The sequence below is a fragment of the Dama dama genome, chromosome 13, assembly GCF_033118175.1.
Source record: "Dama dama isolate Ldn47 chromosome 13, ASM3311817v1, whole genome shotgun sequence".
Lineage (NCBI taxonomy): Eukaryota > Metazoa > Chordata > Mammalia > Artiodactyla > Cervidae > Dama > Dama dama.
The window spans coordinates 73,228,830-73,300,918 of NC_083693.1; positions in this window are offsets into that span (position 1 = coordinate 73,228,830).

Genomic DNA, 72,089 nt, shown 5'->3' on the forward strand with positions numbered 1-72,089 from the left:
TAAAATGGTTGATTTTATGTTATGTGAACTGTATCTCGATTTTAAAAAATGGTGTGGAACTTCCCTGGTGGCCCAGGGGTTAAGAGTCCAGCTGACAATGCAGGGGACACGGATTGGGAAGAATTCCACATTTCACAGGGTGACTAAGCCCACGCACCACAAGTGCTGAGGCTGTGCGCCCCGGAGCCTGTCTCCGAAACAAGAGACGCCGGCGCGATGAGAAGCCCACGGGCTGCGACTAGAGAGTAGCCCCTGCTCGCCGTAACTAGAGCAAGCTGGCGTGGGGCCATGAAGACTCAACACAGCCCCCCTCCCCAAAAATGATGTGGACTGGAAAAAGCAAGTGGCGGAGGATATGTACAAAACCACACCGTGTATATGAAACGTGCACAAATGATCCAAGATAAACTTAGGGATACGCACACACAGACGCAGTGAGGTCACACACACACGTGCAGGAGAGACAGATGGACTTTAAAAGGGCATACTCTCCGGGGAAAGGTGGCAGATTGGGTTCTGAAGGAGGGCAAAGGGGATCTGGCTGTAATTAATGTTGATTTCGTGTTTAAAAATCAAAAACAAAGGTTGCTATGTGTTGAAACCGGCCATGGCCGTGGTTACTTTTTTCTCTGTATTTTTCATAATTTAACATGAAAAGCAGAGCACACGCCCCACCCGCCCCCCCACCACAGCATTTCACTTGTTAAAACAGGTGAAACGATAAATAAGTCCTCAGTGTCTACAGGGCCTGAGATGGGGTGACATTGATCTCTTGAGAGGCCTTCCCTGGGGACCCTCCTGATCCAGGGCCTGGCTGGAACAGGCGCACAAGAGCCGACATATAACGGCTGAGCACCTCTAGGTACCACTTCGCACAGACTCCCTAAAAGCATCTTAACAGTGATACTCTGAAGAAGACCTGACTATAATTCCCATTTTGCAGGTGGGAAGACTGAGGTTCCATTGCCCTACTAGCAAGAGGCAGAGTCTGGATCCCACCCCAGGCTGTCAGGCTCCCAGGGGTGGGCTTCCCTCATTTCCTACCCTGTCTAATGTACCTGAACGTCACCCCCATCACGTCCAAGTGACCATGGGCTGGGCTACTCTAGCCCCCGCCTCAGGGCTGGCACTTCCTGTCCAAAATACGGACCACACTCCCCAAGACTTCATTTCTACAAGCTTCCAGCACCCGCCCTTGGAGAAGTCAAAGGAAAAAGAAGGTAAATGCCCACAACCCCTGGGGGCCCCCAGATAGCGTGGCTCCACCACACCCTTGACACTGGTCCAGACCACTCTGCACCGTGACCCCCAGGCGCCCTGCACTAGGGTTATACCACATATAGCCGTGGGTAAGGGGGAGTTTCAATCCACCTCTCCAAACCTGGGGGGAGGGCCACTGAGCTGCGCTGTGAGCGTGCACTGCTTCCGCCTCTGCCACTGGCGAATGAAGTGGTGCCCGGATCTCCTCGGACGAAAGAAAGCCGCCCGGGGCTCAAGACTCCAGCGGGGTCCTGGGTGGGCCTCAGGGATAAGCCGGGTGTGGGGACAAGATGAAACAAGGGCCTCCGCTTTCGGAAGCCCCCAGCACATCCGCACAAGCTCAGGATGAAAATCTCGAGGCACGGGTAGTTATCATTTCCCCAGACCTCAGTTTTCCTCCTCTGTGAAATGGGGTGGTATGCCTGCCTCACTGCCTGGGTTTGGATAGAAGGTGCCTGTCAGAGGGCCAAGACTCAACGAATGGTGGTTGGTGGTGATAGCTTTAGATAAAAATATCTAGGTGATATTTCTAATCTAGAATAGGGACTTCTTTGGAGGTCCAGTGGTTAAAATTCCATGCTTCCTATGCAATGGGCATGGGTCCCATCCTGGGTCAGGGGACTAAGATCCCACATGCCAATAAATAAAGACATAAAATAAAATTATTTAAAATAAAGAAATATCTAGAATAGTAAACGAATAAATAGAATCCTGGGTAGGTCACGCAATCTTTTGCCATCAGTGTGACGAGCTCCTTCCTCCCCTAGACTGTGTTTCCATCTGTGCAAGGGGTGGGCACAAATCCTGAGCACTGACATCCCCTTCCCCTGCCCAGATCTGCTGCTCCAGGGGCCTCAGGGAGCCTCTCGGCTGGAAACACGTGCTCTTGGTTTCAAGCCTGTTGCGGGGGCACGTCTCCAAGGCAGCTCCTAGAGAGCTGGGTGTCCTGGTTTAGGAGACAGGGCAGCCCCAGGCGCTTGGGAGGAGGGCCACAGACCCGGGCCTGGGGTCTCAGCCCGCAGACAACCTTGCAGCTGCCCTCCATTAGCAAACAGCACAGAGCCCCGGGGAGCAGGCCTCCTGCAGCAGGGCTTCCAGCCGTGAAGTGTGGGGGTTCAGGCCACCCGGGAAGCAGCAGAGGCGGAACTGGGACCTCCCAGGGCCAGCCCTCTCGCCGTCAAGTCACTGCCGCCTGCAGGTTGCCCCTCCACTTACGAACAGTGTGACTAAAGAAGCGCTGTTTTCTCCCTGGGCCTCAGTTTCCTGATTTGTAAGAAGCATTCTTCTATTTGTAAAGACGACATCCCTTATAGATGGAATCTAAAAAGAAATGATATCAACGAACTTACTCACAAGACCAAAATGGACTCACAGACTTAGAAGACGAACTTCTGGTTGCCAAGGGGACGGATGGAGGAAGGGGATACTCAGGGAGTCTGGGATGGACATGTCCACACTGCTGTATCTAAGATGGATCACCAACAAGGACCGACAGCAAAGCACAGGGAACTCTGCTCGGTGTTATGTGGCAGCCTGGAGGGGAGGGAGTTTAGGGGACAGTCAGGTCAGTTCAGTTCAGTTGCTCAATCGTGCCTGACTCTCTGCACGCCAGGCTTCCCTGTCCATCACCAACTCCCGGAGCGTGCTCAGACTCATGTCCATCGAGTCAGTGATGCCATCCAGCCATCTCATCCTCTGTCACCCCCTTCTCCTAGGGGAGAATGGATACATGTACATGCGTGGCTGCGTCCCTTTGCTGCCCGACTGAAACTGTCACAACATTGTTAATTGGCTATAGACCAACACAAATAAAGTTTAAAATATACATATGTATATCTTATTTGTAAAAAATAATATTTTCTTGGTTAAAAAATAGTAAAAGTAGCACCTACATCAGAGGGTTCTGGTGCTGGAGTTTATGAAGCAAGACGGGTGTGACCGTGCCCGGACTCAGCGCCAGGAGCGGGTGTTGCTGTTTTGTGCCTTTGGGGTTACTGCTCACAGACAACCCCTCCCTCCACTCCGGAGAAGTCCCGTCTCTCCTCAGTGAGACCTGATCTGAACAATATGGCCCAGGTCTAAAAGCTTCCGGATTCCAGAAGTGTTTGCAATTGCCATGACACCTCTAGGAAATAAATCATTTACAGAAGGAGTCTTTCTCTATTTTTTTTTTTATCGCCTTTCATTTTTTAGATATTACACAGGCCACTTGAGAAAGAAAAGCAGCCGGCGGGTATCAGCAAATAATTCCTCGAGTTATAAATAGTCTAGATGCCTGAGCAGAAGGAGGCTCCAAGAGAAATGCATTCGAGCCCCTCATCCATGAGCCGAGGAGGGGGGTTGCCCACCTACCAGGAGGCGACCCCGGTTCCCAAACCCCCGCTCACGGCTCTGCGTGCCTGAAGCCCCTCATGGGCAGCAGCACTTGGGCTAAACCACCCACAGGTGGGATTTTCTAAAGCTGCAGGGCAGGAGGGAGGCAGAGAAGTCACCCAGGGGCTGCATCCGTCTGAAGGGCCAGCACGTAGCCAGCTTCATGGAAGTGGAGGTGACATTCCCGGAATTCGGGAAGGAGCCATCACGGCGGGGGGGCGGGGTTTCTCTCCCCTCACTGATGGAGTGTAAGGGGCCTTTTCTAAGGATTTGAAAAAGGACAGATACACGTGTAAGTATAATGTAAGCACTTTGTTGTACACCTGCAATTAACACAACATTCTTTATCAAGCATGCTCTGATATAAATTTTTTTTTTTTTTTCAAGACAGAGCTTTTCTTTCCACACCAGCTTTGTTCCCACGGCCACGACGTGCCGTCTTCATGGAGACCGGTGCTGCTGCGCTGCACTCGGCCACTCAGCCTTGTCCAACTCTCCGCGACCCCATGGACCGTAGCCCGCCAGGCTCCTCAGTCCATATGGACTTTCCAGGCAAGAATACTGGAGTGGGTTGCCATTTCCTCTTCCAGGGGATCTTCCCAACGCAGGAATGGAACCTGAGTCTCTTGCATCTCCTGCATTGGGAGGTGGGTTCTTTACCACTTGATTGTGAAGATAAGTACCTCCCATCAATACACAGATAAGCCTGGGAGTCTGGGGGGCTCCTAGACCCCATCTCATATAACCAGAAGGGGAGAGTCTAAGAAAAGAACTGGGGTGCACACCCTGAGGGCAGGAAGGTGGGCGCTCCCCGGGGACCAGTTCCTGGCTGCGGGACGTTTCTCTGTCCGTCCACACTCGCCTCCTTGGAGACTGCTCAGGGTCAGCCTGATCCCGCCTGGTTTTTTCTGGGCACCTGTGCCTGGCCCGGCGCTGGGTGTCAGCCTCTGGCGGAGTCAGTTTCCCTTAGATGGGGAGCAGGCTCCTCAGTCAGAGCAGTCTTCACCTGGAGCCCAGGAGGGACAGCGTCATAGGTGGCTTCACCCCATGGGATGGTCACGGGGTGCACCTCTTGGAGAGGTGGAAGGGAGAGGGAGGGCAAGAAATGGGGCTGCAGTTTGTGAGTCAGGACACATTCAGGGGGCAGGAGATGGGGGCATAGCTGGGTTGTTCAGATATAAATTCAAATCTGTGCTCCACCTGCAAATCGAAACTACAACTCACACCAGTCAGAAGGGCCATCATACAAAGTCTACAGATGACAAAGGCTGGAGCTGGTGTGGAGGAAAAGGAACCCTCCCACACTCTTGGTGGGAAGGTAAATTGGTGCAGCCACCGTGGAGAACATTTCGGAGGGTCCTTAAAAAAACTAAACATAGAATTAACATAGGATCCTGCAATCCCACTCCTGGGCGTATATCCAGAGAAAACTCTAATTCAAAAAGGTACATGCACCCCCGTCCCAGCCCCAAATGTACCCCATCCTGTCTCCCAAACTGTCCTCCTCTGTGGCCTGGGAGGGGTGGGAGCACTGACTGGGCCCTCCTGGCGGCGTCCAGCATGGCTTCTTGCTTCCACGAAGCTCAGAAACACTCCCGGCGCAGGGTGCAGAGGACTCTGGTTACTCAGACGTGGGTGGAGCTGAGATCTGCACCTTCAGAGCCTTGAAGAGAGTCTCTGTTGAGTGTGGAGCCGCCCTGCTGGAGTGGGCTGTGAGGGTGCCGTGTCCCAGGAGGATTTGGAGGCCTGGACCCCCTCAGGTGCATCTTCTCACTGCTGTGTACAGAGACACACGCACACACAAGCAAGCACGGATGGGAGATTCTACCCAGAGACCCACGCACACACACTTGCACACACACCCTCGTGCACACACAGGTACACGTCTACACACACAGTCCCAGGCTTCCACACTCAGTTCCCTCCGAGGATGACGGGGCCACCTCTGCAGGCTCAGCGATGCAGTGTGACCCCGGCGGGAGCCATTCCCACAGAACACAGGCCGCTCCCCGGGGCTGTAGGATGCTGAGACCCTGAGACCCTGGAGCCCCATTTCCTAATGTGACCACGAAATCTAATTTCTCACACAGACATCCTGCCTGGCATTTTCCCTGCCGTGTCGCTGAGCCTGCCTATGTTTCTCTATCCTGAACCTCATAAACGATTCCCTGATTCCTGCTCCTTGTCCTGGCATTTACTCCTGGAAGAAGTCTGCCCTGAATCAGGAGCTCAGGACTCAGTGGGCAGGGGGAATGTCTGCCCAGGCACCATATCCCTGCCCCTCACTCTCCCCTCCTCCCACTCCCTCCTCCCCAGCCTTCTAGAACAGGGCCTCGGGAGGATCTGGGTGAGGTTGTTGCGGCCTGAGCTGGCACGCAGAATCCTCACTGCCCCCTCTTTGAGAGTTGCTGGAGCCCAGGGTGTAGGGGACCACTGAACTACCTAGGAAACCCATGCCTTCCTTGACTACAGGCAAAAATGCTGGGCTTCCTTGGAAGAACGAGAGCCCAGCCTGAACACCTGCTTCCCCAAATCAGGAAATTCCACCATCCTGACTCTAACCATCCAAAATCCACCCGCTCATTTATCCATCCATCCACCCAGTCCAACAGTTCATGGTCTGTAGTGGGGAAGACCTGGAGAAGGCAATGGCACCCCACTCCAGTGCTCTTGCCTGGAAAATCCCATGGACGGAGGAGCCTGGTAGGCTGCAGTCCATGGGGTCGCTAACAGTCAGACACGACTGAGCAACTTCACTTTCACTTTTCACTTTCATGCATTGCAGAAGGAAATGGGAACCCACTCCAGTGTTCTTGCCTGGAAAATCCCAGGGACAGGGGAGCCTGGTAGGCTGCCGTCTATGGGGTCACAAGGAGTCGGACACGACTGAAGCGACTTAGCAGCAGCAGCAGCAGTGGGAAAGACCATCAATTCAACAGTTATTTCAGTGACCTCTCAGTGTGAGCTGAGCCCTGGGACGGAAATCATTAACAAGATCAAGCTTTCCATGTCACCCAGCCTCTCGGTCTCCCCTGAGCATAAATAATCCAGAACCCTGGAGAAGGGTGGGCTGCAGCTCTATTAGGTCTGTGGGTTTCAGCATCTGTGCAATTCTACGAGAGCTGGTAAGGAATGTTCCTTTTACACAACTCTAATGGGTAATTTGGGGACCCCATCTGTGCAGCAAAAACCCTCCACACACAGCCCCATTCCCAAAGGAGAAACAGTTTTACAACTTCCGGATATGCGATGGAGCTGTCAAAGGCTCATGAACTCAACTAGCAAATTGTGAAACATACATCTCAGTTCTGTTCGGTGCCATAGAAAACACAACAACTGATATCAATTAGAGCAGTTTCGGCCTCCAGTCACAGCTGTTGTTGTTGTTCAGTCGCTAATTCCTTCCGACTCTTTGCGACCCCATGGATAGCAGCACACCAGGATTCCCTGTCCCTCACTATCTCCCGGAGCTTGCTCAAACTCATGTCCATAGAGTTGGTGATGCCATCCAACCATCTCATCCTCTGTCACCCCCTTCTACTCCTGCCCTCAATCTTTCCCAGCATCAGGGCCTTTTCCAGTGAGTCAGCTCTTTGCATCAGGTGACCTCAAAGTATTGGAGCTTCAGCATCAGTCCTTCCAATGAATATTTAGGGTTCATTTCCTTTAGGATGGACTGGTTTGATCTCCTTGCAGTCCAAAGGACTCTCAAGAGCCTTCTCCAGGACCACAATTTGAAAGCATCGATTCTTTGGTGCTCAGTCTTCTTCATGGTCCAACTCTCACACCCGTACATGACTACTGGAAAAACCATAGCTTGACTATACAGACCTTTGTTGGCAAAATGATGTCTCAGCTTGATAATATGCCATCTAAGTCTCTCATAACTTTCCTTCCAAGGAGCAAGCGGCTTTTAATTTCATGGCTTCAGTCAGTGTCCACAGTGATTTTGGAGCCCAAGAAAATAAAATCTGTTACTCTTTCCACTTTTTCCCCACCTATTTGCCATGAAGTGATGGAACTGGATGCCACAATCTTAGTTTCTTCAATGTTGAGTTTTAAGATAGTTTTGTTTTTTTTTTTTAAATCACAGCTGACTCTTATTCAAATGGGTTTCCTGACCATCAGCCAGCAACACGGAGAGCTCCATGGCGAGATGCTGGCCCCTTGGGGGGAGGCCCCCAGGGGCCCAGGTCCGCCGCCTCCTGCTCTTACACCCTCAGAGCTGGGGGCCAGACGGCGGCAGCCCTTCTGGTGTCACACTCAGGCCTGACAAGGCCCAAGGAAGAAATAGGAGAGAGGAAGCATCTCTCCCCCAGCAACTCTGGGGGAGGAGGGAATTTCCCAGAGGCCCCCAGCAGAGCTGGTTAGCTGACTCCCCAGAACCAGTCAGCTGCAGGCGGGATCTGGGGACGGTGATGACTTACTTCATAGCGCTAGACTGGGTTTGGGGCTCGCCACTACAGACACCTCAGAGAAATCTACTGCTATCCCATCCCAACCATCTGTGCCCTAACAGAGCTGCAGGTAGTGGATGTGGTTTTCATTTTGTCCATCACTCCTACCCCTCCTTTCATAAGGAATCCCTCTTCCTATAGGGAAAACGTTTGGCTCTAGGAGGCTGAGCCCTGCCAGCCACAGAACAAGGTCCATGACCCAGGCCCAGCCTTCCATTTTTCCTGGAGATTTGCTGTATGGAAATCTACATACAGATTGTGAGAGGTCTCTCCTCTATAACAAAAATAGAGTTTTAGGGCTTTCTTGTCCCCGTCTGTTCAAAGAGCCAAGATAGAAGCAAGCATGGGGATGAAAAGAGACACTGAGTCCCATTGACATGGGTTGAACTCCTGGATCCAGCTATTCCTGAAGCCAGGCTGCACATGGACTTCCTCATTTGGAAAGTCATTTTTTGTTTAAGTCAATCTGAGTTCTGTTCCTGATGTTGGCAACAAAGAGTCTGTCTGATACATTGTGGCAATGGCTACTCTTAAAGAGATGTGAATACCAGACCATCTTACCTGCCTCCTGCGAAAACTATATGCAGGTCAAGAAGCAACAGTTAGAACCAGAAGTAGAACAATGGACTGGTCAAAATTGGGAAAGGAGTACGTCAAGGCTGTATATTGTCACCCTGCTTATTTAACCTATATGCAGAGTTCATCGTCTTGATGAAAGTGAAAGAGGAGAGTGAAAAAGTTGGCTTAAAGCTCAACACTCAGAAAACTAAGATCATGGCATCTGGTCCCATCACTTCATGGGAAAGAGATGGGGAAACAGTGACAGACTTTATTTTGGGGGGCTCCAAAATCACTGCAGATGGTGACTGCAGCCATGAAATTAAAAGACACTTACTCCTTGGAAGAAAAGTTATGACCAACCCAGACAGCATATTAAAAAGCAGAGACATTACTTTGCCAACAAAGGTCCGTCTAGTCAAGGCTATGGTTTTTCCAGTATGTGAGAGTTGGACTATAAAGAAAGCTGAGGGCTGAAGAATTGATGCTTTTGAACTGTGGTATTGGAGAAGACTCTTGAGAGTTCCTTGGACTGCAAGGAGATCCAACCAGTCCACCCTAAAGGAAATCGATCCTGAATATTCGTTGGAAGGACTGATGCTGAAGCTGAAACTCCAGTACTTTGGCCACCTGATGAGAAGAACTGACTCATTTGAAAAGACCCTGATGCTGGGAAAGATTGAGGGCAGGAGAAGAAGGAGATGACAGAGGATGAGGTGGTTGGATGGTATCACCAACTCGACGGACATGAGTTTGAGTAAACTCCAGGAGTTGGTGATGGACAGGGAGGCCTGGCATGCTGTAGTCCATGGGGGTTGCAAAGAGTCATACACGACTGAGCGACTGAACTTAACTGAGAGCATATCATACGAAATGCCAGTCTGTATGAAGCACAAGCTGGAGTCAAGATTGCCAGGAAAAATATCAATAACCTCAGATATGCAGATACCACCCTATGGCAGAAAACAAAGAGGAACTAAAAAGCCTCTTGATGAAGGTGAAAGAGTAGAGTGAAAAAGCTGGCTTAAAACTCAACATTCAAACAATGAAGATCATGGCATTCAGTCCCATCACGTCATGGCAAACAGATGGGAAAACAATGGAAAGAGTGACAGACTTTATTTTCTTGGGCTTCATAATCACTGCAGATGGTGACCACAGCCGTGAAATTAAAAGATGCTTGCTCCTTGGAAGAAAAGCTATGCCAAACCTAGACAGCATATTAAAAAGCAGAGACATTACTTTGCTGACAATGGTCCATCTAGTCAAAGCTCTGGTTTTTCCAGTAGTCAGGTATGGATGTGAGTTGGACCATAAGGAAAGCTGAGCACTGAAGAATTGATGCTTTTGAACTGTGGTGCTGGAGAAGACTCTTGAGAGTCCCTTGGACTGCGAGGAAATCAAACTAGTCAATCCTAAAGGAAATAAACCCAAAATATTCATTGGAAGGACTGATGGTGTAGCTGAAGCTCCAATAATTTGGCCACCTGATGAGAAAAGCTGACTCATTGGAAAAGACCCTGATGCTGGGTAAGATTGAAGACAAGGAGAAGAAGGGGATGGTTGGATGGCATCACCAACTCAATGGACATGAGTTTGAGCAAGCTCCGGGAGATGGTGAAGGACAGGGAAACCTGGTGTGCTGCAGTCCATGAGGTGGCAAAGAGTTGGACACAACTGAGCGACTGAACAACAAGTGCTTACTCTGACAATAGACATTTATTGAGTCCCTCTTGTACACCAAGGTTCACGCTGGACAGCAAGATGGGAGAATCAGTGAGACCCACTTCGCCATGTGGAAGCAGTTACACTCCTTTTACTCTCTCAAGGCCAGTGGGTGGGAGGAGCTAACATTCTGCCACCTGCTCTGTGCCATGAATTAATCTTGACACATGACGCCTTTTCTCTCTTATCTGCCATGGCACTCAGCCCTTGAGCTTGCCACCTGGTGAGGTGGCAGGTGGGGCGGGGGGACGCGTTAACCAGTGACAGCAAAGCCTCACTCACGGTGAGCCGGAATCACAGCGTCTCTGTAGGACTGGCCAGTGGGAAGGTCTCAGACAGCAGGCCAGTGCTGACGGCCGGCCAGGAGGCACCCAGAGCATCAAAGAGAAGGTGGAATCAGAAGTGGAAACTGTTAGTAAGGGAAAAATAAAGCTGCATAAAATCTATGATCAATATAGCAAAATCTGCATGGTCTCAGACATACACACATACCTATGTGTGAAGCACATGTACACAGACGAAAAAGGTTGAAAAGAAATAACAAGGAAGCATTAACAGGAAGAAATGAAGAGATTTTTAATATCCTTTTCTACACTCTTCATATTTTCCAAATTTTCTACAATAGAGGAGGTGGTTTTTTGGTTTGTTTGTTTTTTTTTTTTTTCAATAAAGCATGGGGCAGGATGGGACCTGTCCTGGGTGACTCAAGACCCGGGGGTCACAGCTGTGGTCACGAGTCCCACGCAGGCCTCAGCCTGCCTGCACTGGGGCCTCCTGAAGGCATCTCACCTTGGGAGACCCCGTGACCTCCTCCTGGCACCACTCCACTTGGCATGACACGTGTCAACCCAGAGTTGGGAAGGGTGAGCACCCTGGGGTCAACCTCGGGTCACCGCAGGTCAGAGCAGGGAACTGGCTCCCCTTACTTGGGGAGAGATGGTTGGATGGCATCACTGACTCAATGGACATGAGTTTGGGTCAACTACGGGAGTTGGTGATGGACAGGGAGGCCTGGCATGCTGCAGTCCATGGGGTCGCAGAATCAGACACGACTGAGTGAATGAACTGAACTGACTTGGGGGCCCTCGATCCTAAGACCTCACCGAAGCCCTGTGGGCCCGAGCAGCCGCCCCCGAGGTGGGGGCTTCCCCCCTCCCATTGTACCCCCAGCCCCACTCCCGCCCCTGGGCCCCTTCCCCAACAGAGTCTGGCACCCAAGCTCTGTCTCCGGCTCTGCCCTGGGGGCGCCTGCTCCAAGCACAATGCCCACCACCCCATCCTAGGCTGGGGGCCCCCGAAGCGTCCCTACCTGGCTGTGCCCAGGTTGTTCCCCCGCCCCTGGAGGACCCCTGCCCGTTTCCTCCTCTCCAGCTGCAGGCAGCCCTGGAACAAGTTCAAAAGCAGAAAGGGCCTCGCCGCACCCCTGGGAAGTCACCTTGTGCCCGCGAATGTTGGGAGAGACTGTGACGCACCGGCCTATTCCCGGCGTGGGGGGACAGGTGAACGAGGCCTGCAGGTGCATCGGGCTGTTTCGGCCTAGGAGAAGCATCTGGAAATACCCCAGGCAAAGGCCTGGGGGCGGAGGGGAGCCGGCGGGGGGCCTGCCCCCAGCCTCGCTGGCCCTGTGCTAGGAACCACTGGCCTGGGACCTGCGGGTGGGGAGGGCCTGGGGGAGATGAAGTGACATTCTGCAAACGCGGCCACTGCAGGGCCTTGCACAGCCTGGAGAAGACCTTGGACGTCTTCTGGCCAACTGCTGGAGCTCAAACACAGGCCTTGGAGGCGGGAGGCAGGGGTGTCGGGAGGCAGGGGCGTCGGGAGGCAGGGGCGTCGGGAGGCAGGGGTGTTGGGGGAGTTCAGTAGAATCCAGAAGGATTATCCAGATTGGGGAGCGGGCATGGGGTTCAGTCACGTGGCTGCTTTAGGTAACGGGGATTTGTCATCTTCCAAGAATGCTAATATGATAAACGCAATCGCTGCTAAAGGCCTTCTCCACACTGTCGAATCGTCCTCAGCAGTGACGCCAGAGGCCTGGGCGCCGGAGCAGCGTTTCCGGGCTGCTGTAAGTACCCGCTGTGCCCGTACACTGAGCCGCGGGGGAAAACATGCGTGTGTTGTCGGGCTTTGTTGGGTGTGCTGGTTGCCTAGAGTCAGATGAATGCTCGGCGGTCCCGAGGGGGCGCGGACAAGAGCTGGAGGCAGGGAGCTGGCTGGCCGGGGCTCGTCCAAGCCTGGCCAGCTCTGGGCCCTGGGCGAGCTCGGCGTTTCTGAGTCATCCACGGGCAAGAGCCCCTTCCCCGCCCGCCCTCGTGGATGGGGTGACCTCGGGTCACCCCATCCACCCCAGATTTCAGCTTCCTCTTCTGTAAAATGGGAGCCATTGTCTCAAGAAAAACCCCCACGCTTGGAGACAAGACACAGAGGGAAAGAGCTGTCACTATAAAAAGCGGGGTTCAGCGTGTCCTTCCCCGGTGGTGGGCAGTGTCTGCGGGCCACTCCTGGGCTCTCCGGGCACCTCAGTGACTGCCCCGCCTCAGACGTGGGCCAGGATCTCTTTCTGGCCTTCATGGAGCACATCAAACTGGGAACTTGTCTTTCCTTCTGTTTTTCTCTTTTTTCACTTTCCTTTTAATCTCAGCTGCAAGAGTCGGACACGACCGAAGTGACTTAGCACGCACGCAAAAGGTGGAGCTGCTGTCCAGTTGACGGCACCCGGTCCATCATGGATCCACACGCAGGTCCTTGGCTTGCTGCTCGGTCTCCAGGCCCTTTCCTCCCTTCCCCTTCCACCTCAGCAAAGGGCAGCCCTTCCAAGTGTTTCCCGGACACCGTCTGACGGCGTGTGCTCAGGCAGACTGGTCCTCTATGTTTTGTCTGCATGTCATTTCAATTAAGGTAAACAGCGCTGCGTAGTAGCTCATATGCTTTCTCTTACTTTTTCCATTCGGCTCAGGGTTTGGAAGACCCATCTGCACGGCTGTCTCCTTGGTTCGAACCGTGGCTGGGTTCCCACCCGGCGCATCTTACGCCCCCGCGCCAGCCCCCACCCCACCTCAGGCCGTGCCCCTTGCAGCAGGGGTGCGCAGCGCCCCGCTGGGCTGTTGCCGGCAGTGAGCACACACACGCAGGGTGAGCACCTGGGTCAGTCGGCCGACATCTCAGCAGCACGCTGCCACGGTCTGTGTGCCCACGCGGAGGCCAGGAGTGCGGTACACACGTCCCCACCAAGGCTGGCCTTCCTTTTGCACAAGTGACGCGTGCGATGACAAAAGTCATGCTTACACCAGCAGCTGACCCCCAGAGGGCCGGCTGTGCACCGGGCACGTGTGTCGTCTCCTTCAGCAGCCCTGGAAGGCAGGCCCTTCTGAATCCCCAGGTTACAGCTGAGGAAGGTAAGGCTTGTGCAGGGCTTCCCTGGACCCCTTCCCTTGTGCCTCAGCTGGTAAAGAATCCGCCTGCAACGTGGGAGACCTGGGTTCAATCCCTGAGTTGGGAAGATCCCCTGGAGACGGGAAAGGCTACCCACTCCAGTATGCTCGCCTGGAGAATCCCACGGACCAAATAGTCCATGGGGTTGCAAAGAGTTGGACACGCCTGAGCAACTTTCACTTCGCTTCACTTCCCTGCACCTCAGGTTCCCAAGCCAGAGAAAATGAGGGCCTGGGAAGAGAGCTGGCTTGCAAGGCCACTGGTGAGCCATACCCACAGGACAGCAGCCAGCGGCCACCTCACTGCCCTTCTGAGCACCTCCCCACCCCCGGTCCAGCGAGGGTGGAGGATGGGTTTTAAAGCCGAGAAAGGACAACACTTAACCCCAGGCTCTGGGGCACCACAGAGGGGCTTCAGCCTCCGTAGCAGCCTTCTGTCTGTCCACATCCACCACTTCCAAAGCACTGGCTCAGCACCCCACACCCCCTTCCCATTTCAGGGCAAAGCAGTACTTACACTCTTCCCAGGCAAACCTCTTTCCCTGCAAAGAATCGCACCTTCCCCTCTTACAGTACTGGCACCAGGGTCGGCTGGAACAGCCCTAGCCTGAGAATTTTTTCAGGGTTTTCTCAGTGGAACGGGCATTACTGGCCCCAGTTTACAGATGGAAGCTGCAGAGACTTGTTCAAGGTCGCACGGGGAGGGAGCCAAGAACCGTGGAGGGTCAGGGTGGGTCCATGGAGCCTCTGGAACCAAGTCAGCTAGCCTCTCTGCAGGACCAGACGGGGTGACAGGAGGCACGTGACCGGGAGGGGAAGCGCTTTGTGCCTGAGACCACCAGCTGTGGGGGCCAGGTCGGGGGCAGTGGCTGATCCAGGAGAGGAGGTCAGCCCGAAAGCCAGCTCCACCAGGGGGCTGCGTCAGGGGACACAGAGGTCAGATCCCCTACAGGCCACCAGGCCTCCTCCTCATCCTCCACCCCACAGAAAACCCAGTGCATCATCCCAAAGGTACCGATATTCCCGCATCCAGACCACGGTCCCCAGTGGGAGGACCAAACCCCTCCGTGGGTGGCTCCTCCTGCACTGGGACCGCAGGGATAAATCCAGTTTGGGCTCAGGGGTCTTTCAAAGATAGTCTGCGGCTGAGGTTTGCAGCATCTCCTGAAGACAGACAGCTGGGCCCAGGGATGAGTCAAGGGGCCATTTGCAAAGAGGGGAACCTGGGTGCCTGACCTGGCCTCTGTGACTGCTGTGGGTGGTGGCCTTGTGACAGGAAGGTCTGGGTCTCAGTTTTCCCATCTGTAATGTGAGGATTTTCTTGGGCTCCAAAATCACTGAGGATGGTGACTGCAGTCATGAAAGTAAAAGACACTTGCTCCTTGGAGAAAAGCTGTGACAAATCTAGATGGCGTATTAAAAAGCAGAGATGTCATTTTGCCAACAAAGGTCCGTATAGTCAAAGCTATGGTTTTTCCAGTATTCATGTATGGATGTGAGAGTTGGACTATAAAGAAGGCTAAGCGCCAAAGAATTGATGCCTTTGAACTGTGGTGTTGAAGACTCTTGAGGGTCCCTTGGACTGCAAGGAGATCAAACCAGCCAATCCTAAAGGAGATCAACCCCGAATATTCATTGGAAGGACTGACGCTGAAGCTGAAGCTCCAATACTTTGGCCACTGATGAGAAGAGCTGACTCACTGGAAAAGAACCTGATACTGGGAAAGATTGAGGGCAGGAGGAGAAGGGGACGACAGAGGGTGAGATGGTTGGATGGCATCACCGACTCATGCCAATGGGCATGAGTTTGAGCAAACAGCGGGATATGGTGAAGGACAGCGAAGCCTGGCGTGCTGCGGTCCACAAAGAGTCGGACATGCCTTAGCAACGGAACAACGACGACCACACAGGGCTACCTGTACCTGCTCTCGGTGAAAGGTGAATAAAATCATGCAGGCCACGCAGCCAGCCCAGAGAGGGTGCTCAGAGCCGCATTCAGCACTGTTCCCTGAGCGCCCCCTCCCATGCTCAGCTCTGGAGACACAGACAACAAGACCACCAGGATGCCTGTGCTCGGGGAGAGGATGGTCAAGGCCAACCCAGCACGTGTGGCTCAGCGTGGCAGGAGCCGCGACGGGGAAGGACCCGCTGCAGGGCGTCGGGAGAGCGCCCACCTGGGAGCTGACACCAGGTGGGTGAGTGGTGGCCAGCGGACTTGGTGGAAGGCGTGTGCAGAGAGAGCAGGGTGACAGGACCCCTCACTCTCCTTCCACGAAGGACCGCCCCCTCCTCCAGCCCCACCTCCAGGCAGCCCACATCCAGGGCCTGCCTCTTGCTCCAAACCCACCTCTTCCCCATCCCTTGCACAGGTGCTGACCCTGATAAGCATCTGGCACCCACACCCATCTCAGCATCGAACTCCAGAAGCCAACCCGAGCCAGTCGGCACCAGGCACAGCCCCAGAAGGCAAGAAAGAGGGTCCCTCCCCACGCCCCCCCACCGCCGCCCGGCACTGAGGCCCCCAGCGGGTGGCAGGCGCGCGGGGGAGCAGGTGCAAAGTCATGGGGAGAACGGGGTGGGGAAGCACTGAGGGTGTCAGTGTCAGGGTTCACACATTCGAGTCACGTTGGGGACAAAAGCTGCGCTGAATGATGGGCCACGGCAAGCCCGTGTGAACCCTGGGGGGCCTCTCTGAGGCTCTCCCCTCCCGGGAGAGCAGATCAGAGGGATGCTACAGACCAAGCCTGGAGCCCAGAAGTCTAAGTGGCTGAAGTTCAAGGAAGATGTAACCCGACCAACGTGGGGCTGTCATGTCAAAGCTGGGAAAACTGGGACTTCCCCGAGAGTCCATGGGTTAGGATTCCCATGCTTCCATTGCAGGGGGCACGGGTTCGAACCCTGGCCAGGGAACAAAGGTCCTGCCTGCTAGGACTCGGAGCCAGAAAAAAAAAAAAAAAGCAAGGACCCGGAGTTATGGGATAGAGACTGATGCCCTGCAGGTTCTCACTCCCAGGGACTCAGCCCTCAGGTCCTTGGACATGGCCCCAAGTAGCAGCTACCAGCAGACGGGGACAAGGCATAGGGCTGTCCCCCTCCAGGCAGCCCGCACCCCACCCTGCCCCCCGGGCCTCTGATGAGAGTCAGGGATACAGTGCGGATAAGGGAGGACTGTGCCCCGGGGGAACCGCAGTGGCAGGGCCCCAGGGCCCCGGGGGGCTCCTGGCTGATCACAGCGGGAACGCAGAGGTGCCTGGGGGAGGCCGGCTCCCTCGGAAGCCTGTCCCGAAAGGCAGGGTCAACTCCAACAGGGACCCCAGGACACGGCACAGACACCCAGGGGGACTCTTGGAGCCAGAACCGGTGACAGCCACTCTGGTCAAAGCCGACAAGGCGGGACGGCTACGGCGGGTGGTGGTGAAGGGACTCGAAGGCTCGAGAAACGGGCACCTGGAGTGGACACGCTGCCAGGCCAGAGAGGTCTGGGGAAAGGCCAGGAGGGCAGAGGGGGTGCGGGGACGGAGGGGCTTCTGCACGACCACAACATTCCGGGTGGTCGTTCTCCGTAAAGAAGCCAGGGCTGACGGCAGGCAGGACATGCTGTCACGAGCCCGGCCCGCAGATGGCCCTGGAGAAGTGGGACTCAAGCATGCAAGGCCAGGGGGTGGCCCTTTTCCCCCAGGGGCCTGGGCTCTGCAGTCATCGTGATGAGCAGCCAGGCTGGAGGCTGGCCACAGGGTGAGGCCTGCAGGGCATCCTGACCAAGAGTAAGGAGACGGGACAGACAAGGGCACTTCTTAGGTGGTGCCAACAGAAGAAATCAAGTACAGATGGACCGACGGCTGGGGGAGGACCCGGCAATGAAAAGTCATGATACCTTTGTAAGCAAATGCAGGGTCAGCCACTAGCCCCGCTCAACAGCCAATAAACCGAAGGGTGGGCTTCGGTGGAGAAGCGAGGACTTTATTCAGAAAAGCCGGCAATCTGGGGAAATGAGAGACTTGCATGCAGAGACCTCGCTGAAGATTCTGCTCAGCCGTGACGATTTCTATAGGGAAAGCGGGCTGCCGTCTCAGTTAATCATTAAGGCAGAAGGTCAGATTCTTCATTATTTTTCCACGGCGTGCAGGCCTGCTGACTTTCCCGATCTTCTCTAAACACTGTCTTGCCCGCGTGGTCGGCCTGCAAATTCACTAAGGGGGAGCTGGGGAAGAGAGTCAGTCCTTCTTTAACTAATTGATTTCTCAGCCCTATTCCTTCTAATCCAGGAAAGGAATCAACAGGTTAGGTAAGACCCCCTCTCCCAGCCTCTTAACAGCTCATCCAGCCATTGAATGGAAATGCCGTCAGGACCTGCCCCTGGGCCCCCAGGATGGGAGGAGGCAGGTTTAGACACTAAGTCATGTCCAACTGTTTTGCAACCCCATGGACTGTAGCCTGCCAGGCTCCTCTGTCCATGGGACTCTCCAGGCAAGAACACTGGAGTGGGTTGCCATTTCCCTTTCCAGGGGATCTTCCCAACCCAGGGATCGAACCTGAGTCTTTTATGTCTCCTGCATTAGCAGGTGGATTCTTTACCACTGAGCCACCAGGAAAGCCCATTCCATATGTTTAGAAAAGAAGAATGTGAAATGTGGCCTAGTGATCTCAACTTTATGATTAAGGTCTAAGGAAAACAGGGATAAGCAAACAGAAAAGGTGCCAAAGGAGCTGCCGACATGCTGCAGCCCAGCTCCCATTCCTGACTCAACCTTTAGACTCGGGACTCAATGACTGAAGAGTCGGCTGATCCCCAAGGAGGAAGGACTCCACAATATACCAGCAAGTACATGTGGCAGTATTTTCCCCGGTGCTCCTCCAAAAGGGACCTTGTCCATCTAATTGGCTAACAACCCAAGGGGGAATGCAGAACACCCAAACATTTGGAGGACTGTTGGACATTGGGCCTGAACTGGCTTGGACACCAGGAACGTGATGCCTCATGAAGGTGCCTGCTAGATGGCGACCTACAAACATCAGGTAATAAGGGCAGTCCCGTCCGAAGTCCACCTTACATGGAACCACAGGCTCTGCAGACCCATCAAGAAGTGAATTTTCTGACCCCCAAATGAACACCCAGGGTCAGCATACTTAGCAACTGGTGCCCTTTCCACATTGGTTCTGCTCTCTGGGGTGAGAGCAATGGGAGAGACTGGCTTTGAAACCGACCCCTCCTTAGCCAACATCGCAAATCAGAAACAGCATCACATCCCAGGAAAGGAGGCGATGGAGATCAGTACCACCTTCAAGGAGATAAAGGATGCGTGTTAGTCCCACCGTGCCTCAGGGCAATTCCTGAAGGTCCTGGAGGATGACGCAAACCCCCCATAGGCCCCATCAAGGCCAGCCTGGGTCACAGGGCTGTGCCGGGGCCGGGGGGTAGTCTCTGCCAGAGCAGATGAACACAGTCCCAGGGACCAGGTATGCAACCACCTGAGCAAATGCATCCTTTCCTAACCCAGGCGAAAAGAAGGATTAGCATAACGCACATCCAAGACTTCCCTGGAGGTCCAGTGGCTAAGACTCCACGCTCCCAACGCAGGGAGCCCGGGGTTCAATCCCTGGTCAGGGAAGTAGATCCCACATACCGCAACCAGGAGTTCACATGCTACAACTGAAGATTCTGCATGCCCTAACAAAGACTGAAGATCCGATGTGCTGCAACTAAGCCCTGGCACAGCCAAATACAAACATATTTTTTAAGAAAGAAAGAATGCGCATCCCCATGGGAAGAGCGACAATATACATCTACAGTCCCTGGGGCGGGCCAGCTCCCCTGGCCCCAGTCATCATACAGACCAGAGAGCCTGTGTCCCGGTCCACAGCAAACCACAGGGATCAGTTTATCAACCGCACTGAGTTGATCGGGCCAAATGAGCAAGGTGGAGCCAGACCACTAAAGGCCTTGGTGAGACACACATGCTCCGGGGCTGCCTCATCCTCCCCCCTTCTTAGAGGCAGCAGTCAGTGGCGCTCTGGACCACCCCTCCAAAGCACAGGACAAACTATTGCAGCGTGCGCTTCCCATGACGAAAAAGGAAGCACCACGCCTGGTGGTTTAGATTCTAGAAGCAGCAACCCCCGCTCCCACAGCCGCGACCCCACCCCCACCCCGGACACCGCTCCACCCACGTGCTGGGTCACGCAGATGCCGCCAGCTCTGGGTAGGGCTCCACCAGGAGCAGGCTCCACGGCGAACGTCCCAGCTACACCGTGGGCCCCGAAGGACTCCACTGACCAGAGGCACCCAGGGCAGGAAAAGATCTCCCTGGAGTTTGGGGAAACAACCCCCAGAGAACTATGTGGTCCTAATAAAGACAGGACGGGCTTCCCTGGTGGCTCAGCGGCAAAGAATCCGCCTGCCAGTGCAGGGGACCCAGGCTCGATCCCTGGTCCAGGAAGACCCCACGTGCCATAGAGCAACAAAGCCTGTGCCCCACAACCTACCCAGAGCCTGTGTCCTGCAGCAGGAGAAGCTGCTGCAGTGAGAAGCCCACACACCACAGCGGCAACAAGGAGGACCCAGCACGGCCACAAATAAATAAATAAATTTTTCTTTTTTAAAAAAGGAAAGGAATGATGGCCGCCTGGCCAGAGCAGAGGACAGAGAGCAGACGCATTGGAAGCAGCGAGAGCATGCGATCCGGGTCAAGATGCCGGGTCCGCTGCGGAAAGAGACGGGGCGGGCGATGTCAGGTTGGTACCTGGTGGAAGCGGCAGTGCCGCTGACTCAAGGGCACACACGGCGCGCGGGGCGGATAAACTCAGGTTCCTGGGTCACTCAGGCGAAGGCGTCCCCGGGCAGCTGCCCTGCAAGCCCAGAGCTCCACACTGGCGGGTCAGTGGGGTTCCGAGTGATGGGGTGAGGGATACGAGAGCCACGGGGTAGCCGGGGTCTCCTCCGAGGGACGTGTGTTGAGGGCAGGAGGGCAGGCATGAGACAGAGCTGGAGGCGCTGCAGTGTTTGCACCTGAGTCCGGGAAGAGCTCCTTTGTGACGCAGCCGACTTTCGGACCAGCTTAAGCCCACGGCGCCCACTGACTGTACGGTCACCGCGCGCCTGTGTGCCGCGCCCTTGGCGGGGAGCGGTCAAGCCAGAGCAGCGAGGTCCTGGACCAGAGACCTGACCCGGGACACGAAACAGGCGGAGGAGGCTGGGCATGGGGCGCCCCAGGGCCACCCCCTTTGAAGATCCGTACCGGCCAGGTCACGGCTCGCGGGCCCACGCTGGGGGGTCCTCCGTGGCCGATGAGAGCATGCGGCCAGTGTCCTATATCTGAGGGCACGCCTCACCGCTCTGCAGAGTTGGGACCCAAGATGAACAAAATACGGCAGCCAAGGGGGAAAGGACAGTGGGGCTCGGGTCTGTGACCGGCCCGCCCCCAGCCCGCCGGGCGCCCCTCCCCTACCCCAAGGTGTCTCCTGAACAAGGATGACCTCCACTCACATCTGCCCCCCCAGGTGTCTCCCCGGCCTTCCCCGTGGACCCAGCTCTTCCACAGCTTCCAGTGGCCCCACTTGGGAGAACTTGAAGTCAGAGGCCAAAGCTCATGTGCGGAGTCGCAGATTCCTGCTTCCTGCACACCCAGAGAGCAGCCCTCTTCTCCTCCATGAAGCCACAGCTTTGGGGTTGCCTGTGTTCACGGGCACCCCGAGATCTTCACAAAGCAGAGGAGGGAAGGTGCCCACCCAGCCCCATCTCCGTTAAATAAGACGTCTGTTATGGGAAAATTTACACATATCAGGACATCCTAGCCTTTCCATAAAGTCGGGCTGCCCTCATTTCCGGGTTTCCAGAGGCCCAGGGGGAGGGAGATCCTGCCCACTCGCTGGTGCCCAGTCAGATGGAGACGCCTGAGGGCATCCACGAGGAGGTGGGGGGCAAGGGGAAGAGGTTGTCTGGAGCCCCGGATCGGGGAGCCCCGCCATCAGCATTCTCGGTGAGAGGAGGGATCTGGGGTGAGGAGTAGGGAGAGGAGAAAGAAACAAGAGAGACACCGTGTCTCGGTCCCAAGCTGGACCTCACAGAGCTGACTCTCTCGGGGAAGCGGGGGTATCAGGACTCAGACCCCGGGGCCAGGAGCATTTCTGGGTCGCATCCCTGGCCCCATTCCTAAGAGCTGCAGGCGCTCACAATGGAGGCGGCTCCCTGGAATCCACAGCTGAGTGTGGCTTTACCAAGCCCCAACATCAGCAGAACAGCCCCCTCCAGCCTACTCAGCAGAGGACCCTCCTTTCCTGTGATCCTCAGAAGAACCCAAGCAGATGGGCTTTTCCCCATCTTGTAGATAAGCAAATGAAGCTTACCTTCTGTGTCCCCAAGCACCTATGAAGTCAGAAAACACAAAACAAAAAGAATAAAGATGTAGATGAAGAAAGGAGAGCAGAAAGTCAGTTAAGGGTACAATTCCTACAACTCCCATGTTGGCACGGAGCTTCCTAGCTGCCAAAGCAAAAAAGACATGCAGTGTGTTTTAAGATTTATATTGACCATGGTATGGAGCCCTGTCAGGGTCTCGTGGCTCCCAGGAGTGCAAGCTGTTGGCTGCAGACTAGGCATGTGCACACTTCCAGGTTGAGACAGAGAAACAGAAAGTTGTGCTGGGGATTCCATGCCGAGCAACGAAGACAGCCCTGTCTCCAGCAGACTGAGGGCTCCTCTGCTTTAAGCCCCTGGACCTGACAAGGCAAGCAGAGGATCTCAGGGTTCCCTGGCAGCCACACGACTCTGTGGGGCAGTCAGGGGCAATGAAGGGACTTAGCTCAAGTCTGTCATTGTCCGCCCTGCACTGGGGACTCTGCCCCAGGAAATGACCCCCTAAAATGAAATTAAAAAGTCACTAGAGTGGGCATAAGATAGGACCACAGAGTAAATAGGAGATAACCCAGCCCAGCCCCAGGGGCACCAAATAAGGGGTTCCCACCTGGAGAGTGGCTCTCCAACGTGACTCACATGTGTCATACGATACAAGAGGATGTGTGTGCAAGGCGGTCAAGAGGAAAGGACAACACGGGTGGAGGCACAATGGTGCAGCCACAGAGACCTCAGGAGTAAATTCTCTTCTCCTCAGACTGATCCAGCCCAAAAGGAACTATTTCCCACTGTCAGCGCCCCAATCCACCCCTCTCTTCACATGTCCTGTCTCTGGTAGAGTCATCCAGCTCTCTTTTTCCCTCCACCCTATAGAACCCCTGATTTTTGCCAGGCATACGCCCACCCAGAATAAAGACTACATTTCCCAGTGTTCCTTGTGGCCAAGCGTGGCTGTGTGATTAATTTCTAGCCAATGGGATGTGAGCAAAGTGAACTTTATGTTCCACTTCCAGGTCATGCTCTTAAAGAGACAGCACGGGTCTTCACCTTCCCTCTCCTCCTCCCCTCATCCCGGGGAATGCAGACCAGATGGGAGCCACCCTGGACCAGGCAGATGAGGGCAAGATGCCAGGGATGGCAGGGGCCATGACAGCTTCACGGAGCACAGCTGGCCCTACAACCCAGACGTCTATGGGAGAGAAATAAATGTCCACCCTGTGTGTGTGTTATATGTGCTCAGTCACTCATTGTGTCTGACTCTTGGCGACCCCACAGACTGTAGCCCGCTGGGGTCCTCTGTCCATGGAATTTTCCAGGCAAGAATACTGGAGTGGGTTGCCATTTCCTTCTCCAGGGGATCTTCCTGACCCAGGGATCAAACTTAAGTCTCTTGTGCCTCTTGCATTGGCAGGAGGATTCTTTACCACTATCGTCACCTGGGAAACCCCCCGTTTAGTCAGTTATTTTGAGTCTGTCCTATGCAGCCCACTCTGTGTCCCAACTAAAAAACCATCTCGACTGGTGGTCACTCTGACCCCTCACCTCCCAGGCCAGTACCTGTGAGTCTCAATAGTTAAGCCCCAACCATTAAAAATAACCACAGCTGCCAATTTCTTGGTGTTTCTCCTCACCCATATTTCTTCATGGACCACCCCTGCCCCGCAGAAAAACAACATCACAATTCCAGATTTACAACTGAAAAACAGTGAGACTCAAAGAAGTTAAGCAATTTGCCAAGATCAGACAGCTAGCAACCCAGAGTACCACTATTCAGAGACCAGCAGACTGGAAAATCCATCTTCCTAGTGTCTGCCCTTCTGTGCCTCTCTCAAAGCCACGCCCTCCTCTCCATCACCCTGGGCTTGGCTGCCAAGTCCATCCCCTCCCATCTCATGGTCTCCACTCTCCCCTCAGCAAGGCAATCTGAGGGCATCACCACCACCCCGATTAAGCTTGTGATGGCTCCCCATTGCCTCCAGGCAAAGGCAGCTGTCTCACCGTACAATGATGTTTAGGGGCCTTGGTACCCGGCCCCAGACCAACCCCTCCAGGCCACCCTGACCCTCACTGACTAGCTCCTTCCCACTCCTGACATTTCCTACTTATCACGCCAGACACCCAGAGCCCCTGCCATGGGGCTGGCACCATGCCAGGCCCTTGGCCCCACCAGGGCCCAGAGAGGGCAGGGCTGCATGCCCATTTTACAGGAGAGGAGACTGAGGCTCCAGCAGATGGATGACTCACCCAGGGACCCACAGTCAGGGGTCCCTGGAGTGGGGAATCAAACCCAGGTTGTCCATCTTGCATGTCTATTCACTTCCCAGGTCGTCTAATTCAGGAGCGAGTGAGGCCCCAGCTGACACCAGGCTGCAGCCACATTACGTGGTGGTCAGGAGAGGTGGGAATACTTTGGTCCCAGGACATGTGATAGAAGGCTCAGAGAGGTGAGGTGACTGTCAATCGTGCACAGCTGGGGAGCACCCCGGAGGACTGAAGCCAGGAGCCCAGACACCCCTGGATGAGCCCCCCTTGCACCCCAGGAATCGTAGGTCTGTACATGGAAAGTGCCAGGCTGCCCCTTCCTCTTGCACAAACTTGGTTGAGTCCCAGCCTCCTCCTGCACACAGGGGGCCCGGACAGGTACAGATGGAGGCCGGCAGCTCCGTGCACCCTCTGGACCTCCTGAGGGAGGTGGTGTCCCAGGCAGGGTGCTGTGTGCGCGCAGGGTGGTGGGCGGGGAGCACAGGCTGGCACCCTCCCCACTCAGCACTTAGCTCCCCTGTCGGACCCCCAACCCCTAAAGCGTCCCCACTTTCTGGGCTGAGGGGTCCTGCTCCAACTTGCAGTCAGCCGCATGTCACATGCAAGCAATGGATGCGTCCATCCTGGCCATGTGTCCAGGCACCCCCACCCCCATCCTGCATGAGAGCCTGGGAGCCAGGGGTGGACAGGGAGCCTGGGGTCAGGAGGATCTATGCTCAGGGCCTCTGCGAGCCAGTCCTGGGCAGACCTTTGACCCCCAGCCTCTGCGTGAGGAGGGGACTGTCGGGAGGCACAGACCCCACCACCTCCCAGCTCCTCCCACAGCTCAGGGTCCTGGGGGGTCCCTTGTCCCTCTGGGCAAAGAGTCATACATGACTGAGCAACTAACACACATACACACAAGTAGCTTCAGTCGTGTCCGACTCTTTGTGACCTCATGGACTGTAGCCTGCCAGGAGCCTCTGTCCATGGGATTTCCCAGGCAAGAATACTAGAGAGGATTGCCATTTCCTTCTCCAGGGGACCTTCCCGACCCAGGGATGGAACCTGGGTGTCTTATGTCTCCTGCATTGGCAGGCAGGTTCTTTATCACTAGGCCACCTCTCTGAACTTGGTCCATAGCAAACGCTTCTCAATCCTTCCTTCTCCGGAGGACAGGACTCAGCTGGGTGCTAAGCACCTTTTTTAAATCTTCTTTGGAAAGGCCCTGGAGTGTTTCCTTCTCCTCAGGGCTGTGCCCTATTAACCAGGGCAGGCAGATCTGGGGCCTGGCGAGGGCAGGGTGGGGCTGGAAGCTGCACCTATATGACCCTCACCTACTCAATGACTGCTCTGTCCACTGCCCCTGGGGAGCCAGGGACAGAAATCTGCTCCTGGAGCTCAGCATTCTAGGCCCACTGCCTGAGGTCAGCCAGGCCAGCCAGCCGGCCAGCCAGCCATGTATTGAATCAATAAATATTCTCTAAGCACCTGCTCTCCCCAGACCATTCCAGCCCCAGCAGCTTCAGGGCACCAGGGACACTCAGAGAAGTATTAACGTGGTCCTTTGCTGACAGCAGACACATGGGCACATCATGATGACACCAAGCAATGCCTGCTCTAGCAGAGCTGTAGATCTAGTGTAGGGGGATCTCACGGGAAAAATTAAAATTAACACATAGGAGCAGAGGCTTACCAGAGAGGGAGAAAGCAGGCTGGGATTTGAGGGATGTGTAGGAGTTCATCCAGTAGGCAGAACGGGACTGGATATTTGAAGCGGAAAAGCGTGAGGGATAATAAGAAAGGGGATGCTTGGTAAGGCTGGAAGGTAGGGTGGGCATGGGGGCACCAGGGGAAGGCAGGTCTTCAGCCAGATGGGGAAGGGCCTTTGTCCCAGGCTGGCCCTGAAGTACAAGTTTCCACCAAGGAGCCTTTCAGAGGAAGCGGCCTGTGGAAAAGGCAACGCAAGCAGCTCTTCTCCCTCCCAGCCCATCAGAAAGCTCACGTCTTACCTGCATTATGGGATTCTAGCTACTCAGTTTCTTCTGGGGAAAACAGGAAGAGGGGAGGGAATTGTGAAGAAGGAAGTTGGGGACTCTGGGTCAGGGGAGGGGCAGGATGCCGGTAGACTGGGGTAGTACTGTGGTCCTCCTAGGAGGACCCTGTCCTTCCAGTTCTGAGACCCAAGTCCCTGGGTCCAACCTAGAGAAGCGGCAAATCCACAGGTTCCAGATGTGGGGCCACCCCACCCCACCCCACCCAGAGGTGTAAGCCAGGCCTTCCCATCACCTGGACCCTTCCTCTGCAGACCCTGCTCCATTCACTCCTCCAGAGGCAAAGATCTCATCCCTCTGAGGGCCTGGAGGCACACAGCCTTCTGACACATTTTTCACGGATAGATAGTTTTTCCTTTGGCTGAGTTAGGTCCACTCTATAACTCTTCCATTCTCGCCCCAGTCCTGGCTCTGTCCACACGGGCCACAGAGAACAAGTCTGGTCAGTTTATCCCTGAAGGTTTCAACATTTCTGTCCCCAGTGGGAACAGCAGGGGTGATGGTCCAGAGTTGAGACAAGCTCAGCTATTTCAGCAAAGAGGCAAACGGAAGCAGGGCGGTGGGGGGAGGCGTTGAAGAGGCAGAAAAAGCAGGTCTCCTTGGAGGCCAAACAGGCAGACCTCAAGAGTGGGCCTTCTCATTCTTGGAGCAGAAAACATGGGCTGAGGGAGGTTCTGGGTGGTGGGCAGGGAGCGCTGAGGTTTGCAGAAGGGAACAGCAGGAGGGGAGGACAGAGACCAAGGCAGAAATCAAAACTTTCCTAGTGACAACTCTGGCTCAAGCGGACAGGCTCGGGAGACCGCCCCAGCCTCCACCAGGGAGGGCAGGGGGACCCAGGGGGCGCCTGGAGCCGAGCCCAGGCCCCCCTCTCAGCATGAAAGGGCGGACGGTAGTGGCGAAGACCCTAGGGTGGCCCCTGCTCTCCTGTCTCTCCAAGGAGGTGGGCCTGGGCCTGGTGGCCTCCCCCCAAATCTTCCGGCTGCTCAGAGCTCCAGGCCTCTGTTCCAGGCAGGACCTCACTGCTTGGGCTTGACCCACCCCACCCCACCGCAGGCCCAGGAAGTGGCGGACAGTGGTACCAGCCTCAGAGCCGGTCATCACAGAGAGCCCAAAGCCCAGGTCACAGAGCTGATGTGGCCACGGAGCCCAGGACGCGAAGCCCTATATCCCCAGCCACGCCTGCCCACTGCTGTCCACCTCCTCAGCCTCTAATCACCTACTAAGTCTAGGTGACCCTTACACAGTCCCCCGAAGACCTCCCTCCCATCCTCCGGTGCCCAGCTCATGGACAGCAGCCCACCCCCACCGGAGCCCCTGGCCACCCTGGCTCCTCAGACCCATCCCTGCCAGCTCTCCATGTCCCTCCACGCTCCTGACGAGCAGTTCCGTCTGCCCAGTACTCTGGGCCAGAGGCCTGAGAACAGCTCCCAGCTCCGCCCGCAGCCCTTGTGCCAAGTCACAGAGTCATGCTTGTTCTACCTGCTTGGTGACACCACCCCCCTCACTAGACCTGAAGACAACCTCTGCCGGGCCACTTCGCGGAGACCTTCTGCCCCTTGGCTGTCCCCCTTGTGCTCATAACTAACACTCACTCCACTGTGCACCTGCTCAAGAACCATCTGTGGCTCCCTACTGCCTGCAGGATCACACTGTCACTCCTCAGCCTGCCTTTCTGGCGATATCTCTTGCCACTGTCTCTCATGTATTTGTGAGAACTTTGATTTGCTCACCACTCTCTCCACACATTTGCTCAGGCTGTTCTCACAGCCCAGAATGCCTTCACCACACTCACTTCCCTAGCAAACTCCTATTCATTCTTCAAAACCCATCACCTCCAGAGAGCCCTTCTCAATACCCACCACCACCCATCCAAGACCTACTCCTCATGATTCTCACAGGTCATATACGTTCTGCTCTTACATTTGTGTAAGTGTCTTAGAACCCAGTGATCCCTATGCAAATGCTAGCTATTCTTGACCACCCAGCAGTACATGAACCAAGAAATTCCAAATGTTCAAGCTGAATTTAGAAAAGGCAGAGCAACCAGAGATCAAATTGCCAACATCTGCTGGATTATGGAAAAAGCAAGAGAATGCCAGAAAAACATCTACTTCATTGACTATGCCAAAGCCTTTTACTCTGTGGATCACAACAAACTGTGGAAAATTTTTAAGCAGACAGGAATACCAGACCACCTTACCTGCCTCCTGAGAAATCTGTATGCAGGTCAAGAAGCAAGTTAGAACTGGACATGGAACAATGGACTGGTTCCAAATTAGGAAAGGAGTACATTAAGGCTGCTTATTTAACTTATATGCAGAGTACATCATGTGAAATGCCAGGCTGGATGAAGCACAAGATGGAATCAAAACTGCCAGGAGAAAAGAATGCATTTGAATCAGTTCTGATGAGGTGGATGAAAGAAATAAAGTGAAAAGTGAAGTCGCTTAGTCGTGTCCAACTCTTTGCAACCCTGTGGACTGTAGCCTACCAGGCTCCTCCGCACCGTGGGATTCTCCAGGCAAGAATACTGGAGTGGGTTGCCGTTTCCTTCTCCAGGAGATCTTCCCAACCCAGGGATGGAACCCAGGGATCAAACCCGGACCTCCCGCATTGGAGGCAGACACTTTAACCTCTGAGCCACCAGGGAAGCCCTAATGAGGTGGATGGAACCGGAGCCTATTATACAGACTGAAGTAAGTCAGAAAGAAAAACACCAATACAGTATATTAACGCATATATATGGAATTTAGAAAGATGGTAATGATGAGCCTATATGTGAGACAGCAAGAGAGACACAGACATAAAGAACAGACTTTTGGGCTCTGTGGGAGAAGGTGAGGGTGGGATGATTTGAGAGAATAGCATTGAAAAATGTATATTATCATATGTAAAATAGATCGCCGGTCCAGGTTCGAGGCATGAGACAGGGTGCTTAGGGCTGGTGCTCTGGGACAACCCTGAGGGATGGGATGGGGAGGGAGGGGGAGGGGGGTTCAGGATGGGGACACATGTACACCCACGGCTGATTCATGTCAATGTGTGGCAAAAACCACCACAATACTGTAAAGTAATTAGCCTCCAATTAAAATTAATTAATCAAAAAAAAAAGATTGCCAGAAGAAATATCAATAACCTCGGATAAGCAGATGACACCACCCTTATGGCAGAAAGTGAAGAGGAACTAAAGAGCCTCTTGATGAAAGTGAAAGAGGAGAGTGAAATAACTGGCTTAAAACTCAACATCAGAAAACTAACATCATGACATCCGGTATAATCACTTCATAGCAAATAGATGGGGAAACAGTGGAAACAGTGTCTGAATTTATTTTGGGGGGCTCTAAAATCACTGCAGATGGTGATTGCAGCCATGAAATTAAAAGATGCTTACTGCTTGGAAGGAAAGTTATGACCAACTTAGACAGCATATTAAAAAGCAGAGACATTACTGACAAAAGTCCACATAGTCAAAGCTATGGTTTTTCCAGTAGTCATGAACAGATATGAGAGTTGGACCATAAAGAAAACTGAGCACCAAAGAATTGATGTTTTTGAACTGTGGTGTTGGAGAAGATTCTTGAGAGTCTCTTGGACTGCAAAGAGATCAAACCAGTCAATTCTAAAGGAAATCAGTTCTGAATATTCATTGGAAGGACTGATGCTGAAGCTGAAACTCTAATACTTTGGCCACCTGATGCAAAGAACCGACTCATTGGAAAAGACCTGATGCCAGGAAAGACTGAAGGCAAGAGGAGAAGCGGATGACAGAGGATGAGATGGTTGGATGGCATCACCGATGGGCGTGAGTTTGAGCAAGCTCCAGGAGTTGGTGATGGCCAGGGAAGCCTGGCATGCTGCAGTCCATGGGGTCACAAAGAGTCGGACATAACTGAGCTACTGAACTGAACCAAATTTTCCCAGCAGTTTCCCGGGTTTTTCTTATAGTCTCTGTATACTCTAGACATTAAGCCCTGGTCCAATTAGATGTTGAAAGTATACTCTTTTCATTTATCACTTGCCTGTTAAATTTGTCTGTGACGTAGATTTCAGAATTATCAGATAAAGCAATTAAAATAACTATGATTCAATACTCTTAAGATCGTTAGGGAAAAAAAAGTAGACAACATGCAATAATCAATAACTATTGTAAGCAGAAAGATGGAAACTCTTAAGAAAAAATCAAAAGGAAATGCTAGAAATCAGAAACACTATAAAAGAAATGAAGAATGCCCTTGACAGACTCATCAAGTGGACTGGCTGTGGCCAAGATAAGAATCAGTGAGCTTGGAAAACATGTCAAAAGAACTTCCCAAATTGAAATGCAAAAAGGAAAATGGAAAAAAGAGAACAGAACATCCAAGAACTGTGAAACGGTTTCAAAAGATGAAGCATGCCCATCACTGTGACACCACAAGAAGAATAGAGAATGGAGAAAAAGCATTTGAAGTAATAATGGCTGGGAACTTTCCAAAATGAATGACAGATAGCAAACCACAGATCTAAGAAGCTCAGAAAACACCAAGGAGGAAAAGTATTTCAAAAACTACACCTACACATTTCATATTCAAGCTAGAGAAAAAGAGGAAATTTTGGAAGAAGCAAGAGGTAAAAGACACCTTATCTAGAGAGGAAAAAGGATTAGAAGTACATCAGACTTCCCTTCAGAAAGCAAGCAAGAAGAGTGAAATGGAATATTTAAATGTTCAAAGAAAAAGCCCACCGACCTGTAACTCTATCTCCAGCAAAATTATCCTTCAAAAATGAAGGAGCGGGACTTCCTTGGTGCGCTGGTGGTTAAGACCCTGTGCTTCCACTGCAGGGGGTGCAGGTTCGATCCCTGGTTGGAGAACTAAGATCCCACAGGCAGCAGGATGTACCCCCTCCCAAAACGAAAGAGAAACAAAAACTTTCTCAGACAAATCAAAACGGAAGGAATTCATCCCCAGACCTGCCTTGCAAAAAAAAAAAATGTTTTAAAAAGTTCTTCAAAAAGAAGGAAAAAAATATATAGGTCAGAAACTTGAAATGGCATTCTCTTTAAAAAAGGAAAAGTATCAGAGGAGGATTTTTAAAAGGTAAAATAAAATATTTTATTTTTCTTATTCTTAGTTAAGCTGATGGATAAATGTTTATTTAAAGTAATGATCCTAATAACACATTTTGTGTTAATAGCTTATGAATAAGTGAAATTAATGCCAGATAATTTAAAAGCTATAGGAGGGAGAAATTGGGAATACTCCATTATAAGGTAATTTTACTACATGTGACAAAGTATGTTATTTGAACACGGACTTAAATTAGTTATAAATGGAAATTCCAAACTCTAGGGGAACCCCAAAAATGTTTTAAAAGCATAATTGACATGCTTAAGAAAGGAGAGAAAATGGAACAATTAAAAACGCTCAGTTAAGGGGCTTCCGTGGTAGCTCAGTGGTAAAGAATCCACCTGCCAATGCAGGATACACGGGTTCAATCCCCCATCTGGGGAGACGCCACACACCACCAAGCAACTAAGCCCAGAAACCACAACTACTAAAGCCCAGGTGTCCCAGAGCCTATGCTATCAAACAAGAGAAGCCACTGCAAAGAGAAGCCTGCACCCAGCATCTAGAGCGTAGCCCCTGCCTGCTGCAACTAGAGAAAAGCCCACGCAGCAACAAAGACCCAGCACAGTCAGAAATAAATATAAACAAATAAAAATGCTTTTTAAAAAGGCTCAGTTAAAACCAGAGAAGGCAGAAAAAGAGGGGAAGAAAAAGAAAGACCAAGTACAAAGAAGAAAAACACTTACAAATATGGTAGATATTAATCCAACTCTATCAATATTCACTTTAAATATGAATAATCTAAATATACCAATTAAAGAGTAGATTAAAGAAATAAGGCCCAACTGTTTGATATCAACAAGAAAAAACCCATTTTCAATATGATGACACATACAGACTAAAAGCAAAGGAACAGAGAAAGATATACTGGGCTAATACAAATTTTAAAAAAGCTAAATAGCTTTACTAATTTCAGACAAAGCAGACTTCAGAGCAAGGAAATTTATCAGTGATAAAAAGAGACATTACATAATAGTAAAGGGATCAACTCTTCAAAAAGATATAATAATCCTTATTGTGTATGCACCTACCAATAGGACATCAAAATGCATAAAGCAGAACTACACGGAGAAACACACAAGTCTGCTATTATAGTTGGAGCATTCAGCACCACTCTTCGAGTAATTGATAGATAAAGCAGACAGAAGATCAGTTAGGCATATAGTTGACATGAACAGCACTATCAGTCAACTTGATCTAATTGACATTTCTAGAATATGCCAACAATAGAATACACACATTGCAAGCTCACATGAAACACTCACCAAAACAGACCACATTCAGGACCATAAAACACACCTTAACACATTTTAAAGAATGGAAGTCATTTTGGTGGAAATAAAGAAATCTTACCACCAAAATGAAGGAATGCATTGAAGGCTGATAGTAGTAATTTTCAGATTTATAAAATGGCTGCCCAGTTCTGTTGGCAGGAGATATGCACTGAATACCCAGATTTTCTTCCTATTTGTTTTTCATGTACAAATGCCAACTAAAAGAGGGAAAGACAAGACAGAAACCATGACCTCTGCTCTGCCCTCTAGGACTGTAGCATCCTGAAGGATCCCCCAAATTAAAATCTAAGAATGATGATTTTATAGACATCCTAATATCCAAGGCATACAGGGAAACTACAACCTAATTAGGAACGGACTAAACAACTCTTGACCTTTCTGGAGGATGGCTAGGAAGAATAAAGTATCTAAAGTAAAAAACAATAAAAATGATATGATCATATGGTAAAAAAAAAAATAAAAAATAAAGAATGGAAGTCATAAATGTTTCATCTCATGCCACAGTGGCATTAAATAAGAAATCAACAATAGAAAGATACCTGGAAAGTCCAAAAATATTTGGAGATTAAACAACACAGGAGTCTAAATAACACAGGGGTCAAGGAAGATGTCTCAAGAGACACTTTTAAATACTTTTAACTAAATGAAAATAAAAACACAACTTCCAAATGTTGTGGGATGCAGTGAAAGTAATGCTTAGAGAGAAGTATACAGCATTAAATGCAAGCATTATAAAAGAAACATCTAACATGTACATGGATGGCCAAGGCCCTTTGCTGTCCACCTGAACCTATGACAACATTGTTAATCACCTATATCCCAACACAAAATAAAAAGGTTAAAACATGCATATAAATATTTAATTTTTTAAACATTTTTAAAAGAAACACCTAAAATCAGTAATTTGAGCACTCATCTTAGGAAGCTTTAGAAAGAAGAGCAATTTAAGCCTAAAACAAGCACAAGAAAAGAAATAACAAATTAGAGCAGAACTCAATGGAATCAAAAACAGGAAAATAGTAGAGACAATCAGCAACAAGAAAGCTGGTTCTTTAGAAAGATCAATAAAATTAATAAACCCTCTAGCAGAGCTAACCAAGAAAAGAAGACAGAAAACACAAACTACTAATATCAGAAATGAAAGAGAGTTAATCACAACTGGTTCATGGACATTAAAAGAATAAGGATAATACAGGAATACTAGAAGAACTCTGTATCCACAAATATGACAACTTAGATAAAATGGACCAATTTCTCGAAAGACACGTCTCCCAAAATTCACACAAGGAGAATGTTTTTTTGTTTTCGTCCAAGTCTTTGTGTCCAAGTCTTTGCGACCCCATGAACTGTAGCCCACCAGGCTCCTCTGTCCACCCTAAGGAGAACAAGATCACCTAAACCAGCCTATTCTTATTTGTCAGTTATATCGCAATCAAGTTGGAAAAATGAAATTAGTCTATTCTATAGACATGCCTATTGAAGAAATTGAATCAGTAATTAATGATCCTCCAAAGAAGAAAGCACCAGACCCAGAGGATTTCACTGATGAATTCTATCAAACATGTAAGGAAGGAATGATACCAATTCTGTATGGTCTCTTCCAGAAAACGGAAGCAGAGGGAATACGTCCTAATTCACCCATGAGGCCAGGATTATCCTAATTCTAAAATCAAATAAAAATATTATAAGAATGGAAAACAACAGAATGTGTCTCATGAAAGTAAAGTTAATTGTAAAAGATCATCAAATGAATCCAATAATACATAAAAGAATGAAATACTAAGGGTGTGAGTGCTCAATCGCTTCAGCCATGTCCAACTGTTTGAGACCCATAGACTGTAGCACGCCAGGTTCCTCTGTCCATGGGATTCTCCAGGCATGAATACTGGAGTGGTTTTCCATGTCCTCCTCCAGAGGATCTTCCTGACCCAGGGATCAAATCCACACCTCCTGTGTCTCCTGCACTGAGGAGGACTCTTTACCACTTGAGCCACCGGGGAAGCCCATATACCACGATCAAGTGGTATTTACTGTAGGTATGCAATACTGGTTCAGCTAATTGAAATCAACTGAAGTTGAAAATCAGTTAATGTAATCCATCACATCAACAGGGTAAAGAAGAAAAATTATATGACCACGTTAATTAATGCAGAAAAAGCATCTGAAAAAATCCAACACTCATGGTGATTTTTAAAAATTCTCAACAAACTAGGAATAGAGAGGAGCTTCAACTTGTTAATGTGCATTTACCGAAAACAAAAAAAGTTAGCATCATACTTAAGAGTGAGAAACTAATGCTTTCTCTCTAAGATTAAGAACTAGGCAAGAATTTCCCTCTCACTACACCTATTCAACATCATACTGGCAGTTTCAGCTATTGCTCTAAGAAAAGGAAAGTACAATGTATAGACTGTGAAGGAAGAAATAAAACTGTCTTTGTTCATAGTTGACATGACTATCTATAATATAAAGAAAACCCCAAAGAATTCAGACACGCACACACACACACACACACCTGGAACTATAAATAAGTATAGCAAGGTCAAAGGATACAATTTTAAAATACAAGTCATTTGCTTCCCTTAGGAAAGCATAAACAATTGAAATTTTTTTTTAATTTGGATGAGCATGTGTTAATTTTTAATATTCATTTTTATTTATTTGTGTGGGTGTGCATGTTCACTCAGTCCTGTCTGATTCTTAGACCCCATGGACGACAGCCCACAAGGCTCCCCTGTCCATGGAATTTTCCAGGCAAGAATACTGGAGCTGGTTGCCAACACCTTCTCCAGCGGGTCTTCTCGACCAAGGGATCAAATCCAAATCTCTTGTGTCCCCTGCATTGGCAGGCAGGTTCTTTACCAGCTGAGCCACCAGGAAGCCTAGGATTTATTTATCTATTTGGCCGCACTGTGTCTTAGTTGTGGCACACAGGACCTTCCATCTTCATGTGGCATGTGGGTTCTTTTAATTGTGGCATGTGGGATCTAGTTCCCTGAGCAGGGATCAAATCCAGGCCCGCTGCATTGGCAATGCAGAGTCTCAGCCACTGGACCATCAGGGAAGTTCCAGCGATTGGAACTTGAAATTAAAAACACAACATCATTTACAACGGCACCAAAAAATGAAACACCTAGGCATAAATCTAAAAAAACATATTCAGGATCTATATATGCAGAAAACTATAGAACTCTGATGAAGTGATCTAGGGATATCTAAATAAATGGTGGCTATTCTGTGTTAAACAATTACTTCTAACTACTCAGTATTTGGGGATGTTCAGTTCAGTTCAGTCGCTCAGTCATGTCCGACTCTTCACAACCCCATGGACCACAGCACACCAGGCCTCCCTGTCCATCACCAACACCCGGAGTTTACTCAAATTCATCCCCATTGAGTCAGTGATGCCATCCAACCATCTCATCCTCTATTGTCCCCTTCTCCTCCTGCCTTCAATCCTTCCCAGGATCAGGGTCTTTTCCAGTGAGTCAGTTCTTTGCATCAGGTGGCCAAAGTATTGGAGTTTCAGCTTCAGCATCAGTCCTTCCGATGAATATTCAGGACTGATTTCCTTTAGGATTGACTGCTTGTTAATTCTTCCCAACTTTATCTACTGAATCTGCACAATCCAAATCAAAATCCTAGCAAGCTACTATGTAGATACTGAAAAAAGGATTCTAAAGTGTATATGAAAACATACCACAATGGAAAAAAATGTGAAAAAGAACATGCATGTATATGCATAACTAAATCACTTTGCCATACACCAGAAACTAACATAACATTATAAATCAGCTATACTTCAATTACAAAATAAATAGAAAATTTGAATAAAGCTTACATGAAAACACAAGGCCCAGAATGGCCAAAGCATTGCTGAAGAAGAGCGAAGTTGGAGGACAGATACTACCCGACATCAAGACATGCTCTAAAGCTACATAATCAAGACAGCCTGGTATGGTCAAAGAACAAACACGTCAGTACAACAGAATAGAGAGAATGGAAACGGACTCACACAAATACAGTCAACTGACTTTTGACAGAGGAGCAAAGGCAATACAATGGAAAAAGTTTACTCTTTCATCAAATGATGCTAGAACAACTCAACAGTCACATACTTTCTAAAAAAGAAAGAAACTAGAAATAGACTTTACACCTTTCATGAAAATTAACTAAAAATGTACTCTTGATACGATGTGATGAGAATGGCAGTTCATCTCTAGTTTTCCTCCCCAAACTGGTAAATCCAGTATAATCTTCAGGAAGACATCAGAAAAATCTCATTCTACAAAATACCTAACCAGTTCTCCTCAAAAATAGGTAGGTAGGAAGTTAGACATGAGCAAGGAGGCAAGGCCTGGCTGAAAGGGATGCAAGCAGATCTCTAAACTCCATCCCAGACAGCAGAGTTCACAGATATGCTACAAATAGCCACAGAGGCGTTTCCACTCCTGAACATGCCCTAGGCACACAATGGATACAAAATGACCACAGGGGCTTCCCCAAGAAACCTTAGGCAGTTAGGCAGTTAGCAGTCTATTAAGGGCTCATAAATATTCTACATCTAATTATAACAGACGGAATTATGGGAAGACATAAACAACACAACGTGCTGTTATATAACATAGTTGTCAATCAGCCTTGAGCATATGCTCCTTTGCATTCCCTTTCATTGACTGGTGGTGGGTGCAAGCCCTCCTTTGCACTGACCATAACCAGTGAAAGAGACTGGATATATAAAAGGGGGAGGCCAAGAGCTGGCTATGAAGGATGAGCAAGATTCCATCAAGACTAATAAAAGATCTATTTGCTTGAGCTGAATGGAGCTATAACTCGTCTGTTGTCCTGCACATTTTGGTCCACTGTTCCAAGCTTTTGTTGCAACGAGATAAAAACCAAGGAAGAGAAATAAACTAACCTGCTAATAGCAAGATCATCAAAAATAAGGCAAGTCTGAGAAACTCTCACAACCAAGAAGATACTCAGGAGACATGAAAAATAGGTGGGACAAGATCCTGGAACAGAAAGAGACATTGGGTAAAAACTAATGATGTCTGAATGAACCATAGTCATTAGTTAATAATGATGTAAAAATATTGTCTCATTAATTAAAACAGAATAAAAGAGAAAACAGTGAGTAACCTCAAACTTACTTATTCTAGATTAATAGAAATTATCCACTCTGAAGAAGAGAAAGAAATAGGATTGAAAAGAAATGAGTTCTTCATGGGGTGATTATCAAAAGGCCAAATCTTAAGTGTAATTGAAGTCACAAAAAGAGAAGGTAAACAAAATGAGGAAGAAAAAATAAAAAACACTCAAGATTTTCCAAATGTAGTGAAAGGCAGAAATTTAACGATTCAAGAAGCTCAGCAGATCACAGGCAGGAGGAAAAAAAAAGGGGGGGCAGGGGCTCAAGCACATGATAGCAGAATTGCTGAAAACAAAAAACAGAGGAGAAAAATCATAAAAGACCAGAAGAAACCACCATTACATACAATAGAACAACAATTCAAATGATCACTGGTTTCGCATCAGAAAATATGGAGATGAGAAGACAGTAGAATAACACTTACAAAATGCTGAAAGAAGAAACTTCCAACTCAGAACTCAGATACAAATCCAAATAAAATATTCTTTTATATCATAGGTGAAATAAGAACATTTTCAGATCAAAGAAAACTAAGAGAATTCATACTTTACACACCTGTACTGCAAGAGATCCTAAAAGAAGTTCTTCAGGCTGAAGGGAAATGATACAAAATGGAAACTCAGATCTTCAGGAGGAAATAAAGAGCCTCAAGAAATTACACATTTGTTGTTGTTCAGTTGCTAAGTCATGTCCGACTCTTTGTGACCCCATGGGCTGTAGCACACCTGACTCCTCTGTCCTCCACTATTTCCCAGAGTTTGCTCAAATTCATGTTCACTGAGTTGGTGATGCCATCCAACCATCTCATCCTCTGTCATCCCCTTCACCTTTTGCCTTCAATCTTTCCCAGCAACAGGGTCTTTGCCAGTGAGCTCTTCACATCAGGTGGCCCAAGTACTGAACTTTCAGCTTCAGCATCAGTCCTTCCAATGAATATTCAGGGCTGATCTCCTTTAGGATGGACCGGTTGGATCTCCTTGCAGTCCAAGAGACTCTCAAGAGTCTTCTCCAACACCACAGTTCAAAAGCATCAATTCTTCAGCGCTCAGCCTTCTTTATGGTCCAACTCTCACATCCATACATGACTACTGGAAAAACCACAGCTTTGACTAGATGGACCTTTGTTAGCAAAGTGATGTCTCTGCTTTTCAATACCTGTCTACGTTGGTCATAGCTCTTCTTTCAAAGAGCAAGTGTCTTTTAATTTCATGGCTGCAGTCACCCTCTGCAGTGACTTAGAGCCCAAGAAAAGGAAACCTGTCACTGCTTCTACTTTTTCCCCTTCTATTTGCCATGAAGTGATAGGACCAGATGCCATGACCCTGGTTTTTTAATGCTGAGTTTTAAGTCAGCTTTTTCACTCTCCTCTTTCACACTCATCAAGAGATTCTTTAGTTCCTCTTCACTTCCTGCCATTAGAGAAATTTCACCAAAAGATGATATATATTTACCAGAAATGATACATGTCTAGTAAATGTTTTTTAAATCCTTTGACTATTTTAGAAGTAGTTGCGACGTTTGAAAGCAAATCCCACTTTCTTGTGGGGTTTACAACATTTGTTGACATATTACGTGCAACAACTATAACATAAAGGATAGGGTGGTGATGGTGGACATATATGGTTGCAAGATTTCTAGGTTTTAAATGATGTGATAAACTATTTATTCTAAGTAAACTGTGAAAAGTTAAGAATGTATATTTTACCACATAGAGCAACTATTAAATATTTTAAAATGTAAGAAGGCATAATTAAAAATGCCAATAGATAAAATAAATCTCCAAGACCAGGGGTTTTACTAGCAATAATTAGGACCAGTTCACAGAGATAAAAGGATTAATTCATTAGGAAGACATAACAAACATAACTGTGTATTCATATAATAATACAACTTCAAATATATAAATCAAAAGATGACAGAATTAAAATAAGTAGACAACTCTTTAATTTCATTAGATATTTTAAGTCCACTCTCTCAGTAACCGATAGAATAATGTTGTTGTTCAGTTGGTAAGTCATGTCCAACTCTTTGTGACCCCGTGGACTGCAGCATGCCTGGCTTAACTGTCCTTCACTATCTCCTAGAATTCACTCAACTCATGTCCAGTTCATACATAAATGACATAGATGATTTGAAAGGTACTATCAACCACCTTGACCTAACTGATATTTATGGATTACTACATCCAACCACTACAGAGTTTACATTCTTTTCAAGAGCATTCACCAAGGTAGACTATATCAGTTCAGTTCAGTTCAGTCACTCAGTCGTGTCCGACTCTTTGCAACCCCATGAACTGCAGCACACCAGGCCTCCCTGTCCATTACCAACTCCCAGAGTCCACCCAAACCCATGTCCATTGAGTCGGTGATGCCATACAACAGTCTTATCCTCTGACATCCCCTTCTCCTCCTGCCCTCAATCTTTCCCAGCATCAGGGTCTTTTCCAATGAGTCAGCTCTCCGCATCAGGTGGCCAAAGCATTGGAGTTTCAGCTTCAGCATCAGTCCTTCCAATGAACACCCAGGACTGATCTCCTTTAGGATGGACTGCTTGGATCTCCTTGTGGTCCAAGGGACTCTCAAGAGTCTTCTCCAACATCATAGTCCAAAAGCATCAATTCTTTGGCGCTCAGCTTTCTTCACAGTCCAACTCTCACATCCATACATGACCACTGGAAAAACCATAGCCTTGAATAGACAGACCTAACAAAGTAATGCCTCTGCTTTTTAATATGCTGTCTAGGTTGGTCATAACTTTCCTTCCAAGGAGTAAGCATTTTTTAATTTCATGGCTTCAATCACCATCTGCAGTGATTTTGAAGCCCAGAAAAATAAAGTCAGCGTTGCTTCCACTGTCTCCCCATCTATTTGCCATGAAGTGATGGGACCAGATGCCATGAACTTAGTTTTCTGAATACTGAGCTTTAAGCCAACTTTTTCACTCTCCTCTTTTACTTTCATCAAGAGTCTCTTTAGTTCTTCTTCACTTTCTGCCATAAGGGTGGTGTCATCTGCATATCTGAGGTTATTGATATTTCGCCCAGTAATCTTGATTCCAGCTTGTGCTTCTTCCAGCGCAGCATTTCTCATGATGTACTCTGCATATAAGTTAAATAAGCAGGGTGACAATATACAGCCTTGACACACTCCTTTTCCTATTTGGAACTAGTCTGTTGTTCCATGTCCAGTTCTAACTGTTGCTTCCTGACCTGCATACAGGTTTCTCAAGAGGCAGGTCAGGTGGTCTGGTATGCCCATCTCTTTCAGAATTTTCCACAGTTTGTTGGGATTCACACAGTCAAAGGTTTTGGCATAGTCAATAAAGCAGAAATAGATGTTTTTCTGGAACTCTCTTGCTTTTTTGATGATCCAGAGGATGTTGGCAATTTGATCTCTGGATCCTCTGCCTATTCTAAAACCAGCTTGAATATCTGGAAGTTCACGATTCATGTATTGCTGAAGCCTGGCTTGGAGAATTTTGAGCATTACTTTACTAGCGTGTGAGATGAGTACAATTGTGCGGTAGTTTGAGCATTCTTTGGCATTGACTTTCTCTGGGATTGGAATGAAAACTGACCTTTTCCAGTCCTGTGGTCACTGCTGAGTTTTCCAAATTTGCTGGCATATTGAGTGCAGCACTTTCACAGCATCATCTTTTAGGATTTGAAATAGCTCAACTGGAATTCCATCACCTCCTCTAGCTTTGTTCATAGTGATGCTTCCTAAGGCCCACTTGACTTCACAGGATGTCTGGCTTCCTAAGGCCCACTTGACTTCACAGGATGTCTGGCTCTAGGTGAGTGATCACACCATCGTGATAATCTGGGCCATGAAGATCTTTTTTGTATAGTTCTGTGTATTCTTGCCACCTCTTCTTAATATCTTCTGCTTCTGTTAGGTCTCTACCATTTCTGTCCTTTATTGAGCCCATCTTTGCATGAAATGTTCCCTTGGTATCTCTAATTTTCTTGAAGAGATCTCTAGTCTTTCCCATTCTAGTGTTTTCCTCTATTTCTTTGCATTGATCACTGAGGAAGGCTTTCTTGTCTCTCTTGCTATTCTTTAGAATTCTGCATTCAAATGGGAATATCTTTCCTTTTCTCCTTTGCTTTTCACTTCCCTTGTTTTCACAGCTATTTGTAAAGCCTCCTCAGACAAAAAAAGCCATTTTGCTTTTTTGTGTTTCTTTTTCTTGGGGATGGTCTTGATCACTGCCTCTTGTACAATGTCACGAACCTCTGTCCATAGTTCATCAGGCACTCTAACAGATCTAGTCCCTTAAATCTATTTTTCACTTTCACTGTATAGTCATAAGGGATTTGATTTATATCATACCCAAATGCTCTAGTGGTTTTCCTTACTTTCTTCAATTTAAGTCTGAATTTGGCAATAAGAAGTTCATGATCTGAGCCACAGTCAGCTCCCGGTCTTGTTTTTGCTAACTGTATAGAGCGTCTCCATCTTTGGCTACAATCTGATTTCAGAGTCAACCATCTGGTGATGTCCATGTGTAGAGTCTTCTCTTGTGTTGTTGGAAGAGGGTGTTTGCTATGACCAGTGCGTTCTCTTGGCAGAACTCTATTAGCCTTTGCCCTGCTTCATTCTGTACTCCAAGGCCAAATTTGGCTGTTACTCCAGGTGTTTCCTGACTTCCTACTTCTGCATTCCAGTCATGGTGGAGATATCTGACAGAATGTGATCCACTGGAGAAGGGAATGGCAAACCACTTTAGTATTCTTGCCTTGAGAACCCCATGGACAGTATGAAAAGGCAAAAAGATAGGACACTGAAAGATAAACTCCCCAGGTCGGTAGGTGCCCGATATTGGAGATCAGTGGAGAAATAACTCCAGATAGAACGAAGGGATGGAGCCAAAGAAAAACAACACCCAGTTGTGGATGGCACTGGTGATAGAAGCAAGATTCGATGCTGTAAAGAGCAATATTGCATAGGAACCTGGAATGTTAGGTCCATGAATCAAGGCAAATTGAAAGTGGTCAAACCGGAGATGACAAGAGTGAACATCGACATTCTAGGAATCAGAGAACTAAGATGGACTGGAATGGGTGAATTTAACTCAGATGACCATTATATCTACTACTGCAGGCAGGAATCCCTTAGAAGAAATGGAGTAACCATCATAGACAACAATAGAGTCTGAAATGCAGTACTTGGATGCAGTCTCAAAAACGACAGAATGATCTCTGTTCGTTTCCAAGGTAGACCATATGCTCAGCTATAAAATGAAGTTCAATAAATTTAAAAGGACCAAAATCAGAGAATATTTGACAACAATAGAATTAAACCCAATAAGAATACAATATCTAGGAAATCCCCAAATATTTTGGAATTAAATAACACATTTCTAAATAACCAACAGATCAAAGAGTCACAAGAACTGCATGATAATGAAAATACATAACGTCTACAAGATGCAACTAAAACAGTACCTAGAGGGAAAAGTATAGCTTTAAATGCTTAAAAAGAAAAGAAGACAAGAATATAATCAAGGACCTAATGTTACATGGTAAGAGGCTAAAAAAGAAGTGCAAAGTGAAGTGAAGTGGAAGGAAAGCAATCATAAAAGGGCAGAAATTAACAAAGTATAAAACAGTAGAGAAAATTAACAGGTCAAAAGTTGGTTTTTTGGAAAGATGAACAAAAGTGAGACTGACCACAGAAAAGAGAGAGGGTACAAATTACCAATACTAGAAATTCAAAAGAGGACTTCCCTTGTGGTCCAGAGGTTAAGAATCTGCCTCCCAATGCAAGGGATGCAGGTTCAGTCCCCAGTCAGGAAACTAACTCCCCACATGCCTCAGGCAACCAGGCCCACACACCGCAAGCGGAGAGTCTGAGCCACAGCTACGAGCCCACACACCACAATGAGAGGAAGAAGTCCACACACTGCAACAAGGATCTCGAGTGCCACAGCTAAGACCCAACCCAGCCAAATTAATTAATAATAAAAGAGATTATCACCAGACAACTTTATCACCAACAAGCTCAACAACTTAAATGAAATCGGCAAATTCCTTGAAAAATGAAACTTACCAAAATTAACACAGAATGAAATAGAAAATCTAAATACTCCACTCTACTCCAGGCCCAGATGTTTTCATTGGTGAATTATATTGATGGCAAGAGTAAACATCGACATTTTAGGAATCAATGAACTAAAATGGACCAGAATGGGTGAATTTAACTCAGATGACCATTATATCTACCACTGTGGGCAATAATCCCTTAGAAGAAATGGAGTAGCCCTCATAGTCAACAAAAGAGTCCGAAATGCAGTACTTGGGTGCAATCTCAAAAATAACAGAATGCTCTCTGTTCATTTCCAAGGCAAACCATTCAATATCACAGTAATCCAAGTCTATGCCTCAACCACTAGTGCCAAAGAAGCTGAAGTTGAATGGTTCTATGAGGACCAACGAGACCTTCTCGACCTAAGACCAAAAAAAAAAAAAAAAATGTCTTTTTCATCACAGATGACTGGAATGCAAAAGTAGGAAGTCAAGAAACACCTGGAGTAACAGGCAAATTTGGCCTTGGAGTACATAAGCAGGACAAAGGCTAACAGAGTTTTGCCAAGAGAATGCACTGGTCATAGCAAACACCCTCTTCCAACAACACAAGAGAAGACTCTACACATGGACATCACCAGACAGTCGATACTGAAATCAGATTGATTATATTCTTTGCAGCCAAAGATGAGAAGCTGTATACAGTCAGCAAAAACAAGACCGGGAGCTGACTGTGGCTCAGATTATGAACTCCATATTGCAAAATTCAGACTTAAATTGAAGAAAGTAAGGAAAACCACTAGACCATTCAGGTATGACCTAAATCAAATCCCTTACAATTATACAGTGAAAGTGAGAAATAGATTTAAGGGATTAGATCTGCTAGATAGTGCCTGAAGAACTATGGACAGAGGTTCTTGACATTGTACAAGAGGCAGTGATCAAGACCATCCCCAAGAAAAAGAAGCGCAAAAAGGCAAAATGGTTGTCTGAGGAGGTCATACAAATAGCTGAGAAAAGAAGAGAAGCTAAAGGCAAAGGAGAAAAGGAAAGATATACCCATCTGAATGCAGAGTTCCAAAGAATAGCAAGGAGAGATAAGAAAGCCTTCCTCAGTGATCAGAGCAAAGAAATAGAGGAAAACACTAGAATGGGAAAGACTAGAGATCTCTTCAATAAAATTGGAAATACCAAAGGAACATTTCATGCAAACATGAGCACAGTAAAGGACAGAAATGATATGGACCTAACAGAGGCAGAAGATATTAAGAAAAGGTGGCAAGAATACACAGAACTATACAAAAAAGATCTTCATGACCCAGATAACCATGGTGGCGTGATCATTCACCTAGAGCCAGACATCCTGGAGTGTGAAGTCAGGTGGGCCTTAGGAAGCATCACTACGAACAAAGTTAATGGAGGTGATGGAATTCCAGATAAGCTATTTCAAGTCCTAAAAGATGATGCTGTGAAAGTGCTGGACTCAATATGCCAGCAAATTTGGAAAACTCAGCAGTGGCCACGGGACTGGAAAAGGTCAGTTTTCATTCCAATCCCAAAGAAAGCCAATGCCAAAGAATGTTCAAACTACCACACAATTGGACTCATCTCACACTAGCAAAATAATGCTCAAAATTCTCCAAGCGAGGTTTCAACAATACGTGAACTTCCAGATGTTCAAGCGGGATTTAGAAAAGGCCACAGGAACCAGAGATCAAACTGCCAACATCTGCTGGATCATAGAAAAACCAAGAGAGTTCCAGAAAAACATCTACTTCTGCTTTATTGACTGCACCAAAGTCTTTGACTGTGTGGATCACAACAAACTGTGGAAAATACTTACAGAGATGGGAATACCAGACCATGTTACCTGCCTCCTGAGAAATCTGTATGCAGGTCAGGAAGCAACAGTTAGAACCAGACGTGCAACAACGGACTGGTTCCAAATTGGGAAAGGAGTACATCAAGGCTGTATATTGTAACCTTGCTTATTTAACCTATATGCAGAGTACATCATGCAAAATGCCAGGCTGGATGAAGCACAGGCTAGAATCAAGATTGCCGGGAGAAACATCAATAACTCCAGATATGCAAATGACACCACCCTTTTGCCAGAAAGCAAAGAACTAAAGAGCTCTGGATGAAAGAGGAGAGTGAAAAAGCTGGCTTGAAACTCAACACTCAAAAAACTAAGATTATGGCATCCTGTCCCATCACTTCATGGCAAATAGATGAGGAAACAATGGAAATTATAAGAGACTTTATTTTCTTGGGCTCCAGAATCACTGTAGATGGTAACTGCAGCCATGAAATTAAAAGACACTTGCTCCTTGGAAGAAAAGCTATGACAAACCAAGACAGCATACCAAAAAGCAGAGACATTACTTTGCTGACAAAGGTTCATCTAGTCAAAGCTGTGGTTTTTCCAGCAGTCATGTATGGATGTGAGAGTTAGACTATAAAGAAAGCTGAGTGCTGAAGAATTGATGCTTTTGAACTGTGATGTTGGAGAAGATTCTTGAGAGTCCCTTGGACTGCAACGAGATCCAACCAGTCCATCCTAAAGGAAATCAGTCCTGAATATTCATTGGAAGGACTGATGCTGAAGCTGAAGCTCTAATACTTTGGCCCCCTGATGTGAAGAACCAACTCACTGGAAAAGACTCTGATGTTGGGAAAGATTGAAGGCAAGAGGAGAAGGGGACGACAGAGGATGAGATGGTTTGGATGGCATCACCGACTTGATGGACATGAGTTTGAGCAAGCTCCGGGAGTTGGTGATGGAGAGAGAAGCCCAGCGTGCTGCATTCCATGGGGTCACAAAGAGTCAGACACGACCAAGCAGCTAAACTGAACTGATCAAACACTGGAAAGAGAAGTACCAAATTTATACAAACTCTTTCATAAAATAGAGGATAAAGGGAACACTTCTTTTTGCCAGGAGGCAGGGTGGCATAATCTTCATACGAAACCCTCATAAGGACATTGCAAAACAAGAGAGAAAATTACAAACCAGTGTCTCTCATGAAGGGCCTCCCAGGTAGCACCAGTGGTCAAGAAGCTGCTTCTCAATGCAGGAGATATAAGAGACGGGGGTTCAATCTCTGTGTTGGGAAGATCCCCTGGAGAAGGAAATGGCAACCCAACCCACTCCAGTATTCTTGCCTAAGAATCCCATGAACAGAGCAACCTGGTGGGCTCTAGTCCATGGGGTCGCAAAGAATTAGACACAACTGAAGCGACTTAGCATGCACGCACATGTCTCGTGAATACATAAACACAAAAACTCTTAATAGCAATTAGAATCCAATAATAATATAAAGTAGGCCTTGGAGGTTTATCCCAGGAGTATATGGCTATTTTAACCTTTGAAGTCATTGTAATTTACCTTATTAAAGGAAGAAAGGAGAGCCTTTAAAACATGATCAACCTACCACCCATACCTGTTGACTAGAGAATAAAGGGAATCTCCCTAGATCTGACCTAAGAAAAACATACACTAACATCAGACTTAATAATATTGACACAGATATTGACACTTCCCCCCACTAAGATTGGGAACAAAGCAGGGAGGTCCATTCTCCCCATTTTTATTCAACATTATCCTGAAGGTCCTGGCATTGTAATTAGGAAAAAAATAATGAAATGAAGTGATTGAGGAGAAAGAAGTGAAACCATCTATCTGGCAGATGTCATGTTTATTCACATCACAGGACGTTCTCTCTGGCCGACTTGAGCAACAGAGCCTGGAAGGCCGAGCTCCACGGCTGGGGCTTGCCAAGAGGCTGAAGCTTGGTCCAGGCAGGAAACTTCGGGGCAAAATAAAGTCAGGGCCAGGAAGGGAGCACCTTGACCACAGTGGGGAGGAGGGGGCCCCAGGCCCCTGTATCTTCTCCCAGGGGGAACAGATCAGGGGACACCTGGAGGGAAAAGGGCAGCGCCTTGCGGGGAGGAGCCGCACCTCTGCCCAGAGTCCTTCACACGGCAGCAGCGGGGACCACCCGCTCAGGAAGCCAAAGGCATCACATTTGCCAGCTAAGCTGAGAAGCCAGGATGCGGTGGGGGGGGAGTGGAGAAAGCACTTCCTGAGGCCCGACCAGGGGCTTGCCCAAGACACAGAGCAGGCTAGACAGTCAGCAGCTGGGGCTCCTGGGCCTACGGGTTAGGAGTTGGGGAGTGCAGGACAGACCCAGCCCAGAGAGCTGTGAGACTGAATCAAACGGCCCAGTGGTCCTACCTCCACCTCCGGACACACACACAACTGTTCCCGTGTGTGGTTCCCATCTTTGGACGCCCTGTTCCCCTGTAAGTGTCCTCTCAACTCGGGTGGTTGAAAAAACAGTGGCAGATGCTAAGGCTAATTTGGGGGCCAGGACATAACTTCAAGGAAGCTCTGGAAATGGGGATGGGCAAGGGTGGCAGGCTGAGGCTGGGACTTGGGGTGTCTGAGGAATATGGGCCACCCTCCCCAGGGGGTCAGAGGTGAAGATACAGCTCCCGGGGGAGGTGAGAGTCAGGGTCGGGTAAGCCCCATGGAGAGTGCAGGCCCCAGGGCACGCTCGTTGGCCTTGGGCTGCCCCCGTCTGGCCTTCCTCCCAGGGACCTTCCCCAGTCCCCTCCAGCCAGAGCACAAGGACATTGCCTGCAGGTTTCTCCACGGCTTGGACTCATCCCGCCCAGAATGGTTTGAGCCAGTGGGAGCCACGATTTGCACTGTGTGCATCCACAAGACCCTTCAGCTGAACGGACTTGTGGACATAGTGGCCGGGGGGAGAGGGTGGATTGACCTGACAGAGTAGCAGCGACATATACATACTGCCGTGTGCAAAGCAGATAGCTAGTGGGAAGCTGCTGGCTAGCACAGGAAGCCCAGCTCCGCGCTCTGTGATCGACCTTCATGTTGGTGTGCGGCAGAAACTAACACTACAGTGCATAGCGATTGGACCTAAACTAAAAAATAAACTAAAAAAAAAGACCTCTCAGCCAGGGCTCAAGATGGGGAGCTAGGGGTCAAGGGCCTTGGGTGAGCTGCCTTTGAGACAGCTTGTCTGCCCCAAAGGAGCAGGTCACTGTGATCCTGCTATTCTCATTTCTGTGCAGGTCCCAGAGGGGTGAAACACCTCAAAGGAAGGGGGGTGCAGGGACCCCCAGGCATGACATGGAGGAGAGACCTAGAAGTGAGGCTCCCAGGGCCAGGGACCCCAGACTGTAGGCTGGGGGGGGAGCTTTGCACAGGACTCTGGATGCTGCCATCTGACGAATGGTCAGGACCCTATCAATCCAGGAAACAGCCCAAATCAGGCTCAAAAGGCATGACACTGGGGTCCCGGGCAGCCCACTGCCGTCTAGAGGCCTCCAGGTTGCGGAATGGGGGGCAGGGAGTCACACATAGGTCTCGGGCCTCTCCACCCTGCCCACATTTCCTCAGGCAAAGGCTGAAAGGCCCCATCACCAAGCACATGGATGGCACATTCAGCTATTAACACTTTAGTCAGAATTAGCTTCTCAGACAAGCCAGTCCCCAGCTGGGCTCTGAAACAGCCCAAAAGAGAAGTCAGGACTGAGGTGGCTTGAGAAATGGTTTTAAATGTGCCAGGGGTTCTCTCATACCCCCTCCATAAATAACTGTCCCATCAGCACCTCTCTGGTGCTGAAATTTTTCACTGGGGCTAGGAACGCTCTCCAGCATCTTCTCCAGCAGCTCTGGACATAAGCACCAGCTCCACCACCTTCAGGCTGTGCAGCTCCAGCAAAGCACTTACCATCTCCGAGCCCTCTTAGACTCTAGCCAGCAGGGCCCCGGACCAGGCCTCAGGTCTCGGGGGGAGCCAAGCGTTACACAACTTCCCACAAAAACATCCAGGTGCCCCCTGTGATGTCTGGGACAAGCCAGAGCTGGCAGGGCCATCCAGGCCAGTGCCCCAAGCCCAGATTGAGACTTTCGGGAGCCCTTGTTCCCATTTGGAGCACTCTCCAACCCTCCACCCAACTGCCATGCCATGCAGGGGTAGACAAGATGCCCCAGTGGACCCTGGGTGTGTCATCTAAGAGGTATTCTAGGGCTATGGCCAGGCCCCTGTCTAGGAGGGACGCCTGACAAGTGGATCACTTCTAGCGGCAGCACACTCTTTCTTTCGTGAGCTCACCTGAAACTAGGCCATCAGAATGGCGTGGACACTCTCCTTTGGGATTATGCTCATTTACATCCAACACAAGGAAGAGTTCGAGGCCCAGCTTCCACGGCCGGAGCCCAGGTGTTGGTCCTTCCTCTCTGCTCCAGCCTCCGCGTGTGAGAAGGGTGGAAGGGTAGCAGGCATCTAAACTGGGCCACCTGTGCTGGCAACCGCTCTGTCCACAGGCCCCACACCACATGCCACCATCTGTGGTGGGTAGCCACACCACCTCCCCCCCCCACCCCCGCCAAGGACCTCAGAGACCAGTGCCCGCAAGACCACCAGGCCCCTCCCACCCGTGTCTACTCCCGCCCCAGTCCGAGTGGGGACATCATGAGACCAGTGCCCGCAAGACCACCGGCCCCCACCCACCCTGGGACGTGGGAGGGCGCAGAAAGAGGACACAATCCAGGACCGCGGCAGCCATGCACGCTTTGAGGCGGCGTTTACACTGCTTTGGCTGCAGAGTTCCCAGTGGTGAAATTAACGTGCCCAGAAGACAGGCTATTATTTCCCATTTTCCTGCCCTGTGTGGGCATGACTTGCCTTTGGGGTCACCATCAACCAAGAGCAGCAGCAACCTCTGGGAGAATGGGGAAGGCCCATCCTCACCGGGTCACGTGGGGGGTGGGGGGCGTGGAGGACCCAGCACCCCTGGGGTCACCGTCAGCAGTAAGCAGACAGCATCAGGGACCCGGAGGCGAGGTGGGCTGTCAGTTCCAAAGCAAGCAGGCTCCAGGGAGTCCTGGAATCCTTACCTGGCCCAGCACGGTTGGCGGTGAAGACACAGAGAGACAGGTGGTTCTTGGACCTAAGTGGGAAGACCTGGGACCTCCACCCCAAGAGGCGTGTTTTCCCAAAGTCCTGCTCACACTATCTACAGCCCTGCTTCCGTCATCCGTTAAGTGGGCGAGCAACACGCCCTTGTACTGTTGTGAGGTCTGAGAAAGTAGGAAGAACAGGATATTTGGTGGAAAAGGCACTCAACATGTCTGATGGATGCGGTTCCTCCAGCTTCCCTGCACCTGAGGCCCTGGGGGCAAGGGACAGCTTCACAGCCAATCAGAAAACCTCACACTTCCTCCAGCCAGTCAGGAGACCCTCACACTCCCTCCAGCGAATCAGGAGAATCTCACCCTCCCTTCAGCCAATCAGGAGAATCTCATGCTCCCTCTAGCCAATCAGGATAATCTCACTCTCCTTCCAGCCAATCAGGAGACCGTCACCCTCCCTCCAGTCAATCAAGTGACTGCCCCACCTGCTACCTCCACAACTTTGCACCTGCAGTTTTCTGTTCCTGGAACGCCCTTCCTCCTTCACTGCTTGGCCCATTCTGTTGCTTTCTCAAGGCCTGGCTCAGCCATGTCCTCCTCTGGGAAGCTCTGTGTCACCCCGGGCAGAAGGGAAGAGCACTGGCCGTCTTGGACTCCCAAAGCCCAGCCACACCCCATCCCTGCAGGCGGGCATCTGAGGCACTGTCTTAGCCCAACCTATGAGGCTGGACCTGGAGCCAGAGACCCTTGGCTGCAAGCTGGTGGGCCCATTCCCTACCCCTTCGGGACCCCAGCATCCTAATGGGCACAGAGGTGTAAGACCTCTGTCCCCATTCTTTGAGAGAATCATGGGAGTGGATGGACAGCCTGTCTACTTCTGAGGACAGGGCATTCGGCCATTTGTATTATTCTTTCTCTCACCCTGCTCTGTGCCAGCCCTGACCAGGCTTAAGAGAATCAGACACCACCCTGGGGTTGCTCCCGAAATGAAAATCAACCAGACATTGACATGAAGTGTGAAAAATGCTGGGGCCTCCGCAGAGGGCCTCAGTCAACCAGGGAGGGCTTCCAGGAAGAAGTGACACCTAAACTCTGTGTTCTTGTAAATTAATATTTATTTGGCACATGTGCCAGACACTGTACTACCCAAGCCAGGTGCATCACCTATTTGATGCCTCCCAGCACCTGTGAGGCAGGTACATTCATTTTACAGATGAGGGAGCTAAGGTTTGGGGAGGAGATGTCCCTTGCCCTGGCCACCCAGATGGTACACTCAGAGCCAGGTAGAAGGTGCGTGGGGAGGTATGGGGGGTGCAGTTCCTGGTGGAGGGGACAGAGGGGACAGCAGTGTTGGACTCAAGGAGAGCCTGGGTGTTGGTGGGGTGGGGGGGTGGGGGGGACTCTAGGAAGTTTGGCCAGAGCATAAATGGGCGGCCAAGAGTGGTGAGAGCAGCGATAGGAGAAGGGGCAGGGGCCTTGGGGGCCTGTCTGCTCACGGGCAGCAGAGAGTCATAGATGGTGCTAGGCAGGGAGGCATCTGGTCAAATGGGTGACTTAAAAAGACAGTTCTGGGGCGACAGGGCCATCACTCGGAAGAAGGAGTGAAGCGGACGTGAGAACAAGATACAGATAGCCCAGGGGTCACTCTTGGCTCTCAGAGTAAGACGGGGAGGAAGGAGTGACTGTCCCGAGCTCTGGGAAAAGCTTTTGTTTTCCACCTCCAGGATGGCACCCCCCCACCCAGCTCCAGATGTGAGTGGCCACCTGCCTGACGGACAGCTGGTGGAACAGCAAGTGGGCAGGTCCATCCTAACCCAGCATCACCAGCTCCTGTCCCTGCCCGACCTGCCCTCTCCATCTCAGCAAATGACATGATCTTCCTTCCAGGGCTCAGACCCAAACTTGGGAGTCGGTCGCCCTTGACTTTTTTTCACCCCAGCCTCCGACCCATCATGTAGTTCTGTTGTCTCCTCTGTGCCCAGGGTTTACCCACATCCTGCCAGTCCCCACCCCCACGACCAGCCCCCTGGTCTAAGCCATTGCTGCCTCTCACCTAGATTGCTGCAGTGCCTCTCACCTGCCCACTGCCTGTTCCTCGGGCATCCAGAAGCATTCTGAAATCCTGAGTTTAATTAGCATTAAACTGAATTAATCCTAATAAGGATTAAATCTGAACTAGGATTAAATTAGGATTAATTAAATTAAACTCACTGCTCTGTTCAAAGCCCACCAGGGACATCTCAGTCACTCCAGCTTACTCCACAGTCCTCCTCCCAGGGCCAAACCAGATCTAACCCCTAACCCCACCCTGACCTCATTTCCTGCTACTGTGTGTCCCTTCACCGGCCTCCTTGGTGTTCCTCAAACTCACTACATTAACACCTGCCTCAGGGCCTTTGCACTTGCTGTTCCTTGCCTGGGATGCTGTCTCTGGAGACAGTCATGTGACTTGCCCCCACTATTCAATGTTTAAACATCACCTCTTCAGCACCTTTGGGACCTCCCTTCCCATTATTCTCAGTCCCCCCTACCCTGATTTTCTTCATATTACTTAGTCTTCACATCATGTTAGGTAATGATTTGTCTATTTGTTCAATCACTGTTTGCCTCCCTCTCAAGACTGTCAGTGCCCTGAGGTCATGATCCTGACCTTCTTATTAAATACTCCTGGAACCCCAGTGCCTAGAAGGGGCCTGGCGCACAGTAGGGCATAGAATATATGTTCATAGAATATACGAACATAGAATATATGTTCATTGAATGAGTGAGTGAATGACAGTTTCAGTTGATGTTTCTGGTGCTTTCCCTCTCACCCCTTTCTTTCACATCCATGGTTTCCCTGGATCACCCTTAGGAATGGGAGGCTCAGAGAGGGTGAGACACTTGTGCAAAACCACACAGCTCAATCTCTGTCCCTGAGTCTATCTGCACTTCCCTTCCGTCTCTTGTGAGCTCAGGGTATGCTTGGCAGATCCCAGTGCCTGTGGAGTAAGGAGAAACATCATCTCACACCGAAAGTGGGGGAGGAGGCCCCACAGGTGCTATTTTAGTGACTCAGGGCAGGTAGGGCCTGAAAAGGGCCAACTGGGAGTCCCATAGGCCTGAATTATTCACTGGATCCCTGGGAACGTTAGGTTTCCTCATGTGTACAATGTATGTTCCTGCAATAAGAACAGGGAAGTGAGTATACATCTCTATAGCGTCAAAAGCATATGCTCTAGTGTCAGGCTGCCTAGTTCAAATTCCAGATCGCCCACCTCCTGGGTACATGACCCTGGGTAAGTTACCTCACCACTCTGTGCCTTAGTGGTCTTATCTTTAAAGTGGGTATGGCGATTTCTACCTATTCGACTGGGCTGGTGGTGGGTTTAATGGATTAATACATGACAGCATAATGCCTGGCCCATGATAAAAATTCACAAAGTGCCAAGTCAGAGACAGTGTCTTAAATCATGTCTTTTTCTAGTCCTGATTGCAGGTCATGAGGCATCTGATTTTTGTCCAAAGATAGATTACTGAGATAAGCTTCAGTAACAAAGTTGGACTGCCCTTTAATAGTTCAATTAAATTTTACATTGACATGCTAGCAAGATTATGCTCAAAATCCTTCACACTAGATTTCAGGAGTATGTGAACCAGAGATTTAGAAAAGGCAGAGGAACCAGAGATCAAATTGCCAACACCCCCTAGATCATAGAAAAAGCAAGGGAATTGCAAAAATAAAATCTATTTCTGCTATACTAACTATGTTAAAGCCTTTGGCAGTGTGGATCACAACAAACTGTGGAAAATTCTTTAAGGGATGGAAATACTAGACCACCTTACCTCCCTCCTGAGAAATCTGTATGCAGGATAAGAAGCCAACAGTTAGAAGTGGACATGGAGCAAAGGACTGGTTCAAAATTAGGGAAGGGGTATGTCAAGGCTGTATACTGTCACCCTGCTTATTTAACTTATCTGCAGAGTACATCATGTAAAATGCCAGGCTGGATGAAGCACAAGCTGGAATCAAAATTGCCAAGAGAAATATCAACTACCTCAGATATGCAAATGACACCACTTTAATGGCAAAAAGTGAAGAGGAACTACAAAGCCTCTTGGTGAAAGTGAAAGAGGAGAGTGAAAAAGCTGGCTTAAAACTCAGCATTCACAAAATGAAGATCACAGCATCTGGTCCCATCACTTCACGGCAAATAGACGGGGAAAATGTGGAAACAGTGACAGATTTCATTTTCTTGGGCTCCAAAATCACTGTGAATGGTGACTGCAGCGACAAAATTAAAAGACTCTTGCTCTTTGGAAGAAAAGGTATGACAAACCAAGACAGCATTTTAAAAAGCAGAGACATTACTTTGCCAACAAAGTCCATATAGTCAAAGCTATGGTTTTTCCAGTGATCATGTACAGATGTGACAGCTGGACTGTAAAGAAGGCTGAGCACCAAAGAACTGATGCTCTTGAACTGTGGTGTTGGAGAAGACTCTTGAGAGTCCCCTGGACTGCAAGGAGATCAAACCAGTCCATCCTAAAGGAGATCAGTCCTGACTCTTCATTGGAAGGACTGATGCTGAAGCTGAAGTTCCAAAACTTTGGCCACCTGATGCGAAGAACTGACTCATTGGCAAAGACCTTGATGCTGGGAAAGATTGAGGGCAGGAGGAGAAGGGGACGACAGAGGATGAGATGGTTGGATGGCATCTCCGACTCCATGGATGTGAGTTTGAACAAACTCTGGAAGATACTGAAGGACAGGGAAGCCTGATGTGCTGCAGTCCATGGAGTCCCAAAGAGTCAGACAGGACTTAGGGACTGAACAACAGCCATAACAGCAGAGAACTATCCAGAAAATGACTCTTAGTAGATGCAGACCTCCATTAACAAATTGGAATTTAACATTCACTGAAACATCTTTTCCTTCCTAGATTACCCTTGTTTTTTACCAAATATAACCAAATTAAGACTAGTTTGTTTGTGAAATAGTTCTGGTCTCAATAAACATTGCCTGATGATTTATATAATCATAATTGATCATAGACTTTTTGCTTTGCTGAAAAACAAATTCAGAAGGTAGTAGTACAACTAATAACAATAATACTCTGTGTGGATTGAGCAAGATGGTACTTGGCATTGACCCCTAGTTAGTTCTAACTCTTCAAGAATAACCAGCACCCAAATGTACCTCCCATTCACCCCCTGACCTGCCCCTTCACCCTCATTGTCCTAACCAATCGGCCTCCCAGCCCACAGCAAAGCCAAGGCTTGGCTCCTCCCTGACACAGAGGAGGAAGCAGGCTGGGAGACGCCGGGACTCACCCAAGGTCACAAACAGCGTGCCAGTGGGGGACCAGGTTTCATCCTTCTCAGGAAGGGCCCCTTGACCCCTGCCCAGCTCGCTCTGGCTTCCCTGTCGTGTGCTTCTGTAACAACCTAACCCACGCCTTGCAGATAACTCATCACAGCTGTGGGCATTTCATTCTGGTCTGCCTTCTCTGCCAGAGCCTGAGCTGTTCATGTAAAGTTCCCTGTACCTGGGCCTAAATCAAAGCTGGTTTTCAGTAAATATTTATTGAATAGATGAGTGTACGGTGGATGGGTAAATAGATGGGTAGATAGGTGGGTAAGTGGATAGATGGGTAGATGGATAGGTGGCTGAGTGGGTTAGTGGATGAATGGGTGGATGGATGAGTGGATGGGTAGGTAAGTGGATGGATGGGTGGATGGCTAGATAAGTAGATGAGTGGATGGGTAGGTAAGCGGATGGATGGATAAGTAGATGGGTGGGTGGTGGGTAAGTGGATAGATGGGTGGATGGATGGATGGATGGATGGATGAGTGGTTGGGTAGGTGGAGAGACAGACTCCAGAGACAGTGCTCTCCCTGTCACAGCTCACTGAGTCTTTCTCCATCATCTGAAACATAAGGAGGCCTTAATGACCTCTGAGATCTAAAAGAGACTCTAAAGTCTTACGAGCCAAATGCACTTGACCTCAGTCGCCTCAGTCGCTCCATCTATGAAGTAGTGAGAACAAGACCAGCCTGCCTAGATTCCAGGCTTCCCAGGATAAGCCGGTGAAAGGACAAGTAGAACAGCACCTTGAAAATGGTTTGTGTTGCAAAGAGCTCATCAGGTGATAACTCAGTCAGCTTTGGTGAGGGCGCCAAGGGTGGAGCTATGACATGGGCCCTGGGAGTGTGCATGGGTGTGCCCCGCTGGCAGGCACGCTGGCGGAGGGGGCCAGCAGCCTTCAAGGCACTGGTGCCTCTGACCCAGTAATGCCACTTCTAGGAATGGACCCTAAGGAGGTAATCAAGGATTCCCACAGAGGAATCCTTACGCACAAGGACAGCTGCTCTAGTGTTGCTGTGAAAGGGGAAAGGTCCAGAAGACAGCAGGGCCCGGCGGAGCCCAGCACGCCGGTGGAATACTACACAGCTGAGCAAACGCTGGTGTTTCAAGACTGACTCTCTGACATAGGGAAATGCCTGTGATAAAACATAAGTGAAAAAAGAATCAAGATAGGAGACTGCATGTGGAGTACGATCTCCTGCCTATTGGGGGAAGAGAGTCTATTATTGAGCATTTGCACAGAAAAAGTCCCAGGTGGATACAAACCCAAATGCCTGGTGATCTCGAGGTGGGGGAATTTCCTGGTAGTTTTCCATATTATGAAAAACCCATATTATGGGATGCAGACCAGGGGATGGGCCTCCATTTCTGACCTCCTTTTCCTGAGCCCCAAGCAGGGATGACCTTGCCCTCCCAAAAGGGGATGAGGGTCTAAGGTCAGGGGAGTGGGGGACAGCTGTACCCCCTTTCCTGGCAGTTTCCCTGGGAGCCTCGCCCTTTCAAATACCAGGACATAGCAACCTCTGGGCCCTCCCGCTGCCCCTGGTGATGGACTATGGAGACTTGCTTGCTGGCTTACTTTGCTATCTGGTTTTCCTTTATCTCAAACTTTTATATTTTCCAAAATGAGCAAGAATAGCTTTCTGACAAGGGAAGAAGGGAAGCTACAATGAACCAGCCAGGGGCGTAGGCTCGGTGTGGACTTGCCCAGACCCCCAATGGAGGAGATGCAAGAGACCACAGATTCCACTCTTGGGTGGAATAAATCCCCTGGAGAAGGAAATGACAACCCACTCCAGTATTCTTGCCTGGGAAATCCAATGGACAGAGGAGCCTGGCGGGCTACAGTTCATGGGGTCCCAAAGAGTTGGACAGTATAGAGTGCGTGCACACTCACACACACACACACACACAGATACACATACACACATAGACACACACACAGGTCGCAGAGTCAGACAGTACTGAGTACATGCGCGCACACACACACACACAGACACACGCATAGGTCGCAGAGTCAGTACTAAGCAAGCTCGTGTGCACACACACACACACACACACACACAAACACACAGACACACACACCCCCGCGGCCCTCAGGGCCTGCGCAGGGCCTGCTCTGGCCTGCAGGGGCCAAGAGACCACGTGGAGCTCCAGCTCTGCCCCGCACCTACCGCGGGTCCCCGAGCTCCTCCCCCGAGACTCAGGGTCCCCACAACCCCAACCCTCAGTGGGCAGTTGCGGAAGGAAGGAATGAACCAGGCACAGGGGCACGAACTGGGGAGAGCAGGTCCTTCCTGACTCTCTCAGGCCTTCGGTTTCCAACCCCCTCGGGCTAGCGTCGGGGAGGGGGCCGCGGAAGGATGGGGCAGGGGGGACAGTGGCCTGGCACCTGCGGGGGTCCAGGGGTCTGAGGCTTGGGGGCCTGGGGAAACTAGAGCAGGGTCGGGGGACCCACCCCCTCTCCCCTGAACTCCCGGCGCTTTAGAAGCTGGGGGGAGGTGTGTGTGGGAGGGGGGAGCTGGTTCAGACCGAGACAAAGACGGGATCAGGACCCCGGATCAGAACATGGTCGGCGCGTGAATCTCCGTAATTAACGCTCTGCTGTCTCAACTCCTGAGAAAATACATAAGACATGTAATTGCCTTTGTATGTCGGACACTCATTAGGAGAATAATAAATGTTATTATTTATTAATATGGTAATGAATCATTCGGTTTTTTAAAAATTAAACCTTAAACCGCTCACAAATTAAATGTAAATTATGGGGCCCGGCGTTGATGGAGAGGGCTCCCCGGGGAAGGGCCGCCCGGTGCTCCGTCCGCAGAAATGAGCCGCTGGGCCCTTTAATGAGGCGCGGGGGGGGGGGGCTGGAGGCGGCGGGGTGACGCGAGGACACGGCCGGCTCGCGGGGACATCCTGCCCCCTGCCGGCCGCGCGAGGCTCCCGCCGCTCTTTCCAGAAGCCGCTCATCCCGCTAGGGGTGCGGGTCGCCCCCCTACTCCGCGCCTGGCAGACGGCCCCCCCGCGACACGCATGCATTCCGCGGCCCAAGTCTGTTAGGAGTGGGGTGCCTGACCCTGGAAGAGCCCGTTCCCCACTAAAGGAAAAATGCAGCTCCTGCTGGCGTCAGGCTGGCCAGGGCTCCCTGCTGAGCTATGAGCACCAATCCCCCCACGCCGCGCTCAGCGCCCCCCCCCCCCCCCCGAGATAAGAAATCCCCGCTTGACACGGGAGCCAAGTGAAGCTCAGAGACGTTAGGTGACTGGCTGAGGTCACACAGCTGAGTCCAGCCCACCAGCTGTACTGGGCGCCAAAGGCTGTTCTCTTCCTCTGCTGGTGGCCTGGGTAACAGCTAGGTTTCCAAATTGCCCCCCCCCAACCCCCCCAGAGCCTGTTCCAGGCACACACAGTATGAACAGGTAAGGTTATCATTTCCTGAGGCTGACTCCCTGACAGGCACCCTGCTATAGGCACAGTTCCCTCCACCCATCCTACAGTTGAGAACACTGAGGCACTTGCCCAGCTCAACAATAAGGAAGGGAGGGTAGGGGTTGGAACCAAGGCTTGCCAAGTCCAGGGTCTGAGCCCTTGCCCACTGGACAGCCAGCCCAGGTTCTTCTGGTTCCCACAAGGGGTAGGGGGAATGCCACCCCCGCCCCCATCCATGCCCAGAACACGAGGCATGGAGTCAGGGGCCGCACCTTTGGTGGACACCTGAGTTAAAGCCAGGAAGTGAATCGTTGCTGACTTAAGCCCTGCGTGATGTGGGCAGACAGGGTGCTTCCAGGTCCTGTCACGAATAATGCCGCAGCAGGCATCTTGGGGTTTAGGGCTGTTCCCCTAGGAAGGATTCCCGGAATCAGACTCTTGAACCAGAAACCAGGACAGTTTCAGGTTTGGGATGCATGTTGCTCAACTGCCTTCTGATGAATGGGTCCTAATTAACACCCATTTGGGGAGGGCCTCCACCTACCACCCCCCCAACCACGCTGGGCAGCCTCTGAGAGACAGCCCCTACCCCCACCTGCTTCCTCTTCTCCCAGCCTGGTGACCTTGGGAAACGCAGCTGGTCTGAGTCAACTTCTCCACAGGTCATCTCAGAACTTTCAGGATGTGCACTGCCCCCTGAACCAGTGCTACCCGCCTCCCCACTTCCTCAGGGTCAGAGGTGGACAGGCGCAGCAACGGCTGGTCCCTCATCCCCTCACTTTGTCCTGGTCTTGCTCCCCAAGGAACCCCAGCCAAATACCATGCCATTCTTTGGTCCTTAAACACAGCCCCCCTCCCCGCATTGATCCTGTGTCCACCCTCAGGATATGGTTCTTGGTGAGTACCCTCCCTCACTCCCATCAGACTCTGCCTCTCATTCAGATGATTGTCATAGCAACGGCCACTGAGCGCCCCTTATTCCCCGGGTCCTGGTCTAAGGCTACATTCCTGTCATTTTCCTAACTTGTTACAGGTGAGGAGCCTGCCAAGTGGCCGAGCTGTGATCCGACCCTGGAGTCACGCCCCAGCCACTTGGGTCTCCGCTGTCTGCCCAGGCTGAAGCACAGATCCCCAGATGTGCCCGGGCTGGGAGGTCCCAAAGCACACGCGAGGGTGGGTCTGCTGCTGGATTCCCATCACCCTGCAGAGAGATGGGGCCGGGACTGGCCCTGCAGCGTGCCTGTGGGAGTCACGGGTCCTCTCTGGACAGGTGGTACCCAGACCCTGGGGTCTACCCCAGCTGCTTCCCGAATAACCTTCTGTCCTCCTGCCCCTGGGAGCCCAGCTCCCCAGTCTCGTCTTGGGGCCCCCTCTTGCCCCAGCATCTGATTTGGGGAACAGTTTTCCTCAGCCTGCTATGACTCTATTCTCTGCCCTGCATCCCAGCCCTGCCTCGTGTTCCCGGACCCCTGTCTCAGGAGGGGGCAGACAGAACATTCTGTATTATCGCTGTTATCTCTCCGCTGGCTGACACACCAGCTAATTTGTTTCAATCTCCCCCTCCCTTACTGATCAGTGCTCTAACCAGAGCGTTGTGTTACATGACTTGTTCCCATGGCAACCATCAGATAAATGCACGCATCTGATGTGTCTGTTTCCTGAGCCAGATCTCCCCCTAAGAGCTCGCAGGGAACAAATCTCCTTTCATATCCGCCACTGTTTTCTGAAAGCTCGGGATATTGTTCAGAACAAGTCATTTTTTAAAAATATTAAAAAAAAAAAAAGAACTTAACCAGGTTTCCCAACAGATATAAAGTTGTTTCATAAGATGCATCATACTTAAGAAATATGAAATCAGATTTAAAAAAAAAAAAACCCTTTGACCAAGTTCATCTTTCTTCTGAGACTTTCTCCTTAGGAAACAAGCTGAAATCTGCAAACAGCCCTCTGCATAATGATATCAGCCCCATCATTTATCAAGAGAAAAACTGGAAACAGCCTGAAAGTTCAACAACAGAAGATTCAAATAAACTGTGGTTCACACACTTACCAAGATATTACTGAGATATTTAAAATGTTACCTGAAAGAGGGAAGCCTGTGTCAAATGATGGGAAGTGAAAGAAACAGGATAAAAACAGTGTCTTCCCCAGGAGACCATAATGAACATAAACAAATCTCAACCCTGGGGCGGGGGTGGGGACGCTCAGAGAAAAACACACACCTAAACGTTCACAGAACTGTTTCTATTAGTAGACCGTGCTATTTTTTTCTCCTTATTCACCTATTCAACAGATGTTTGTGGACCACCTGTTCCAGGCATTGGGAGCAGAACAGTTTGTGACTATAGTTTCCTAAGTGTGTTTAATGAGTATGTGTTACTTTTAAACGGAAAAGATAGTGGTTTGTTTTTTGTTTTTTGTTTCCAAAAGCCAGGATGTATTTTTCATCCATTAGGTTGGTATCAAAATAAAGATATTTCACGCCAGAGGAGAGCTTGTGGGGACACAAACCCCCTGCTGGCAGAAGTAGGAATTACAGCTACTTTATCTGGAGCGTGATAACCCTCCCCGACTAAGCACAGCTAAGTTGACATTTACTTCCCTCTAGGGAAGCCTGAGCCCCCAAGAGCCCTCTCTGCAGAGGAGGAGAAGAAAGCTGCTAGAAAGCAGGCACCGCCCAGAGCGGATCCTGCATGTTTAATCTCACGGTGGGGTTGGCAGCTTCTCCGTGCTCCAGGGCACGTCCCTCTGTCTCCCGGGCCTCAGTTTCCTCCACTGCACAATGACGACGATGACTCGGCCCTGGGCGGCTTCCTGTGAGGATTACGGGAGGTATGATGGGGAGCAGCCTGTCACACAGGCACCCAAACCTACCCACCCCCCCGCCCCATCACCACCGCTTTTTTTTTTTTTTACAGCCAACAAGCATGCCAGCCTGGCATTTTCTAGTTTTGATATCTCAGGGAAAAGTGTCAGACTCAATCGTGTCTGACTCTTTGCGACCCCGTGGACTCTAGCCCAGCAGGTTTCTCTGTCCATGGGATTTCCCAGGCAAAATACTGGAGTGGGCTGCATTTCCTCCTCCAGGGGATCGTCTGGACTCAGGGATCGAACCCGCATCTCCTGCATTGGCAGGCGGATCCTTTACCACTGAGCCATCTGGGAAGCTCACTCCGGAGAGGAGTTCCTTTTTATTCCCAAGCCTCCCCCTTTTCCTCCACTCCCAGATCCCAGCCCACCGGTTTCCACCCCAAGCTCATGTCCCCTCAAACCAGGCCAGCAGGGGTCACCTCAGGGCCCACTTTCATGCTAAGTTTGTTCAGTTGTTCCATGGTATTTGAAAACTTGTAAAATCTTTTCTTTTTTTTAAAGGCAAAGTCCCATCTTTAACAGGAATCCAACATTTTCTTAATAGTCCTAATTCAGCAGCTGGAGGAATTTTCTGGATTTGAAAAGAGTGGAAAAAAAAAGATCACCTGTAGTTTCTGATGGAACATGCATAATCCTGGCTGCATTCTAGATTTAGGGTCAGGAAGACAGATTCTACCTTCTGGGCCAATGCTCTGCCCTGGAATTTGTAGGACAGCCACCTGAGCCTAAGATCATGGCATCCAGTCCCCTCACTTCATGGCAAATAGATGGGGAAACAATGGAAACAGTGACAGACTTTATTTTCTCGGGCTCCAGAATCACTTCAAATGGGGACTGCAGCCATGAAATTAAAAGATGCTGGCTCCATGGAAGAAAAGCGATTACAAACCTAGACAGCGTATTGAAAACCAGACATCATTTTGTCAACAAAGGTCCATAGAGTCAAAGCTATAATTTTTCCGCTAGTCATATATGGAGATGAGAGTTGGACATTAAGAATTGATGCTTTCGAACTGTGGTGCTGGAGAAGACTCTTGAGAGTCCCTTGGACTGCAAGGAGATCAAACCAGTCAATCCTGGAGGAAATCAACCCTGAATATGCACTGGAGGGACTGATGCTGAAGCTGAAGCTCCAATCCTTTGGTCACTTGATATAAGAGCTGACTCATTGGAAAACACCCTGATGCTGGGAAAGATTGAAGGCAGGAGGAGAAGGGGGCAACAGAGGATGAGATGGTTGGATGGCATCATTGACTCAGTGGACACGAGTTTGAGATAGTGAAGGACAGGGGAGCGTGGCATGCTGCAGTTCATGGGGTCCCAAAGAGTCGGACACGACTGAGCAACTGAACAACTCCTGAGCCTGGGTGCTGCTGGGTTGTGATTCAGCAGGTGTGAGCCTCAGAGGGGAATGGCATGGCGTGGGGTGGGGGTTGGAAGAAGGTAGGGGAGATGATGGTTCTTTCCAAATTTTCCACATATCTGTATGTCAAGAATGCAAACCAGGCAGGTGTCGGGGGAAGAGGGGGGACAGGTGTGGACTTGATTTTGCACTAGGAGGTGATTTGAGGCAGTGGACAGGAATGTGGGTCACTCCATCCTTGCTGGAGGGCTCTGGCACCACCCATGCCAAGTCTAAAACCGTGCCTACCCTCGCATCCGCACCTCCACGTGAGGTAGGTGAGCATGGGAAAGAAGTACAGACAGGCAGGACCACTTAGCTCCTCCAGCGATCACTGCTACAATGTGGTCAACGGGCAGAGTGGACCAGCACCTCGTGTTCACAGGGGGCCTGCTGAGTTGAGCAAATTATGGTTCACCCATACCTTGGAATATGAATAAAAATATTACTATAAGGACTTCCCTGGTGGTCCAGTGGTTAAGAATCCGCCTGCCAGTGCAGGGGACACAGGTTCGATCCCTCGTCTGGGAAGATTCCACATACTGCAGGGCAGTTAAGCCCGTGCAACACAACTGCTGGAGCCCGCACACCCTAGGGCCCACGCTCCCCAACAAGAGAAGCCACCCCCAGGAGAAGCCCGCGCGCCGCAACTACAGAGTAACCCCCACTCACCACAACTAGAGAAAGCCCGCATGCAGCAATGAAGACCCAGCGCAGCCAAAAATAAAATAATGAATAATTTGCAAAAATATTATCATCGGTAATCCCTTAAAAAGATGGTCTCACCACACTGTCCAGCGAAAAGTGCAGATTACAGAGCACTGCAGAATGAGGCCAGTCGTGTTCAGTAGAATTGTAGGGACATCTAGACCTTTTAGGCACAGGAAAAAGTCTAGGAAGAAATTTGCCAAAAGGCAATAGTGGTCCCCTCTGAATGACTTCTCTTTTTTAATTCTCTGCGTTTTCTGGTATTTCCCACAATGAATGAACATATCTTTTTGTTTATTGCTGAGCGTGGCCTAGGAGACAGACTGTCTGGGTCCAATCCTTCCTGTGTGCCCTTGGGCAAGTTACTTAACCTCCCTGTGCTTCAGTGTCCTCTCAGAAACAATGAGGACAGCACGTCTCACCGGGTTGCGGAGGTTAAAACAAAATGCTTAGCTCAGTGCCTAGAAGATAGTAAGTACCCAAAATGTTAGTGGTTATTATGCGCTTGTTTCTCTACATGTAAACATGTCACTGTGCTGGGCGCTGAGAATTCAGCAGAGGCAACTGAACTCCAGTGGAGAACAGACATTAAACCAACACACACACGATTAATTCACTGCATTAGGAGCAATGATTAATTCATTACATTGAGGAGTGAAGCTATGCGGGCACTTCGAGAGCACTTACTAGGGGGACCTTGTTGAGGATTTTGATCATTATCTTAGGAGCAGTGGGAAGCCTGATATTCAAAGGTTTCAAGGAAGATGGCAAGATCAGAAACGTGTGGTTTAAAAATTCCCTGTGTGTCTTCCTTGTAGACTGAGAGGGACCCTGGGATGGGGGCGGGGAGGGGGGGCCTTAAGAAAGCTGCCCTGGGGGTGTGGACCAGAGAGGGCCCTTTCTGGATTCCTGAGGACCAAGGTGGAAGGAGCCGAGTGGACAGACTCCAGCGCCCTGGACACAAACCTTGAGTGATGACTCAGAGTGGGGATGGCCTTGGGGTGATGAACCTCGTGGGTGGCTCCCAGGTGTAGGGGACACTGGGGAGGGCCAAGTTTCGGGATAGCAGAGTGCTGGATTCATCATGTGCTGAATTAAAGGTGAGTGGTATCCAAGGGGAGAGGTCCCAGAGACAGTTACCTTGAACTTGGGATTGAGTCCACAGAGGCCAGATGCAGTCGCCACTGGAGATGGTGTGAGAAGGAGAAACGGTGAGAAATAGGAGAAACGAAGCAGTAAGGAGAAACCCCAGGTTCTGGAGATGGTAACTCACCAGAGCCTGCAGGACGGCATCCCAGGCCAGTTGGTCCCGCAGAGCCCATCGGGGTGGATGTGACTGGAGGCGGGGTGGATGTGACCAGGGGGTGGGTGGGTGTGGCCGGTGGGTGTGGTCAGGGATTGGGTGGGCGTGGCCGGGCGGGTGTGGCCAGAGGTAGGATGGGTGTGGCCAGAGCGGGTGGGTGTGGCCAGTGGTGGGTGGGCGTGGCCAGGGGTTGGTGGGTGTGGCCGGGAGGCGGAGCAGGTTCCAGCTGCGAGGGTGCTCTTTGAGAGCTGCTCCCTAGGTCTGGAAGCCGCTGGGCAGCTCGACGACATAGGTGGGTCGCCGCAGGTCCGGACCCCTCAGAGGAGGAAGCTGCCTCCCTCGAAGATGCGCATGTGGTCCTCATCCCACCTGGCCCGCGAGGCTGTCTCCAAAGCGCCCATCAAATCCGGGTCTCTAACGGCCCGGCCCCCCTCCCTTCTCCCCCCTCCCACTTCCTGTCCCCCTGCTCCAGGCACTGGGACCGAGGCCGCCCCTCCCAACCAGCTGTCCCCCAACCGCCAAGCACACCCACTCCTCAGGTCCTCTATTCAGGCAGGTCCCTCCTCCCGGACACGCTTCTCCCAGGGCCTGCAGATAGGTTCTTATCCATTGCACCACCAGAGAGGTCTCAAGTCTTCTTTCCTTTAGATGGGACTCAGCCCCTAGGCCTCCCAGGCCACCCCAGTTTTCATCCCCTCCCTCTCTAGACCTAAGACAGGAAAACGGGGACTCTGCTCTTTCCTGCATCTTGACTGTGGAGCAGCAGTGGCTGGGACCTAGTAAGTGCTCAGTGAATGCTGGTGGAATAAACAGAATGTGGACACAGGAGGGAAACAGATGGAGAGGGAAGAAAGCCAGAGAGAAGGGAGCCCAGGAGGTTTTCAGCTCTCCTGGAGAGTGGTGAGTAACCTTATGTTCTAACTTACAGGCTTCAGCACTTCCCAAAATTTCCACAGTGAACCGGCGTTTTTTCTTTCCCCCCCAGCCGTGTTGCATGGCATGCAGGATCTTAGTCCCCAGACCAGAGATCGAACCCATGTTCCCTGCTTTGGGAGCGTGGAGTCTTAACCACTGGACCATTAGGGAAGTCCTTGAACAGACATTTCTGTTGGAGTCAAAAAACCATGATTTTTCAATCACTTTTGTTGACTGTATGTTAAGTACCAACTGACACTCTGGGGAGGCGACCAGCCAGCTTTAACTTTCCCAAGTGAGAGGGCATTACGTGGGGGCCCAGCCTGCACCTCCCCTTGCTTGCAGGTGTTTGACTGCCCTGCAGACTCCTGGTCAGCCTCCGGGGCACCCTCCCCAGCCCCTGGGAGGAATGAATGGGGGCCCTTGTTGCACCTGATCACAGGTGAGTGGTGGGCATCTGCTTCAGCTACCTGAAGCTGATCTGAGCCCCCTACCTCTTTCCTGATAACTTGTTATGTGTATCATTGTTGTTGTTGTGAAGGTGTGTATCTGTCACACAGGTACACACACCAACTTCTTCTCTCCTGGTTGCCTAGGGGTCTGCTTTGGTGGGGGGTGGGGGTGTGGAAAGCCAGTGTTGAGTGTAGCAATTAAGATTATGAATGCTAGGCCCATACTATCTGCAGGTAACATCCAGCTCTGTCATGTCTGGGGACATCCCCTAACCATCCAAGCCCCCATTTTTTTTTATTACTGTTACTTGTTTATTTACTTTGGCTGTGCTGGCTATTTGCTGCTTTGCAAAGTCTTTCTCTAGTTGCCAAGAGCAGGGGGCTGCCCTTCACTGCGATGTGCCAGCTTCTCATTGTGGTGCCTTCTCTTGTTGCAGAGGACAGGTTCTAGGCACAAGGGCTTCAGTAGTTGGAGCGTGTGGGCTCAGTAGTTGTGGCCTATGAGCTTAGTTGCTTTGCCACACATGGAGTCTTCTGGACCAGGGATCAAACTGGTGTCCCCTGCATTGGCAGATAGGTTCTTATCCATTGCACCACCAGAGAGGTCTCAAGTCTTCTTTCCTTTAGATGGGACTCAGCCCCTAGGCCTCCCAGAGTGATTCTAAAAATTAGGGATCGAGGGCTTGGCGCGGTGTTGGCATTGGGTAAGCACTCAGTGTGTGCTAGCTATGGTTATTCTCAGTTGAGTTCTAAAATACAGTCAATGGAATTGGATTAAGCACTGACCATCTCTTCCACCAAACTCCACATTCTCTGGGCTTGTGTGGCTTCACATTTTGGCTTGGCAAGTTGGGGAGTCATTGAGGATAACCTATGTCCTGCGGAAAGACATCTGACAGACTGAGACGGCTGTGACAAGTTAATGAATTCTGCCGCGGCTACCCAAGGCGGACGGCGGGCCCACGCAGCCCGCCTGTCTGTGCACTGACCTTTAAAGGTGAGCTTTTAATACTCGCCGATCATTCATGTTCTGATCGAATGTTTGGAAGATGAAACCTGTCTCAGAGAAGAGTGATCACTCATTCCCTTCCGCCCCCACACCAAAACACTGCCACTCTTTTCTGAATCATAATAAAACTTTGCAGAACTGTTTGGTTCTCTCACCAACCCTAAACTCTTGAAAATTGAGGCCCGTTCTGACATCCCTGCTGCAAAGTGCCAGCCTGGCTGGGCTCTACCACCCACCAGGACCCACACCAGCCACCACCCTGGGGAAGGGAGACTCCAGCTCGCTCTCTCTCCAGGCAGAGTGTTTAGTTGCTCAGTCGTGCCCAACTCTCTTTGACCCCTGGACTGTAGCCCACCAGGCTCCTCTGTCCATGGGATTCTCCAGGCAAGAATACTGCAGTGGATTGCCACGCCCTTCCCCAGGGGATCTTCCCAACCAAGGAGTCGAACCTGGGTCTCCTGCCTTGCAGGCTGATCGTTTACCATCTGAACCCCCAGGGAAGCCACTAGGGAGCTGCCGTAGATAGCTCCTACTGCAGTCCCTTAATCATCTCCTTCTCATTCCATTTCCCACTTACCTATTGGGCAAACATTCAGCTTGTTCACCTCAATCCAGATGTCTTTGGCTACAAGGAACAGAAACACCCCGATTCAAGCTTCAGTGACGAGAACTCGAATTATTTCGGATAACAGTCCAGAGGTCCAGCGGGTTTCAGGGTGGGTTGACTCAGCAGTTCAGTGCCGTCCTCAGAGACTCAGGTTTCATCCCTCTCTCCGCTCTGCGTTCCCAATCTGTCCTCCTCAGCGCTGATTTTGTCTGCAAACTGGAACCAAGACGGCAGTGGCCACAGGAACCAAGGTGGTTCCTTTCTTTCAGCAACTCCTCTTCTTAGGGGGAAAATCTAGGCTAGATTCAGTCTAGCCTAGCTTCCTAATGCAGTCATTACCACTCTGGCTCCTAAGAGTGTATGTACGGCCCCTCCTCCAAAGAGCATCCTGATGGCCACACCCGTTGGCAGGACCCTGGCTGTCCCATTAATGAATGGGCCAGATCGGGACTTGGGTCATCATCCCTGTGTATCAGTGAAATCTTTTGTTTTGCAGATGTATGAAAGTATGCATTGTTCTTTTGGATTTGCTTTTATTTTTCACAATTTTTAATTCTGTCATTGGAGGTCTGTAGGATTTTTTTCTTTATCCTGATGATGACGAATCTTGGGATTCGTTGAGTAAGGCATAACTGGCTTCACCAATTTTCCCGCTCACTACTTCGTTTTCATTTACTTTTTAAAATTGATATTTACAATGAGCCAAAGTCTGATCCTTAGTGAAGTTTCATAATGTGTTGTTACTTGGTTTTAGATATTAAGAAACAATGCTTACATGTTTAAAAAAATAATAATTTAACATACTTTAGCAAATCAATTCATTAAAAAGGATTGTGAGCCATTATAACACCAGGAAATCTAGCTTTTCAAATGCCTTTTATTATACATAAAGTAGGTACATAGGTAATAGTCACATTTTGTGAATTTCTCAGAAATTTAATCCTTGAATTAAATTTGTTAAACAAATCAACATTTTACTGCATTCTATTTTGTTTATCCCTAGCTTATGATTATTTTAATTTTTATTTTTCTAAACATTTAATGATGCAGAAAATGAAAACCATTTTTCTTAAAACCCATGAAAAATTGATCTTTAGAAGCTGCAAAGGCCTTGGGTCTCCTTAAGCATTTCATATCTACATGGTTGTACTTTTGCAGGTATTTATATTCCCTCCATAATTGACAAGTTTTTAATTAAAGCTGGAAAGTTATCACAGTCACAAGACAAGCAGTTATTTCCCCCAAAAGTCTAAGTCGTTAATTAGGCAACATAATGAGAATTGTTGCACATTGGGATTCGTGTGCCCTGACAATTATCCCCCCCTCGGCCTAAATGTCTTATTTGGCCGCAAGAATTATCCAGCGAGGAAGTGAGCCAAGCAGACCTCGCCAGCACCTCACCGCGCACCAGGCATGTTGGGCAGGAAAAAAGCAGTGACCTTTTATCGGCATCCACAAGCTCAAATTAAGGAACAAAGTTCTCTGCCGAGATCGATTGCCCCAGTATCCGATGGAACCCGAGGAGCCAGTTACAAGGTCGAGCAATTAAGAGCTAAAGCCGAAATGACTCACATAATTGCAGAATCGCTCATTTTAACAGCCTGATTGGAAATTGTCAACACTGTGTCTGAGACTAATGAAGCGAAGGAAATGGAAAAGGTGACATTTTCGGATAACGTTATTAGTAAACGAATTGACGACATGTCAGATGACAAAGACAACTCTGATCCAAAGGTTTATTAAGTCCAAAAAAAGTTTTCATTGCTGATTGATGAATCTGTATATTAATGCATCACTAATTGGACTCAGTTAATAGTGTTAATTGGAATCCCTGAAGGAAACAGACTGGGAGACACGGTTGGCTCTTGAAAATAGTCCCCAAACAAATTACTGGGAATGAAGCATTGCAACTGGTAAATTAATACTTGGAGATGGAAAGTACATTCCAGAGGCCCGGCTGTGTCCTGTACAGATGTGCTGGACCAATGAAAGGTACCACAGCTCTGCATCAAGAGTGTGTTCTGGAAAACCCCGGGATTCAAGTCGTGCACAGCATTCTTCACAGCCTCTTGTACCAAAAGTTTGTATGCAGATGTGACTTCCACATTAAATGACATGATCAAACGGGGGACTCTAATACAATCGCAGCTGTGACAGGACTGTCTGTTTCCAAGTTATGTGGGTGGAAGAAATGGCATCAGAATACAGGCTTGACGGTTCCACACCGGAGTGGCTGTCCAAAGAATGAGATTTGTCAAGAGTTGATAGAGCTGAGAGAGGAAATGGGGTTGGAAAAGTGTAAATGACTCACTTAGCGGATCCCACTTGGCTTCAAAAAAATGGTGAACTTAACCTGACAGCGTGGACACCTCAATGAACTTAATGGGAAATTATAGGGATTATCAGGCTGAGCCGTCCTTCAAGCATCCAGGCTATGAAAAGCAGATTCAAATCAGCAAGAACCCAGGGAATATCACGCTCTCAAGCCCTTCTGGGAGAATCTACTAGAAGGCTGGCGGCGAGCATTGTGTTCGTGCTTTGTGCTAAGTTATTTCAGCCGTGTCCAACTCTTGCAACCCCATGGACTGTAGCCTTCCAGGCTCCTCTGTCCATAAGATTCTCCAGGCAAGAATACTGGAGTGGGTTGCCATGCCCTCCTCCAGGGAATCTTCCCAACCCAGGGATCAAACCCGAGTCTCATGTCTCTTGCATGGCAAGCGGGTTCTTTACCACAAGCGCCTCCTGGGAAGCCCAGCGGCAAGCATTAGATACGTTTAACTACAGATCTGAGACTAATACAAAGACAGAGATCAGAGAGGAAACAAAACACACATGTTCTGACAAAATAGAAAAAAAAAATGCAATTAAAAGTGGGAAGAGAAGGGAGAGAAAAGGGGGGACACAGAATAAACGCACTGATTGCCACATAAATAATAGATGGGAGACACCGAATGTCACTTAACACTGACAAACCAAACAATATTAGTTTGCACTGTTTGAAATGACCAATATCTGACCATTTCTGACCTATAGAAATGCCAGTTCAGTAACAACCTCAGCTAATTAGA